A 72,089-nucleotide genomic window follows, 5' to 3' on the forward strand; every position below is an offset into this window, starting at 1 on the left:
GATTTTTGAAGAGTCTGAGAACCCCCGTCTTTTATACTCTCCTTCGTGAACGTGTTGAACCCTTAACGAACATACCCTTTTGTGCAAATTTTGTTCTTCTACTCACTCGAATATGATCATCGATAGGACCATTTTTGAACTTCTTCTTCTTGTGGTGATGGATTAAATCATTAACATTTTGGACTTGCATATGATGACTCTTTGGCCTCAAAGACTTTCTCATATGATCTTTTCTATGTTCCCTCAATGATTTTCTTCTTTTTGTGTCATCAAATTTAATAGAGCCTTGTGATTCACTAGAGTTACTAGAAATATCAACAAGTGCTTCTTCAATATCTTTTTGATGTCTTCTTCTTCTTCTATTATGCCTAGGTGTAAGAAGAAGTTTCTGAATGTTGAAACAAATGCAAGTGCAACAACAATCTAAGGCTGAAAAGCAAGTGGAGAAACATGCCCATGTAGTTCTACAAAGTATGTGACAAATACACTGACAAATTCCCAACTTGTAAAGCAAGTAGAGGAACAAGAAAACTGCAAATAAACAAAGGATAAATCAAGTTAGTTACTACTTCTATTTCGATTTGTTTGACTTGATTTGGAGTAGGAGAATCAAACTAACAACTGTTTGGTGTAAATACGGACATAGAATCTTCAACTTTTTAAAATAAAATGTAAATATTCTTTTGCTATGCAAATAGTAACTAAGACAAATAAAATGAATCAAAAAGTAACTAAGACAAATTGAAATTGAAGTTTAAATATTCCTTGATATTATTTTTACTTTAACATTAAAAACCTTCTACATAAGAAGTCATATTCAATCAGTCTATTTTCCAACAACAAACGCAATGAAAATTTCACGAATAGAGTCCGAAGAGGATAGAGTATACGCAGGAGGCTTTGCTATTACCTCGACAAAGATCCTCGATTCAATTGCAACAATTTTAGGTTTTAAAAAAAATAAAGAAAACATAACAATTAATAAGAGAACCGGTGCAAACCTAACCTAAAAAGAAAATAAACAACAACAGAATAATATAATAGCGCGAAATTAAGAAACTAACCAAAGTATAAGAGGATTGACACCATGGCTGATTTCAAGAGTTGAGGGATGCAAAAATTTTCTATATAACAAAGAAAATCCCATGTTGGGGCACATGCTGTACTGAAATCATGTTAATCAATTAATTAACTATGTTAAAATATGATTTTTTTTTAAAAAGAATGAATATGATTAATTATTGCCCAAAATATTTACAAACCTACAAGTTTTTCCAGACAAAAAATCAAGTGGATGACAAAACAATTTGCCAACGATATCACCAAAACCTGATAATAATGTACCCATCACATTCCCCATTCTCCACTAATTATAACAAACTCATCATTTTCCTGAAATTAAATAAATTATCATTCACTAATTATTAATGAATTCAACAAAGGATATATAATCTTACTATACTAATCCATTAAAACTGAAAAGGGAAAAAGGAAAACTTACAGGAAGTTGATTTTTCTTAAGAATCGAATAAATTAATTAGGCATTTTGCCAACACTGAATAACTGCTATATTTCACGTTTGTTTCATGTGTTTTATAAATGACAGTAAATACGAAAAATTATTACTCAGTAAAGTCGTTAAATTTTATTTTATATTAAAAAGAGATTTTTTATTTTTAAAAAAAACGCTTTACACCTTTACATTTTGAATTTGATTAATTATTATACCTCTTACACATTTTGAGATGTTAAATCAATTGTGAGAAAATGAATTGATTTATTGTATATATTTTTAAAATGTAGAAATTAATGGCCTTCAATTAATGAGTTAAAAGTGTGTAATATAAATAAAATTTTTAAAACATTAAGAAATAATTTCATAAAAATATTAAATTTCATACTTTTTACCCTTTAATTTCTTTTCTTTCACCCTTAAAGAGAAATTTTTGCCCTAAAAATTAACATACTTACAAGCCTTTTCAGACAAAAAATCAAGTGGACGGAGACGGAGATAGGTGGTGATTTATCAGTTCGGATAAACTCATTAATTTTTTCGTAGATCTTATATTTATATTGAAAAATAAACAAATATATATACGTATATATTAACACGTGAACTTCCAAATAAAATTAATTTAAAACCTCCAAACTCCTAACCTTAACTCCACCTTAGAATGAATTAATGACCATATATATTCTCCACTCAATAAATAATGACAAGAATATTTAATTAATTAGCCATTCTTCTGCCAAAAGGAAAAAAAAACAGTAAATATAACTACTTTCTTTTACGTTTCATGTGATAGCAACAGTGGGAGATTACTTTCAATTCTTATCTTATAAACGAGAAATTATACATAAAAGTCAGTAATTTTTTTTCCTTGTAAAATTACTCAATTAAATTTGCTTTTAGAAAAACCCCACTGTAATTTACACCCTCAACATTTTGAATTTGAGAAACTATACCTCTTTCACATTTTAAATTAAATGTAATAATAGACCAATTGATGTTAAATCAATTATTAGAAATATGTTGATTTATTATATACTACTTATGTTCGCGTGAACTAACAATTATTTTAAAAATAATTTCTTTTATAAATTAGCACTTACTAAAAAAGAAGAAATATGAACAATACTTAATAAAACTATAAAATGTTTATAATAATTGTTTCAATTTTGTAAGATATTGTGTTAGGTTATTAGCATTTTAATATTAATATTTAACATATTAAATTGCTTTATTTTGGAGTTATAAGAATGACCATTGGTAGGCATTCATCTTTGACTTGGTAGTCATGTAGTGCCATTACTTTTGGCTTTATTAGTTGAATTCATTGTGAGATAAAAACATTCCAATAAACATTGGAATGGATAACTTCTACATCATCCATTAGCATTGGTTGTCCATCACTTTATTTCATTCTTAATTTCTCCATTACTCTTTGTAACCTATGTAACTCCTATTGTAACATATGTAACCTATAAACTCCTAAGACCATTGTCTTCATTATTTACTACCTCCATTATCTTCCTATTCATTGCTAAGAAGACTTCTTGTAGTATAAATAGTGGTGGTCTTCATTTGGTTTGGTACACACAAAACACAAGAGAAAACAAAGAGTGAAAGAGTTAGTCTAAAAGGGAGTTCTTATTAGTTGAAGGGATGTGTTCTTTTTTGTGGAGCTTTGGACTCAACTCTTGTCCAGAGTTGTTGAGTTATACTTTGTGAAGGCTGTTGTATTCTGGAGGGGACAAGTCAAAGAGGACTACTGCTGGACCGGTGAAAACATTTGCTGCAGTGGACTTGAATCTCCCTAAAGAGAGCGAGATATCCGCGCCTCAACCTGAAGAGATTAATTTCTTTATTTTATTTTCAATTGTAATTTTGCAATTTTATTATCTTGTAAATTTTTTCACTAACATATTGTTTCGTATTATTTTGTTATATATGGAAAGCAAATACGTATATAATCTGTCCTCCTTGTTTTTTAAAGTATGGATGCTTATTTTTATAGAAGGAACTACTGAACTTAGAGCTTTTTAAATATAGTTCTTCAATATGATTTATTTAACAAAAAAAACATACTTGTTAGGTATATAATTTTTTATAAAATTCTTTTTTTTTAAAGAAAATTATGCAAGTTAAAATATGAAAATTACAAAAAGCATGTCAATAGTAATACAAAGGAAAGAACGACTAACTATCTCAATCACATAAAATATAAATATAAAAAATTATAATAATAAAATTGAAAAGCAACCAATATTAATATTTCAACAAACAACTCGATACAAAATTATAGTCATTTTTATTTATTTTAATTATCAAAGAATAATTGTACAAATAATAAATAGTGAATATTTTAACTCTTGAGGAGTTACAAAATTCACTAAATGTATAACTATTTAGAGAAAATCACAATTTAAATAATGACATAAAAAGCACAGAATTGGAGAAAAAGAATAAGTAGGACTTTTAGTATATAAGAGTTTCTGTTATTGTTTGTTTTTATATCATATTGAAATTATTTATAATTTCTTTTTGTATTCACACAAATTAAAAAAGTTTATCTATATTTAGAGCCCGTTTGGATTGACTTAAAAGAACAACTTTTAAAGTGCTGAAACTTATTTTTAAATAAGTAGTTATATGTCTGGATAAAAGTGTTGCATTTGAAAAAAAGTTGTTGATGTGTTTGACAAATAAGTGCTGACAAACACTTTTTTGATCAAAATGTCTGAAATACCCTTAAAGTCGTTGACATGATAAAAATTTATTTAATTTAAGGTTTTTATACTTGAAAAAATTAAACAAAATTAATTTATATTTTACATCAATAAGTAATAGTATTTCCGGTCATTCACATATTTCTTATCGTCACAAATTATTTATAAAAGGAATTTAAATTTATTATTTAAGTTAATTTTATATGCACAACTTATAATAATAATAATAATAATTTAAAAAAATAAAAAAAATAAATAAGAATAATAACAATAAAAACATAAAAAAATAAAAAAATAATAAAACAATAATAATAATAATAATAGTAATAATAAAATAATAATAATAATAATAATAAATAGTAATAATAAAAATAAAAATAATAAAAATAATAATAATAATAAAATAATAATTATGATAATAAATAATAATAATAATAATAATAATAATAATAATAAAAAGTAATAAAATAATTAAGGGCAAAAACGTAATACACTTGGTCAATATAAAATGACTTTTAAGTTGAAAAAAAAACACCCAATTACCTAACTTTTAACTTTTGGTTTAAAATAAGTCATTTTTGACTTAAAATAAGTTATTTTGATAATTGTCCAACACTCTAATGAGTCAAAAACTGACTTTTAAGGTAGTTTGACCAACTTAAAAGTTCATCCAAACAGACGCTTACTCAATATATTTCACTAAAATAATAATTCAGTTCATTTTAGTGTGTATTTTGTATGTTTTGTTGTGGTCATTTTATTTAATTACGAAACAGTTAGAAGAAAAAAATTTCATTATTTTAGTACAAAACTTTTAAAATCTCAAGTTTTAATAAATAATACATACTCCTTCTATTTCAAAATAAGTTAAATTGTTGAAGCCTTTTTGTCATAGTTCAAAATAAGTGAATTGGTCCAAAATTAAGAGAGATGTTGAAAAATTCTTTCATTTTTGCCCTCATTTTCAATGTTAAATAATTATAAAATAAATGAGTTTTTAAATACATAATATGTACAAATAAATAAATGATTTAATTTTGAGTAAATTTGTTATATGATATAAATGAAAGAAAAATGAAAAGAAGTCTTAAAAAGAGAGATAACGAATTAAGTAAAAAGGAATTGAGGAGACATGTTTATTTAGCAAAATAAATAGATAAAAAGAATTGTATGTCGTGAAATGGATCAACCCGCTAATAAAAAGAACAAAGCAATACAGTAGTATTTCCTTATTAATTTTAAAAAAAATTAGAGTATGTCTATGTTACCAAAAGTGTACAACCACAAATAAAGAAAAAACATATGTTACCATAAAAATGTTTTACATACAAATCTTGAATAGTTGATGTGTAAATGATAGACTAAAATCTAAATTCATTATAGTTTGCGAAAACTAAATGTAGAGGTAATGAATAGAATCATAGAAAGGAATTGAGGAGATATGTCATTTTAGTAGAAAAGTGAATAAACAAAGGTTTTTGTAATTTATGAATATCATTAGCGGTAATAAACATTATAATTTTTTTAGTTATGAAACAAATTAATTAATGAAGTGAGTAAACTCATTTTTTCAATTTTATAATCAGCTTAAACAAACATCAATTTTCTCTATAACTTAGAAAATATGTTCATTATAATTGGATATTGGCAGAACAAACTTGGTTCTGAAAAATTTCATTAAATTAGAAGAATTAAATGTTTTATGAATTTTGAGTCCCACAATCATATATATAGACTAATTTTATACAAGTGTTAACAAATACGAAATGAAAACTTAATGGAGGGAATCTCATCTCCTTTTTAGTCAATTCAAAATCCACAAAAGAAAGAAATGTGTTATATCATCTAAATTAGAATGAAAAGAAGCTATCATCAAAACAAAAGATGATGGAATATTCTTGATCGAAAAATTATGGCATATTAACATGTTATATACATAATATATATCGATATAGAATATGTATTGTATATCCAAAAGACAAAAGTTATATCAAAATTTTTCTTTAAGCAACAACATAATCAGTGGAAGATCATGTTGCCCTTAATACAAAAAGTGTGATTTGTAATATAATCTTGTTCTTGAAGGGTACATAATTTCATGGATAAATAATTAATTGAAAAATTATATAAACAACAATAAATGCATATATATATATATATATAAAACTTTTGTATGTATAAAACATGTCTTTTTAGAGACATTCTTTGTGATACCACATGACCAAAGATTGCAATCTTTCCCACGCCTAGTATGATGACTTACACCTCATTCGTTTTAAAGAATCACTACAACAAAATAGGATTTGGTGGCAATTATTTAGCGACAATTCATCATTTGCCGCTAATTAATTATTTAAGCTGAAATATTAGCGACAAATAAACAATAGACGCTAAAAGATATTTTTAATGACAATAAAGTCGATTGTCCAGCAAAATTACTAATTTAACGCTACTTTTGTCCATTAATTTTCCCTCCAATATTTTCCATTACATTAAGAAAAAAATTTAAAATAAAAAAAAACCCTATTTCCTCTATTGCTGCCCATAACCTATAGTATTCTACTCACCAAGATCTTTGTGATGAAGCCCGCCACTGTTGTGAATGAGACGAGTGTTGACTGGGATGCCACTCAGGATGAGCACATGGGACTGCCACGCAAGACGACTAGAAAGGTCATTCCTCCCAAAAGGCTTGGGAATTACGTTTGGAAAAGAGGAAGTTCACGTGAAAGGAGGTAAAATTGGCAGAGCAAATGGCATAAAGCAGCGTGAGTGGAGCAGTGCAGGGGATCGATTTTCTGTTGTTATCACTGGACTCTCTTTCTCTCAATTTCTTTTACGTTTCTCACCTCTTTCTTCTTCTATCATTAGTTTTATTACTTCTGCAATATAATATTGTATTTCTGATTCTAGGAACTTCAATATATATATATATATACTACTTGTAAGTTGAGTAAAGAGTATTAATATAAGGGTGTTAGTGTTCACTGTGTCAATTTGTTACATTGGTGCTTTCATCCAGAGGTCTTCAATGGATGACCAAAGACTCAAGTCACTTGTTGAAGAATCAGTTCAGGGTATGAAGGACTCCATTCTCGCAGACATTCGCTCTTTGTTACTGGAAGTGGTGGGAAGCAAAACCCAACGCCCGGAGAGGGACTCACATGATGACCGTTTTCCGACAGCCCCTAACTTCCGTCACAAACCACCTTCGGTGGAGTTTGGACGCTTCCGTGGAGAGAATTCAAGGTTGAGGTTATTCCCCGTTTTGCAGTTATGGTGGGCAGTGGGCAAAGGCTCCCGTGTGAAGGTGTGGTGAGACAAGTCACCGTATTGATTCAAGGGTGTACTATAGTCGAGGACCTTTATGTCTTTCCTTTCCAAGGTGCGGATGTAGTCCTTGGAGTGGCATGGTTGGCTACATTGGGGCGTGTTATAACTGATTATGCAACAAGAGAATTTGAATTTACTTTACGTGGGTCTAAGTGGTTATGGAAGAGAGATCCACCTACTGATGCTCATCAAATTCAGTTGCATAGTTTAAGGCGTATGACAACGACTGATGCTATTGCTTCGTTCTTTTTTCTCGAAATGATTACTCCTGAAGAGAGTTGTGTAGGTGAAATGACCACAAATTTTAGTGGTCTATTGGAGTCATATCATGATGTGTTTCGGAAACTCACAGGATTGCCACCTTCTCGTGCTCAGGATCATTCGATACACCTCGTCCCAGGGGCACAACCAATGAATGTTAAACCATATAGGTACCCGCACTTCCAAAAGCAGGTCATGGAGCAGATGGTGAAAGATATGCTTAAAGATAGAGTTATACAGCCTAGCACCAGTCCATTTTCATCACCGGTGTTGTTAGTCTGTAAGAAGGATGGTACATGGCGCTTCTGTGTTGATTATCGAGCACTCAATGTCATCACAATCCGAGATCGCTTCCCTATTCCAACCATTGATGAGTTTTTTGACGAATTACATGGTGCTAAATTCTTTTCAAAGTTGGACTTGTTATCAGGTTACCATCAGATAAAAGTCAAGCTTGAGGATGTGGCTAAGACAGCCTTTCGTACTCATGACGGTCATTATGAATTTTGAGTAATGCCATTTTGATTAACTAATGCCCCTTCAACAATTCAAGCTACTATGACTGAAATTTTTCGTCCACATATGCGTCGCTTTGTTGTGGTGTTTTTCGATGATATATTGGTCTATAGTGCATCTTGGAGTGACCATTTGGAGTATTTAGCAGTGGTATTGCAGTTGTTAAGGCAACATCAACTTGTGGCTAAACGCTCAAAATGCTTGTTTTGTCAATCCTCTATCTATTACCTAGGCCACATCATCTTTGCTTAAGGCCTCTCAGTAGATCCAGAAAAAATCAGTACTATTGACCAGTGGTTGCCACCAAGATCAGCGAAAGAAGTTCGTAGTTTCCTTGGGCTAGCTGGGTATTATCGCAGGTTTATTCACCATTATGCATCTATTGCGGGTCAATTAACTGACCTGTTGCGCAAAGATTCCTTCAAATGGACAGCAATTGAACAACATGCTTTCAACACTTTAAAATCTCGATTAATCTCTACCCCTGTTTTGGCCTTGCCTAATTTTAGTCAGGAGTTTCAGGTGGAAACTGATGCATCTGGGCGAGGTATTGGAGCTATTTTGTCACAGCAAAGCCACCCTATTGCTTTCTTTAGCCAAAAGTTAAGCTCTAGGATGCAACAAGCTTCAACATATCACCGAGAGATGTTTGCCATTACTCAAGCTGTGAGTAAATGGCGACAGTATCTATTGGGGCGTCAGTTCACTATCCTTACTGATCAACAATCACTGCGTAACTTAACTACCCAACAGACCCCTGAGCAACAAAAATGGCTCACAAAACTTGTCGGCTATGACTTTCGGATCTTAATAGGCCTGGAAAACAGAACACAGCAGCAGATGCCTTGTCCCATACTTCAGAGGCTGTTCTCATGACTATTTCAGTTAATTCTTTGGCTATAGAGGTTGATTTAAAGCAGCTTAATCAGACTAACCCCGAGTTATTACCAATACAACAAGCCTTGGATCTTGGGAATAAAAAATTTGATGACTATCAGTGCAAAGAAGGGATATTATTTTATAAAAGGAGGATAGTGATTCCATCGGACTCTCCGTTGCGTCATAAATTACTACTTGAGTTGCATGCTACTGCTATAGGAGGACATGCCGGGGTTACACGCACATTCCATCGTTTTTATCTAATTTCTTTTGGAAAAAGATGCGCAAGGATGTACAAACATTTGTGGCTGCGTGTCATATATGTCAACAAATGAAAATTCTCACCTACATCCTGCTGGGCTATTACAACCATTGTTGATTCCAAACTAGGTCTTTGAGGATATCGCAATGGACTTCATTACTTGTCTTCAAAGCTTCAATGGAAAGACCACGATCATGACAATCGTAGACCGTCTCACTAAGTACATTCATTTTATTACATTGCCATCTATTTTCTCGACTCGTACAGTAGCTGAGGCCTTTGTGGTGGATATTATTAGGCTTCATGACCCTCCACGTTCTATTGTCACAGATCGTGATCCACAGTTCTTGCATTCTTTTTGGCAAGAGATTAATCGCTTACAAGGATCCACTTTAGCCATGAGTACAGCCTATCATCCTCAAACAGATGGGCAATCTGAGGCTCTTAACAAATGTGTGGAGTAATATTTGCGTTGCTACGTCGCTGAGGTGCCTTCCAAATGGGTTGCTATGTTGCCATGGGCAGAATTTTTGTAAAATACTTCATATCAAACTTCAGCTGGTATGACCCCTTTCCAGGCATTATATGGCCGTGAACCTGCTACTGTTGCTCGGTACATTTTGGGAAGTAGTGCAAGCGAACTGGTTGATTCCTATCTGTTGCAGTGGGATGAAGTCTTGCACATCCTCAAAAATACTTTGTTGAAGGCTCAGAATCGCATGAAACGGTTGGCTGATAAGTCTAGGACTGATACCTTCCTTGAAGTGGGTGATTGGGTGTATGTCAAGCTTAAGCCCTTCAGGCAGAATACTCTACGCCTGCAGCGAGATCATAAGCTTGGGAGGTGTTATTTCGGGCCCTATCAGGTGTTAAAACGTATTGGTCCTGTTGCTTATCGCCTGGAACTGCCTGAATCTACAAAAATCCATTTTGTTTTTCATATTTCTATGTTGAAGCGTTGTGTTGGCACTCCGGATCAGCAAGTGACTCCTCTACATCTGAGTGTTCCTAATACAGAGGATCTCGCTAAGTCCAACCTCTAGGACAAGGTTGATTTCCAGGAAGGGAGTAATGTTGTGAATGAGACGAGTGTTGACTGGGATGCCACTCAGGATGAGCACATGGGACTGCCACGTAAGACGGCTAGAAAGGTCATTCCTCCCAAAAGTCTTGGGGATTACGTTTAGAAAAAAAGAAGTTCATGTGAAAGGAGGTAAAATTGGCAGAGCAAATGGTATAAAATAGCGTGAGTGGAGCAGTGTAGGTGATAACAACAGAAAATCTATTCCCTGTTTTCAGTATGTCTGACTTCACATTGCCACCTGTGTTGCACGGACTCTTCAAAAATGTCAATGGGTGCGTGTTGGATTCGCCAAAAGTAGTATATTTTTGATGAATTCTAGACGGGTGCGGCATCAAAAGTGAAGAGTCTGCGCAACTTAGCTTGCCGCAACACTCCTTCAAGCAACTCCTAGTTAAAGTTTTCATCTCTTTATCTATTCTTATTTTTTTGGTTTTTGTGTTGCGAGCTTGCTCCTATGTTATTCTTTCAAACTGCAGTCTGCAATTTTATTTTCTTCCCTTCTTCTTTTCTATGTTTTTGTATTGTAAGAAATTTGAAATATGTACCAAAAAAACATGATTTAGAGGACAAGTAAAAGTTGGCCTTGTAATTAAAAAATTCAAAAATACTTCTGTCACACTTATTACACATACAATACGGCAGTGATTTCTCTGCTTTTAACTAGAATTGGTGATCAACATAGGTTGTGGTGCACTGATAAGATTGTTTTACCATTAATCAGAGGTTTCAGGTTCAAGCTCATGAAAAAATTTTTGTTGGAGCGCCACTCCTGAATGGATCCTATAGAGCGCGATCGCAATTTAGTTGAAACTCCTATAAGCTTCGGACATTGAATCTTAACTAAAACTTTCAAGTTTGAACTTTAGAAATGAATGACGAATCTCATGAGTGTGAATGAATGTAAATCCAACTATTTGGGATTTAAATTGACTAAAGAGTCTTAGATTATAATTTATAGGTATATGAATTTGGTCCATAATGGATTTAAAAGGAGCCGATAAAACAAAAAACTATTTTTAAAAAAAATAAAAAAAATACACGTGGTGTCTCCCCATTGGTTAAATATTTTTATTTTATTCTTGCTTATTGAACAAAAAAAACTAATTTATTGCTTTATAAGAGGGGGGAAATGTTGCAAACATATTGTAATTTGTTGTGGGAAATATTCATATAAATGACAATCTTGTATCTTGTCATCTTTTATCTCACTACGTATTGTATAGATGTAGTTCACAAAATGTACGAAGAGTGTAAGGTAATAAGTAGGTGATCAGAGTGGTATCTCCAAAAGCTACGATTTGAAGCAACAACACGCACAATCCTTATTTGTTTCATCTAAGAAATACTAGTACAATAAGTATACATTAGGAAACACCACTCCTTATGAAATGTATGCAACCTGTTAGTGACACTTTATACAAGTCGTTCTATATTTCTTCTTTTGATATTTTATTCATTCAGGTCATATAGTTTGAAGTTCAAAAATGTTACGATGTGACGAACAATTATGGAAATTCTTTGAAGACATTATTAGAAAAAATTGATTATATAATCATATCAGTTATTTTAAGTTGTAATACTATATTTTGGATTTACAATTTCTTCTTTGTTAACATAGATTGAGATATATTACGTTTTATGAATTAATATTATATGTTTTAGAATTTGAAAACACATAGTTGCCTTTAAGAGATTCTCTTATAATGACAATTTTGTTGGATTTACTAGTTATCTACTTAGCACTAGACGTGCAAACTAGATAATTTGGTCAATTGATTTAGTTATTATTAATGGTGGCTAAGCAATTAGTTGTTAAAATATGTAACTATTTATGGTCAAATTTTAGACGAATTTACTAGCCATAAAAAACGATGAAAATTAAGGTGTTTTTTCAAGCGATAATCTAGACTTTGTAATTGTTAGAAAATTATTGTAGCTAGAGGTATCAATTTTTAGCGGCAATATATTAAATTGACCAACTATAAAAATTGACGCTACATGTTCATGATTAACCATTTCGTATTGGATTCAACAGCCATCTCAATTGCCACTAAAACTAATGCATTTATTGGCCATGTAGCTAGATCTATCAGCTATAAAAATAGATATTATATGAGCATAACTAACTAATTTGGATTGGATTTAGCGGCTACCTAATTGTCACAAACAATTGCCACTAAAACAAATGAGTTTTAGCGACAATAGACCCTAGATTTACCGGCGATCATCCGAAATGCCGCAACAACCTTTGCCAACCCCTGATACAGCGGCCAAAGTCTATTGGCTGGTAAAGGGTATAACAATCGTTGTTATTTTTAGTGGATGTTAAATCCTCTTTGTGTCGTAGTGAATGAATCTATATTTTTAGCATTTATCAAAAGTTCTCATTCTTTGTGATGGAACACAAACATGTGAACATATCAAATTATGATAGCTTTAGTACCTCATTCAATATTTATGTGCATTATTCAATCACTTGTTTTCTTTTATATATGCACTACTACCACATTCACTTTAACAATGGAGCAAATTTAGTAAAGTTCATGACTTCTCATAAAAAACACATTAGTTTTTCTTTAGTCATTATTATATCATTAATATGGAAGACTCAAATTCAATGTATTATCCATCTAAAAATGTTTTAGGCCATAAATCGATGGACATAAATCCATTGTCTTATTCTTTTGGTGCGATAAAACATAAGTCTATCGCGTTACCCACATTGAGGCTCAACCTCAAGCCTTCAAATAATTGTAATTTTATCACTTTTGGTAATCATTAATATGATTGTATATTATAATTACACACAAAATTGAGATTGTTGATTTATTATAATCAACAATAGTATGTAACGACCTGTTTAGTCGTTCTGAGCAACAGACTTCAATTCTGGAAAAAATGGCAGAAGCGACGGACCCCACGACGGACCGTCAAGGGCACGACGGACCGTCGCAGGGTCTCGTTTCAAAACACTTAGAAAATCTGAAATTGGGTACTGAAAATCGACTCTCTGAACTTCGTGATGGAATGGCAGGACGGACCGTCACGGGCGTGACGGACCGTCACGGAGACTTCAGTGAAAATCCATTCTCTGAACTTTGCGACGACCTGCAGGACGGACCGTCGCAGGCACGACGGCCCGTCACAGGTTGCGCAAATCCCAGGCAGAATCGGATTTCCTTACACGTTTTAAGGGACGTTTTTGGACTATTCTTTCCTTAATTATAGATTTCGTGGGTTTATATTAATAACTCAAATTCTTGGGGGTTAAAAGAGGTAACCCTAAGTTAATTAGTAGGGTATTATTGCCATCTTTTATTCTTAATTATATACTAATTAGGGTAAAATAAAGAGGGTTTGAATAAGAAAAATAAGAAAGAACAAAAAGAGACAGAAAAAGAAAGAGAACGAGTAGAAAAAGAGAGAAACGAAGAGGATAGCAAGGATTCTGAGAAGATAGCTTGTTGATTTCAATTCTTCGGTGGAGGTAGGTTATGGTTATTTCATGCTATTCGTAGTACACTCTTAATAGCGAATGATATGTGTTAGTAGTATTGTAAACCTTCTATATGCTTAATTGTATGTTTGCATGAATGAGGTGATTATGTAATTGTGAATAAATAAGCATGATGAAGCTATTGAATCTCAAATCTTCAAAAGAAACCCTAATCTACTTGTTAATGATGATGCCTTGGTATAAAAGAAGGCTTGATGAACGAAAGTGGTGAAATTAGGGGATCGGGTGCCACGTTCCGGTACCAGGATAGTATATGAGGATCGGAGTGTCACGTTCCGACACCAGGATAGTATATGGATCGGGTGCCACGTTCCGGTACCAGGATAGAAAATATGGATCGGGTGTCACGTTCCGACACCAGGATAGTATATTGATCGGGTGCCACGTTCCGGTACTAGGATAGAATATATGGATCGGGTGTCACGTTCCGACACCAGGATAGAATATGGATCGGGTGCCACGTTCCGGTACCAGGATAGTATATTGAGGAGCGGAGTGTCACGTACCGACACGAGGGGAATAAAGATAATGAATCTTGAAATATGATAATATATCCAATCTAATGAACTAAATTCCCAAATGAGTATGATGAGGAGGTGTGAGTCCTCATTGATGTGCTTGGTGTTGTAACCAAGGGTTATGGTAACTATAAATGCTGCATGCTAAGGATATTAGTTGATTTTATGATATTGCTTAATACATACTGTTCCCTATTTTGAGTTGACCGATGATATATACTCAGTACCCGTGGTTTGTACTGACCCCTACTTTTATGTTTTTCTTCTTGTTATTTGTGGAGTGCAGCAAACGTGCCGTCATCTTCGACTCAACAGTAACTCAAGCCAGTCTTCGTCACACCGGATCTTCAGGGTGAGCTAACGCTTCTAGCTTGGACTGGATCTTCTCCTTCATGTCTTGATGCCTTGAACCTCCGGCATGGACTAGCTTCTTATGTATTTTTAGCTTTCAGAAACTCTTAGAATTAATAGTTTAAAGTAGATGTTCTTGTGATGATGACTTCCAGGTTTTGGGAATAATAGATGTTGAATATTGATAGTTATTGAATTTGTTTTTATTAATGAGTTTAAGTCTCCCGCATTACTTTATGTTTATATTATATTGAAATGTTAAGGTTAGATTGGTTGGTTCGCTCACATAGGAGGGTAAGTGTGGGTGCCAGTCGCAACCCGGTTTTGCTCGTGACAAACTTGGTATCAGAGCATTAGGTTCGTTGGTCTCATCACACAAGAACAGGTCTAGTAGAGTCTTAAGGAACGGTAGGGGGACGCCTTTACTTTTCCTTGAGAGGCTATAAGACTTTTGGAAAATTTCACTCTTTCATTCTTTCTTTCATGCTACTACTTGAGTCCAATTGGTATCTAGGCGATAGGAATTGGTATTTTACCATCTTCACTTTCTTTCGCAGATGGTTAGAACTAGAGCAACGACTACGCCAACACCAAAACCAGCACTGGCGAGACAGGGTGCGTCTGAGCCAGCCACTGGGGCTGTAGCTCGAGGAAGAGCAGCGGAAAGAGGCCGTAGTAGAGGTCGTGGGAGGACGTCCTCTAGAGGAAGAGGACGAGCACCTAGCCCATCTGATACTAGGGCAGTGACTCCCCCACCGACTGAGGAAGTGATAAGAGAGGGAGAGGATGGGGTGAATGAACAAGTGCAAAATGAGGAAATGCCACCCCAACCTACCCCAGAGATGATCAATCAGGTTCTGGCTTATCTTAGCGGGTTGTCTGATCAGGGCCAGACACCCCCAGTGTTTTCTGCACCAGCACCTCAGGCTCCGGAGGTACAACATGCGGCTACTATGGCTCCCCGCATGGATGTTCCATTGGAAATAGGCACGTTTCCACGTCTGACTACTGGGCCTATAATGACAAATGATCAGCATGAACTTTTCAGTAAGTTCTTGAAATTGAAACCTCCAGTCTTCAAGGGTGCGGAATCTGAGGATGTTTACGATTTTCTGGTTGACTGTCATGAGCTACTACACAAGATGGGTATAGTAGAACGGTTTGGTGTTGAGTTCGTGAGTTATCAGTTTCAAGGGATAGCCAAAATGTGGTGGCGGTCACATATTGAGTGTCAACCAACAGAGACACCACCTATGACTTGGGCCTCATTCTCTAGCTTGTTTATGGAGAAGTATATCCCCCGGACTTTGAGGGATAGGAAAAGGGATGAGTTCTTGAGCCTAGAGCAAGGTAGGATGTCGGTAAATGCTTACGAGGCTAGGTTTCACGCACTATCCAGATATGCCACCCAATTATGTTTCAGTCCCCAAGAGCGAATTCGCCGATTTGTCAAGGGATTCTCGTCTATTGCTTCCCAATTGACGAACTTGACTAAGCAGAATGTTCCATTTGTATAGTCGGATGAGTGTGAGGAAAGCTTTCAGAAGCTCAAGACTTTGTTGACTACCGCACCTGTCCTTACCTTGCCAATAGAGGGTAAGAACTTCATTGTTTATTGTGATGCATCCTATTCTGGTTTGGGTGCAGTACTAATGCAAGAGAAGAGTGTGATTTCTTATGCTTCAAGGCAACTAAAGGTGCATGAACGTAACTATCCGACCCACGACTTGGAAGTGGCTGCGGTGGTGTTTGCATTAAAGCAATGGAGACACTATTTGTATGGGGTTAAGTGTGAGATCTATACGGATCATCGTAGCCTACAGTATGTCTTTACTCAGAAAGATTTGAACTTAAGACAGAGGAGATGGATGGAGTTACTAAAGGACTACGATATCACTATCTTGTATCATCCGGGAAAGGCGAATGTTGTAGCGGATGCTTTAAGTAGAAAGGCGAGAAGCATGGGAAGTCTAGCTCACTTGCAAGCTTCTAGACGCCCTTTGGCTAGAGAGGTTCAGACTCTAGCTAATGACTTGATGAGATTAGAAGTAAATGAGAAGGGAGGATTGTTGGCTTCTGTGGAGTCAAGATCTTCTTTTCTTGACAAAATTAAGGGAAAACAGTTTGATGATGAGAAACTAAGAAGAATCCAAGATAAGGTATTGCAAGGAGAGGCTAAGGAAGCACAAATTGATGAGGAAGGTGTTTTGAGAATCAAGGGAAGGGTATGTGTACCCCGCGTCGATGATTTGATCAACACTATTTTGACAGAGGCTCATAGTTCAAGGTATTCTATACATCCGGGTGCAACCAAGATGTATCGTGACCTAAAACAACACTTTTGGTGGAGTAGAATGAAGCGTGACATTGTGGATTTTATTGCCAAATGATCAAACTGTCAACAAGTAAAGTATGAACACCAAAGGCCCGGAGGAACACTTCAGAGAATGCCCATTCCGGAATGGAAGTGGGAAAGAATTGCAATGGACTTTGTGGTTGGTCTTCCAAGGACAATGGGTAAGTATGACTCCATTTGGGTGATTGTTGATAGGTTAACTAAATCTGCTCATTTCATTCCCGTGAAGGTGACTTATAATGCAGAAAAGTTAGCCAAACTTTACATCTCGGAAGTGGTGCGATTGCATGGGGTTCCACTATCCATCATATCAGATAGAGGTACGCAGTTTACTTCTAAGTTTTGGAAAACATTGCATGCGGAATTGGGTACTAGGTTGGACCTTAGTACTGCGTTCCATCCTCAGACCGATGGTCAGTCTGAGCGAACGATTCAAGTGTTGGAGGATATGCTTCGTGCGTGTGTGATAGAGTTTGGTGGTTATTGGGATAGCTTCCTACCCTTAGCGGAGTTTTCATACAATAATATCTATCACTCAGGCATTGACATGGCTCCATTCGAAGCCTTGTATGGTAGGAGATGTAGGTCTCCCATTGGTTGGTTTGATGTATTTGAGGTTAGGCCTTGGGGTACTGACCTTTTGAGAGATTCGATAGAGAAAGTGAAGTCTATTCAAGAAAAGCTTCTAGCGGCGCAAAGTAGACAAAAAGAATATGTAGATCGAAAGGTTAGGGACTTAGAGTTCATGGAAGGTGAACAAGTCTTGTTGAAGGTTTCGCCCATGAAAGGGGTGATGCGGTTCGGAAAAAGGGGTAAACTAAGTCCAAGGTACATTGGACCATTTGAAGTACTTAAGCGAGTAGGAGAGGTGGCTTATGAGTTAGCCTTGCCTCCAGGGCTGTCCGGAGTACACCTGGTATTCCATGTGTCGATGTTGAAAAGATACCATGGGGATGGGAATTACATTATCCGATGGGATTCAGTTTTGCTTGATGAGAACTTGTCTTATGAGGAGGAGCCTGTTGCTATTTTAGATAGAGAAGTTCGCAAGTTGAGGTCAAGAGAGATTGCATCCATCAAGGTGCAATGGAAGAATCGACCCGTTGAAGAAGCCACTTGGGAGAAGGAGGCGGATATGCGAGAAAAATACCCACATCTGTTTACAGATTCAGGTACCCCTTTTCGCCCTTGTTTTCCTTCTTTTGATCGTTCGGGGACGAACGATGGGTAAATTGGTATCTATTGTAACGACCTGTTTAGTCATTCTGAGCAACAGACTTCAATTCTGGAAAAACTGGCAGAAGCGATGGACCCCACGATGGACCGTCAAGGGCACGACGGACCGTCGCAGGGTCTCGTTTCAAAACACTTAGAAAATCTGAAATTGGGTACTGAAAATCGACTCTCTGAACTTCGTGACGGAATGGAAGGACGGACCGTCACGGGCGTGACGGACCGTCACGGAGACTTCAGTGAAAATCCATTCTCTGAACTTTGCGACGACCTGCAGGACGGACTGTCGCAGGCACAACAGCCCGTCACAGGTTGCGCAAATCCCAGGCAGAATCGGATTTCCTTACACGTTTTAAGGGACGTTTTTGGACTATTCTTTCCTTAATTATAGATTTCGTGGGTTTATATTAATAACTCAAATTCTTGGGGGTTAAAAGAGGTAACCCTAAGTTAATTAGTGGGGTATTATTGCCATCTTTTATTCTTAATTATATACTAATTAGGGTAAAATAAAGAGGGTTTGAATAAGAATAATAAGAAAGAACAAAAAGAGACAGAAAAAGAAAGAGAACGAGTAGAAAGAGAGAGAAACGAAGAGGATAGCAAGGATTATGAGAAGATAGCTTATTGATTTCAATTCTTCGGTGGAGGTAGGTTATGGTTATTTCATGCTATTCGTAGTAAACTCTTAATAGCGAATGATATGTGTTAGTAGTATTGTAAACCTTCTATATGCTTAATTGTATGTTTTCATGAATGAGGTGATTATGTAATTGTGAATAAATAAGCTTGATGAAGCTATTGAATCCCAAATCTTGAAAAGAAACCCTAATCTACTTGTTAATGATGATGCCTTGGTATAAAAGAAGGCTTGATGAACGAAAGTGGTGAGATTAGGGGATCGGGTGCCACGTTCCGGTACCAGGATAGTATATGAGAATCGGAGTGTCACGTTCCGACACCAGGATAGTATATGGATCAGGTGCCACGTTCCGGTACCAGGATAGAAAATATGGATCGGGTGTCACGTTCCGACACCAGGATAGTATATTGATCGGGTGCCACGTTCCGGTACTAGGATAGAATATATGGATCGGGTGTCACGTTCCGACACCAGGATAGAATATGGATCGGGTGCCACGTTCCGGTACCAGGATAGTATATTGAGGAGAGGAGTGTCACGTACCGACACGAGGGGAATAAAGATAATGAATCTTGAAATATGATAATATATCCAATCTAATGAACTAAATTCCCAAATGAGTATGATGAGGAGGTGTGAGTCCTCATTGATGTGTTTGGAGTTGTAACCAAGGGTTATGGTAACTATAAATGCTGCATGCTAAGGATATTAGTTGATTTTATGATATTGCTTAATACATACTGTTCCCTATTTTGAGTTGACCGATGATATCTACTCAGTACCCGTGGTTTGTACTGACCCCTACTTTTATGTTTTTCTTCTTGTTATTTGTGGAGTGCATCAAACGTGCCGTCATCTTCGACTCAATAGTAACTCAAGCCAGTCTTCGTCACACCGGATCTTCAGGGTGAGCTAACGCTTCTAGCTTGGACTGGATCTTCTCCTTCATGTCTTGATGCCTTGAACCTCCGGCATGGACTAGCTTCTTATGTATTTTTAGCTTTCAGAAACTCTTAGAATTAGTAGTTTAAAGTAGATGTTCTTGTGATGATGACTTCTAGGTTTTGGGAATAATAGATGTTGAATATTGATAGTTATTGAATTGGTTTTTATTAATGAGTTTAAGTCTCCCGCATTACTTTATGTTTATATTATATTGAAATGTTAAGGTTAGATTGGTTGGTTCGCTCACATAGGAGGGTAAGTGTGGGTGCCAGTCGCAACCCGGTTTGGGTCGTGACATAGTAGTTAATAAATATAGCTTAATAATCACATACCTTATATAAAGATTGAAAACATACCTTTCACTACATCGTGTTTATTTAATTATTAAAATTACTTATGGAGTTCTCTTCCCAATTGGTTAAAATTAAACGTTTAAAAAGTCGACAAGTCTCTTTAAATACTTACTTGTAATACTCCGAAAGTTCATATGACCTAATCTAGAGTCTTACATGTATAGCCAAGACTTGTAACACTATTTGAAGACCTAAAATAATGTTTATAAACCATTTAGGAGGTTTTATAGTTAAAATGTCAAGGAACGTCCATGACGTCTGGAGATTAGTGAAATAGGTGCTAGTGTGCCTCGACCTATTTCATGGAATTTTAGGAGTCGGAATTTGATGAAATTTAGGGCTACGCCCGAATGATCTATTCCGCTTTAGATTTTTTTATATGAGAAGATCTTATTAGACCATCTTTTAGTATATTGGTTATATTGCTTATGTGAGAATCATATGTAAGCTTCCTATGCGAGGAGTTTATGTAACCTCTGTATGTAGTATGTGAGAGGTCTATGTAAACCTCACTATATAGTTATATGTATGAAAAAATTTAATTTTTCTGCATTTTAACCTATAATATGTTATGACGAATGCTAAGAGACTAGTCTTAGTCCTATTCAAGGACGACGACGCCGGTTACGTCTAGGGGGCGCTTCACGATCATGATATTACTCCAGATGGTAACATTAAATCTATCACATAAATAATTATAACGTAGAGGTAAATCATACCTTGAAGATATATGAATCTTATTGCATAACTTATTCAAGATCTCTTTTGCACTTTTGCCATCTTCTATAACAATTCTTTAAAAATAGAACAATCATGCTGATAACATATTATGAAACTATATAAACAAGAAGAAGAATAAAATAGAGAGAAGAGAAAAGATTTCTTATTTATCTTGAAGTATATTCAGATTTCATTGATCTTCTTTACAATGAAGGAAAACCCTTTATTTATAGGAGAAACCTAACTTTATCCTAAGTAGGATTCTTAACCATATCCTAAAAGGACTCCACATAATTAGACATTCACTATAATACAAGTATGTTTATAACAGTTATGATTTTATCAAAAGAAATGGTTTATGACAGTTATAACTTATAATTGTCAAATAGATTCAAAAAAATAATTTTTTAAATTTTTTATAGTGTTACGATCCAAAGTATCCACTAGGCGTAACTAGCGTCCTTATCCTTGAAGAGGACTTAGACAAGCCCTTAGCATACGTCATAGTACATCATAAGTAAAAAATGTGAAATAATTAAAAATTTTACGTAGTGAAGTATACATAGATTTCTCGCATATCATATGTGGAGTTTATATAGACTCCTCACATAGAAAGCTTAAATAGTTTTCTCGTTTTGGCAATATAACCAACACAATTGATTCAAAATTTTGGTTTTTCAAAGAATACCCATGTGAGGAGAAAATTCCTAGTTTTTAGGGATTTAGAAATCATCTTTTTGGAGGGACCTCCTTGGAAAAAGAATTCCAAGAGTGAAAGAAATTATACCTTAAAGATGAAGTACCACGAAATTGAGTAGAATCTTGGAGGATTTGATCTTCTTCTTCAACCTACAAAACTTCTTCAATGGAGGATGAATGGAGAGGAAAGTAGAGAGAGGTGAGAGCTTTTGGGTTTGATTTGGGTTTTGGTGTTGGTGGAAAATTGTGGTGAAAACTGATTTAAAATCAATATATAACCCTCCTCTAAAATACCCAAAAGACCCTCACTTAAGTTGACCCTTTAATGAAGTCAAACTCAAATTTAAATTTTAGATTTTTCGTCGAGGAACAAGTCTGCGTCATGAAGCTGCTCCCGCAAAATTTCCAAAAAGAATTTTCAAACCAGAGGAGTCCGCGACGTGTACACGTCGCAGACCAAACTTTTGGCCTTGGGTGTGCCAAGTTCGCGACGCGGACTGGTTCCCTCCAAGAGAAAAAGCTTTCTGCCTCTTGGCAGCTTGCTTGATCCAAAGTGGGGTCCCTTCGTGGACACCTTGGGCGATCCTTGGGGGGTCGGACCTGGGCGTTTTGACCCTACATACATTATTTTATCTATTTAAAAGTATTTTTTACAAGTTTTAGACTTCATGCAACACTCCCAAACCTTCACAAGATCTAAGGACGTTCACTTATTCAATTTCGCTAGTTTCCAGACGTCATGATCATTTCTTGGCGTTTTGGTTCTAATACTTCTTAAACAAGTTATTTACACTTATTTAGGTCTAGAATCATCATTAGTCATATTGGTTAGATCTTTGGCTTCTCTGATTACAGTAACTTTTATTTCCTGTGATCTAGACAAAGTCCTTAGTACTTTGTCTACCTGTTCCTCAGTGGTGTATACTTTGCCCAAGGATATTAACTCGTTTATACCAGTGGTAAATCTGGTGATCATATCTTGAAGTGATTCTCCGAATTTCATCTTAAAGGCTTCATATTCAGAACAAAGTTTGGAAATTTTGAATTTACTAACTTGAGTTGTACTTTCGTGAGCGTCTTTTAAAGAGTCCCATATTTGTTTTGTAGAGGTACAACTAGAGAAACAGTTAAACTCATCAGGTCCTAATCCACATACTAGAATAAACTTAGATTTTGCTTTATTTCCTAACATTTTGTAATCGGCTTGTACGTACTTTTCTGTAGGTTTAGGTACATTATTCCATTCACTATCAGTAATAGTAGGAATTAATGGTCCATTAGTAATTCTAACCATACTTGGTTATCTTCAGCTTGAATGAAATCTTCCATTCTTGTCTTCCACTAAGAGTAGTATTCTCCATTAAATAATGGTGGTCTGTTGATGTGTTGCCCTTGACCATGCCCAAGAGGAGGTGCAAAATTCACTATGATCTTATCTCTAGTTGTTAGAGTCTTCAAAGATAACCTGCTTTGATACCAATTGTTGGAATTCTGACCCCAAAATTCGCCTTAGGAACAGGTTTATTTTATATGTTCCTTTGAGAAATTACAATAGTTACGTTTTGTGAAGTAAATAAAATAATGACACAATACTTTATCGCGGAAAACCCCAACTCACATGGGTAAAAACTACGACCTACACCTCTGTAGGATTTAACTCCATTTTATTAGATTTCAAGTCTCAACAAAAGATTACTAAGCTATGTAACCTAAGGAATTATAAACTCTAATTCCTAGAGGAATTATAAACTCTAATTCCTAGCTAAGAAATTATAAACTCTAATTTCTAGCTACCCAAAGACACAAAACCCCCGATTTTATATCTTCCAATGTTCTTCAATTCAACAACGTGTCGAACAACTCCTACTCACAAAACTCAAATTATAAACAAGACTCTTGGATACAATCTTACAATTTTTTCTCACAAATTGCTAGACTCCCAATAAATCTCAAAATTCTTTCAAAATTCTTGATCGTGTTTTGATCTTCTCTCTATGTAAGTGCACAATTTTTTTGATGCAAATAGCTCCATATTTATAGATCAGAACTTCAACAAATCCTTGTATAATTCAACTCGTATTTGCCCTCTACAAATCCTTGTTGACTTCTACTTGGACTTCTTTTCTACAGAATTTCCTTAAATAAATAAGAAAGCACAATTTCCTTAAATAGGAATTAGTTTTCCTTCTTTCACTTGGCTTTGAACTCCTTTATAAAAGGAAACTTTTTGTACTTGTTGCTTGTCGAAAAACTAATAATTCCGCAACTTTATAACTTCTAAATTCACGTGGTTGACGTTCTCCTTATCCAAGTCGGATTCGTTCTGTAAGGAACACGTCTCTACAACCTGTTTCTTTCATCTATTTCTGTATTTGTCAATTATCAAAATCTTTGTCATTCTAACATACATAATAAATTGAAATAGAGAGAGTATATATGAGTTCGTTTGAAAAATATAACAATTCAACTGAGACAATCAAAAGGGTAAATAATGCAAAATATCTTGATTTCATTCTCTGCTATAGTTTGGGCTCATTTATATTTTTGCCATTTCAATCAGTCTATTCTCAACAACAATTACACAAATGGGATCTGGAGAGGATAGAGTATATGCATGCCTTGCTATCACTTCGAGAAAGACCCTCAACTCAATTTTTTAGGTTTTAACAAAAAAAGAAAACGTAATAATTATATATATATATATATATATATATATATATATATATATATATATATATATATAAGAGATTGTAAGGAATTAAGAAACTTGATTGACACCTGGCTGATTTTCTATGTAACAAAGAAAATCCCATGTTTGGGCACATGCTGTACTAAAATCATGTTGATCAATTAATTATATCAAAGAACAAACACTAAGCAACTCGAGTGACGAAGATAATTTTGAAAATGAACATGAAGAAATTGTAGGAGATATGCTTTGAAGTTGACCTTGTACAGTGGCTGAGCGGGGAAATATGATCGTTTGAAGTTTGACCTTATCTTGTATATAAGTTTATATTAAAACTAAATCGATAGATAAGCCAGCAACATGACTTTGTGCCGGAGGTTCTTCATGACCTTAATTCACATCCTAACACACTTCCCACCAATGGTAGAGCTATAGCCACCCAAGGGTGTGGACACCCTTCAACGAAAATTTTCGTTGTATATATATGTCAAATTCTGTACTGAAAAAAGTTGTCTTTGGCTCAGAGATAATGAGTGTCCATGCGAACCTGAAGTTTCGGTTCAAACCCCACTTAAGACTTGACCTTTACCTAGATACTATCAACTTAATTGAGTTCAGGTCATGTTACATACGTAGAATGATTCAAATCTTTGTTGACTTCTGTATTCAGATTAGCAAATCAGAAACAATAATAGATGAAAAGAAAAAACAAATAACCACAACATTTCAAACGGTCACAAGCCTTTAGAAAGGACACAACCTTTCATAAAGGTCACAATCCTTTGACATAGTTACAATCCTTCAGTAGAGTCACAACCCTCCATTTTTTGTTCACACCATTAAAACCCGATAAAAAGTCCGAGTTGTTACATCTTTTATCATTGATCTTGTTGTCATTAATCTGCATCCTTGTTATCATTATTTCCTCCTCATCCCCTGTGAATCCATCTCATTTACCATATATTGTGGAGGCTTTTCACTTTGATAAAGCTATACAAATTAGCTTATCTCACTATATCGATGCCCAACATTGGCTATGTAGTCAATTTATGCACAAACTAAGTGTGTCTCACATGAGTAATATTTCTCTCAAATTCATCAGAAGCGTACTTGTTTAGGCCTGTTCATGTCAACACAATAGGATCATGACCAGATTTTATGTTACTTTTCATAACCACAAGCCAGGATATCGATGACTAGATACATTATTAAGTTTGGTTACGTTATTCGTTGGTGTCATAGAAATTGCATCAAGAGCTGATTAAAAGAACTCTTCATGTTAGAACAAAGGAACAACTCAAAGACTTACTCGTTGAACACCTAGGGAAGGCACAAAATGTGTGTTTAGCCTCCGCGTTGAGCAAGGTAACCGAGAAGTGGTGATCAAAGGTTAAGAAATAAAAAATGATACACACCATTAATTCTAATATGTATTTGGAGGGGGGAAACAGAGGAGAGTTTAGCACAAATTACTGTCAACAAAAAAAAAAGTGGACTATTATCATAAAATACAAACCAAATTCTTTGTTAAAACAATATTAAATGAATTACAATTCTTTACACTATCAGAGTATACAAGTTATACAATATATCAGGCGAAAACTTCAGAATTTACAAGATTTAGAAGACCATAGAATTTAAAACCTATATTGTTCACTCTCCAAAACTATATATATTGTGAGATAAAACACACACCCTGTGAGATTTTTGAAGAGTCTAAGAACCCCCGTCTTTTATTCTCTCCTTCGTGAACGTGTTGAACCCTTAACGAACATACCCTTTTGTGCAAATTTTGTTCTTCTACTCACTCGAATATGATCATCGATAGGACCATTTTTGAACTTCTTCTTCTTGTGGTGATGGATTGAATCATTAACATTTTGGACTTGCATATGATGACTCTTTGGCCTCAAAGACTTTCTCATATGATCTTTTCTATGTTCCCTCAATGATTTTCTTCTTTTTGTGTCATCAAATTTAATAGAGCCTTGTGAGTCATTAGAGTTACTAGAAATATCAACAAGTGCTTCTTCAATATCTTTTTGATGTCTTCTTCTTCTTCTATTATGCCTAGGTGTAAGAAGAAGTTTCTGAATGTTGAAACAAATGCAAGTGCAACAACAATCTAAGGCTGAAAAGCAAGTGGAGAAACATGCCCATGTAGTTCTACAAAGTATGTGACAAATACACTGACAAATTCCAAACTTGTAAAGCAAGTAGAGGAACAAGAAAACTGCAAATAAACAAAGGATAAATAAAGTTAGTTACTACTTCTATTTCGATTTGTTTGACTTGATTTGGAGTAGGAGAATCAAACTAACAACTGTTTGGTGTAAATACGGACATAGAATCTTCAACTTTTTAAAATAAAATGTAAATATTCTTTTGCTATGCAAATAGTAACTAAGACAAATAAAATGAATCAAAAAGTAACTAAGACAAATTGAAATTGAAGTTTAAATATTCCTTGATATTATTTTTACTTTAACATTAAAAACCTTCTACATAAGAAGTCATATTCAATCAGTCTATTTTCCAACAACAAACGCAATGAAAATTTCACGAATAGAGTCCGAAGAGGATAGAGTATACGCAGGAGGCTTTGCTATTACCTTGACAAAGATCCTCGATTCAATTGCAACAATTTTAGGTTTTAAAAAAAATAAAGAAAACATAACAATTAATAAGAGAACCGGTGCAAACCTAACCTAAAAAGAAAATAAACAACAACAGAATAATATAATAGCGCGAAATTAAGAAACTAACCAAAGTATAAGAGGATTGACACAATAGCTGATTTCAAGAGTTGAGGGATGCAAAAATTTTCTATATAACAAAGAAAATCCCATGTTGGGGCACATGCTGTACTGAAATCATGTTAATCAATTAATTAACTATGTTAAAATATGATTTTTTTTAAAAAAGAATGAATATGATTAATTATTGCCCAAAATATTTACATACCTACAAGTTTTTCGAGACAAAAAATCAAGTGGATGACCAAACAATTTGCCAACGATATCACCAAAACCTGATAATAATGTACCCATCACATTCCCCATTCTCCACTAATTATAACAAACTCATTATTTTCCTGCAATTAAATAAATTATCATTCACTAATTATTAATGAATTCAACAAAGGATATATAATCTTACTATACTAATCCATTAAAACTGAAAAGGGAAAAAGGAAAACTTACAGGAAGTTGATTTTTCTTAAGAATCGAATAAATTAATTAGGCATTTTGCCAACACTGAATAACTGCTATATTTCACGTTTGTTTCATGTGTTTTATAAATGACAGTAAATACGAAAAATTATTACTCAGTAAAGTCGTTAAATTTTATTTTATATTAAAAAGAGATTTTTTATTTTAAAAAAAAAACGCTTTACACCTTTACATTTTGAATTTTAGTAATTATTATACCTCTTACACATTTTGAGATGTTAAATCAATTGTTTGAAAATGAATTGATTTATTGTATATATTTTTAAAATGTAGAAATTAATGGCCTTCAATTAATGAGTTAAAAGTGTGTAATATAAATAAAATTTTTAAAACATTAAGAAATAATTTCATAAAAATATTAAATTTCATACTTTTTACCCTTTAATTTCTTTTCTTTCACCCTTAAAGAGAAATTTTTGCCCTAAAAATTAACATACCTACAAGCCTTTTCAGACAAAAAATCAAGTGGACGGAGACGGAGATAGGTGGTGATTTATCAGTTCGGATAAACTCATTAATTTTTTCATAGATCCTATATTTATTTTGAAAAATAAACAAATATATATACATATATATTAACACGTGAACTTCCAAATAAAATTAATTTAAAACCTTCAAACTCCTAACCTTAACTCCACCTTAGAATGAATTAATGACCATATATATTCTCCACTCAATAAATAATGACAAGAATATTTAATTAATTAGCCATTCTTCTGCCAAAAGGGAAAAAAAACAGTAAATATAACTACTTTCTTTCACGTTTCATGTGATAGCAACAGTGGGAGATTACTTTCAATTCTTATCTTATAAACGAGAAATTATACATAAAAGTCAGTAATTTTTTTCCTTGTAAAATTACTCAATTAAATTTGCTTTTAGAAAAACCCCACTGTAATTTACAACCCTCAACATTTTGAATTTGAGAAACTATACCTCTTTCACATTTTAAATTAAATGTAATAATAGACCAATTGATGTTAAATCAATTATTAGAAATATGTTGATTTATTATATACTACTTATGTTCGCGTGAACTAACAATTATTTTAAAAATAATTTCTTTTATAAATTAGCACTTACTAAAAAAGAAGAAATATGAACAATACTTAATAAAACTATAAAATGTTTATAATAATTGTTTCAATTTTGTAAGATATTGTGTTAGGTTATTAGCATTTTAATATTAATATTTAACATATTAAATTGCTTTATTTTGGAGTTATAAGAATGACCATTGGTAGGCATTCATCTTTGACTTGGTAGTCATGTAGTGCCATTACTTTTGGCTTTATTAGTTGAATTCATTGTGAGATAAAAACATTCCAATAAACATTGGAATGGATAACTTCTACATCATCCATTAGCATTGGTTGTCCATCACTTTATTTCATTCTTAATTTCTCCATTACTCTTTGTAACCTATGTAACTCCTATTGTAACATATGTAACCTATAAACTCCTAAGGCCATTATCTTCATTATTTACTACCTCCATTATCTTCCTATTCATTGCTAAGAAGTCTTCTTGTAGTATAAATAGTGGTGGTCTTCATTTGGTTTGGTACACACAAAACACAAGAGAAAACAAAGAGTGAAAGAGTTAGTCTAAAAGGGAGTTCTTATTAGTTGAAGGGATGTGTTCTTTTTTGTGGAGCTTTGGACTTAACTCTTGTCCAGAGTTGTTGAGTTATACTTTGTGAAAGGCTGTTGTATTCTGGAGGGGACAAGTCAAAGAGGACTACTGCTGGACCGGTGAAAACATTTGCTGCAGTGGACTTGAATCTCCCTAAAGAGAGCGAGATATCCGCGCCTCAACCTGAAGAGATTAATTTCTTTATTTTATTTTCAATTGTAATTTTGCAATTTTATTATCTTGTAAATTTTTTCACTAACATATTGTTTCGTATTATTTTGTTATATATGGAAAGCAAATACGTATATAATCTGTCCTCCTTGTTTTTTAAAGTATGGATGCTTATTTTTATAGAAGGAACTACTGACTTAGAGCTTTTTAAATATAGTTCTTCAATATGATTTATTTAACAAAAAAAACATACTTGTTAGGTATATAATTTTTTATAAAATTCTTTATTTTTAAAGAAAATTATGCAAGTTAAAATATGAAAATTACAAAAAGCATGTCAATAGTAATACAAAGGAAAGAACGACTAACTATCTCAATCACATAAAATATAAATATAAAAAATTATAATAATAAAATTGAAAAGCAACCAATATTAATATTTCAACAAACAACTCGATACAAAATTATAGTCATTTTTATTTGTTTTAATTATCAAAGAATAATTGTACAAATAATAAATAGTGAATATTTTAACTCTTGAGGAGTTACAAAATTCACTAAATGTATAACTATTTAGAGAAAATTACAATTTAAATAATGACAAAAAAAGCACAGAATTGGAGAAAAAGAATAAGTAGGACTTTTAGTATATAAGAGTTTCTGTTATTGTTTGTTTTTATATCATATTGAAATTATTTATAATTTCTTTTTGTATTCACACAAATTAAAAAAGTTTATCTATATTTAGAACCCGTTTGGATTGACTTAAAAGAACAACTTTTAAAGTGCTGAAACTTATTTTTAAATAAGTATTTATATGTCTGGATAAAAGTGTTGCATTTGAAAAAAAGTTGTTGATGTGTTTGACAAATAAGTGCTGACAAACACTTTTTTGATCAAAATGTCTAAAATACCCTTAAAGTCGTTGACATGATAAAAATTTATTTAATTTAAGGTTTTTATACTTGAAAAAATTAAACAAAATTAATTTATATTTTACATCAATAAGTAATAGTATTTCCGGTCATTCACATATTTCTTATCGTCACAAATTATTTATAAAAGGAATTTAAATTTATTATTTAAGTTAATTTTATATGCACAACTTATAATAATAATAATAATAATAATTTAAAAAAATAAAAAAAATAAATAAGAATAATAACAATAAAAACATAAAAAATAAAAAAATAATAAAACAATAATAATAATAATAATAATAGTAATAATAAAATAATAATAATAATAATAATAAATAGTAATAATAAAAATAATAATAATAAAAATAATAATAATAAAAATAATAATAATAATAAAATAATAATTATAATAATAATAAATAATAATAATAATAATAATAATAATAATAATAAAAAAAAGTAATAAAAGAATTAAGGGCAAAAACGTAATACACTTGGTCAATATAAAATGACTTTTAAGTTGAAAAAAAAACACCCAATTACCTAACTTTTAACTTTTGGTTTAAAATAAGTCATTTTTGACTTAAAATAAGTTATTTTGATAATTGTCCAACACTCTAATGAGTCAAAAACTGACTTTTAAGGTAGTTTGACCAACTTAAAAGTTCATCCAAACAGACTCTTACTCAATATATTTCACTAAAATAATAATTCAGTTCATTTTAGTGTGTATTTTGTATGTTTTGTTGTGGTCATTTTATTTAATTACGAAACAGTTAGAAGAAAAAAATTTCATTATTTTAGTACAAAACTTTTAAAATCTCAAGTTTTAATAAATAATACATACTCCTTCTATTTCCAAATAAGTTAAATTGTTGAAGCCTTTTTGTCATAGTTCAAAATAAGTGAATTGGTCCAAAATTAAGAGAGATGTTGAAAAATTCTTTCATTTTTGACCTCATTTTCAATGTTAAATAATTATAAAATAAATGAGTTTTTAAATACATAACATGTACAAATAAATAAATGACTTAATTTTGAGTAAATTTGTTATATGATATAAATGAAAGAAAAATGAAAAGAAGTCTTAAAAAGAGAGATAACGAATTAAGTAAAAAGGAATTGAGGAGACATGTTTATTTAGCAAAATAAATAGATAAAAAGAATTGTATGTCGTGAAATGGATCAACCCGCTAATAAAAAGAACAAAGCAATACAGTAGTATTTCCTTATTAATTTTAAAAAAAATTAGAGTATGTCTATGTTACCAAAAGTGTACAACCACAAATAAAGAAAAAACATATGTTACCATAAAAATGTTTTACGTGCAAATCTTGAATAGTTGATGTGTAAATGATAGACTAAAATCTAAATTCATTATAGTTTGTGAAAACTAAATGTAAAGGTAATGAATAGAATCATAGAAAGGAATTGAGGAGATATGTCATTTTAGTAGAAAAGTGAATAAACAAAGGTTTTTGTAATTTATGAATATCATTAGCGGTAATAAACATTATAATTTTTTTAGTTATGAAACAAATTAATTAATGAAGTGAGTAAACTCATTTTTTCAATTTTATAATCAGCTTAAACAAATATCAATTTTCTCTATAACTTAGAAAATATGTTCATTATAATTGGATATTGGCAGAACAAACTTGGTTCTGAAAAATTTCATTAAATTAGAAGAATTAAATGTTTTATGAATTTTGAGTCCCACAATCATATATATAGACTAATTTTATACAAGTGTTAACAAATAGGAAATGAAAACTTAATGGAGGGAATCTCATCTCCTTTTTAGTCAATTCAAAATCCACAAAAGAAAGAAATGTGTTATATCATCTAAATTAGAATGAAAAGAAGCTATCATCAAAACAAAAGATGATGGAATATTCTTGATCGAAAAATTATGACATATTAACATGTTATATACATAATATATATCGATATAGAATATGTATTGTATATCCAAAAGACAAAAGTTATATCAAAATTTTTCTTTAAGCAACAACATAATCAGTGGAAGATCATGTTGCCCTTAATACAAAAAGTGTGATTTGTAATATAATCTTGTTCTTGAAGGGTACATAATTTCATGGATAAATAATTAATTGAAAAATTATATAAACAACAATAAATGCATATATATATATATATAAAACTTTTGTATGTATAAAACATGTCTTTTTAGAGACATTCTTTGTGATACCACATGACCAAAGATTGCAATCTTTCCCACGCCTAGCATGATGACTTACACCTCATTCGTTTTAAAGAATCACTACAACAAAATAGGATTTGGTGGCAATTATTTAGCGACAATTCATCATTTGCCGCTAATTAATTATTTAAGCTGAAATATTAGCGACAAATAAATAATAGACGCTAAAAGATATTTTTAATGACAATAAAGTCGATTGTCCAGCAAAATTACTAATTTAACGCTACTTTTGTCCATTAATTTTCCCTCCAATATTTTCCATTACATTAAGAAAAAAATTTAAAATTAAAAAAAACCCTATTTCCTCTATTGCTGCCCATAACCTATAGTATTCTACTCACCAAGATCTTTTTGATGAAGCCCGCCACTGTTGTGAATGAGACGAGTGTTGACTGGGATGCCACTCAGGATGAGCACATGAGACTGCCGTGCAAGACGACTAGAAAGGTCATTCCTCCCAAAAGGCTTGGGGATTACGTTTGGAAAAGAGGAAGTTCACGTGAAAGGAGGTAAAATTGGCAGAGCAAATGGCATAAAGCAGCGTGAGTGGAGCAGTGCAGGGGATCGATTTTCTGTTGTTATCACTGGACTCTCTTTCTCTCAATTTCTTTTACGTTTCTCACCTCTTTCTTCTTCTATCATTAGTTTTATTACTTCTGCAATTTAATATTGTATTTCTTATTCTAGGAACTTCAATATATATATATATACTACTTGTAAGTTGAGTAAAGAGTATTAATATAAGGGTGTTAGTGTTCACTGTGTCAATTTGTTACATTGGTGCTTTCATCCAGAGGTCTTCAATGGATGACCAAAGACTCAAGTTACTTGTTGAAGAATCAGTTCAGGGTATGAAGGACTCCATTCTCGCAGACATTCGCTCTTTGTTACTGGAAGTGGTGGGAAGCAAAACCCAACGCCCGGAGAGGGACTCACATGATGACCGTTTTTCGACAGCCCCTAACTTCCGTCACAAACCACCTTTGGTGGAGTTTGGACGCTTCCGTGGAGAGAATTCAAGGTTGAGGTTATTCCCCGTTTTGCAGTTATGGTGGGCAGTGGGCAAAGGCTCCCGTGTGAATGTGTGGTGAGACAAGTCACCGTATTGATTCAAGGGTGTACTATAGTCGAGGACCTTTATGTCTTTCCTTTCCAAGGTGCGGATGTAGTCCTTGGACATTGGGGCGTGTTATAACTGATTATGCAACAAGAGAATTTGAATTTACTTTACGTGGGTCTAAGTGGTTATGGAAGAGAGATCCACATACTGATGCTCATCAAATTCAGTTGCATAGTTTAAGGCGTATGACAACGATTGATGCTATTGCTTCGTTCTTTTTTCTGGCAATGATTACTCATGAAGGGAGTTGTGTAGGTGAAATGACCACAAATTTGAGTGGTCTATTGGAGTCATATCATATTGTATTTCGGAAACCCACAGGATTTCCACCTTCTCGTGCTCAGGATCATTCGATACACCTCGTCCCAGGGGCACAACCAGTGAATGTTAAACCATATAGGTACCCGCACTTCCAAAAGAAGGTCATGGAGCAGATGGTGAAAGATATGCTTAAAGATGGAGTTATACAGCCCAGCACCAGTCCATTTTCATCACCGGTGTTGTTAGTCTGTAAGAAGGATGGTATATGGCGCTTCTGTGTTGATTATCGAGTACTCAATGCCATCACAATCCGAGATCGCTTCCCTATTCCAACCATTGATGAGTTGTTTGACGAATTACATGGTGCTAAATTCTTTTCAAAGTTGGACTTGTTATCAGGTTACCATCAGATAAAAGTCAAGCTTGAGGATGTGGCTAATTTTGAGTAATGCCATTTGGATTAACTAATGCCCCTTCAACAATTCAAGCTACTATGACTGAAATTTTTCGTCCACATATGCGTCGCTTTGTTCTGGTGTTTTTCGATGATATATTGGTCTATAGTGCATCTTGGAGTGACCATTTGGAGTATTTAGCAGCGGTATTGCAGTTGTTAAGGCAACATCAACTTGTGGCTAAACGCTCAAAATGCTTGTTTGGTCAATCCTCTATCTATTACCTAGGCCACATCATCTTTGCTTAAGGCCTCTCAGTAGATCCAGAAAAAATCAGTACTATTGACCAGTGGTTGCCACCAAGATCAGTGAAAGAAGTTCGTAGTTTCCTTGGGCTAGCTGGGTATTATCGCAGGTTTATTCACCATTATGCATCTATTGCAGGTCCATTAACTGACCTGTTTCTCAAAGATTCCTTCAAATGGACAGCAATTGAACAACATGCTTTCAACACTTTAAAATCTCGATTAATCTCTACCCCTGTTTTGGCCTTGCCTAATTTTAGTCAGGAGTTTCAGGTGGAAACTGATGCATCTGGGCGAGGTATTGGAGCTATTTTGTCACACCAAAGCCACCCTATTGCTTTCTTTAGCCAAAAGTTAAGCTCTAGGATGCAACAAGCTACAACATATCACCGAGAGATGTTTGCCATTACTCAAGCTGTGAGTAAATGGCGACAGTATCTATTGGGGCGTCAGTTCACTATCCTTACTGATCAACAATCACTGCGTAACTTAACTACCCAACAAACCCCTGAGCAACAAAAATGGCTCACAAAACTTGTCGGCTATGACTTTTGGATCTTATATAGGCCTGGAAAACAGAACACAGCAGCAGATGCCTTGTCCCATACTTCAGAGGCTGTTCTCATGACTATTTCAGTTAATTCTTTAGCTATAGAGGTTGATTTAAAGCAGCTTAATCAGACCAACCCCGAGTTAGTACCAATACAACAAGCCTTGGATCTTAGGAATAAAAAATTTGATGACTATCAGTGCAAAGAAGGGATATTATTTTATAAAAGGAGGATAGTGATTCCATCGGACTCTCCCTTGCGTCATAAATTACTACTTGAGTTGCATGCTACTGCTATAGGAGGACATGCCGGGGTTACACGCACATTCCATCGTTTTTATCTAATTTCTTTTGGAAAAAGATGCGCAAGGATGTACAAACATTTGTGGCTGCGTGTCATATATGTCAACAAATGAAAATTCTCACCTACATCCTGCTGGGCTATTACAACCATTGTTGATTACAAACTAGGTCTTTGAGGATATCGCAATGGACTTCATTACTTGTCTTCAAATCTTCAATGGAAAGACCACGATCATGACAGTCGTAGACCGTCTCACTAAGTACGTTCATTTTATTCCATTGCCATCTATTTTTTTGACTCGTACAGTAGCTGAGGCCTTTGTGGTGGATATTATTAGGCTTCATGACCCTCCACGTTCTATTGTCACAGATCGTGATCCACAGTTCTTGCATTCTTTTTGTCAAGAGATTAATCGCTTACAAGGATCCACTTTAGCCATGAGTACAACCTATCATCCTCAAACAGATGGGCAATCTGAGGCTCTTAACAAATGTGTGGAGCAATATTTGCGTTGCTACGTCGCTGAGGTGCCTTCCAAATGGGTTGCTATGTTGCCATGGGCAGAATTTTGGTATAATACTTTATATCAAACTTCAGCTGGTATGACCCCTTTCCAGGCATTATATGGTCGTGAACCTGATACTGTTGCTCGGTACATTTTGGGAAGTAGTGCAAGCGAACTGGTTGATTCCTATCTGTTGCAGTGGGATGAAGTCTTGCACATCCTCAAAAATACTTTGTTGAAGGCTCAGAATCGCATGAAACGGTGGCTGATAAGTCTAGGACTGATACCTTCCTTGAAGTGGGTGATTGGGTGTATGTCAAACTTAAGCCCTTCAGGCAGAATACTCTACGCCTGCAACGAGATCATAAGCTTGGGAGGTGTTATTTCGGGCCCTATCAGGTGTTAAAACGCATTGGTCCTGTTGCTTATCGCCTGGAACTGCCTGAATCTACAAAAATCCATTTTCTTTTTCATATTTCTATGTTGAAGCGTTGTGTTGGCACTCCGGATCAGCAAGTGACTCCTCTACATCTCAGTGTTCCTAATACAGAGGATCTCTCTAAGTCCAACCTCTAGGACAAGGTTGATTTCTAGGAAGGGAGTAATATTGTGAATGAGACGAGTGTTGACTGGGATGCCACTCAGGATGAGCACATGGGATTGCCACGTAAGATGGCTAGAAAGGTCATTCCTCCCGAAAGGCTTGGGGATTACGTTTAGAAAAAAAGAAGTTCACGTGAAAGGAGGTAAAATTGGCAGAGCAAATGGTATAAAATAGCGTGAGTGGAGCAGTGTAGGTGATAACAACAGAAAATCTATTCCCCGTTTTCAGTATGTCTGACTTCACATTGCCACCTATGTTGCACGGACTCTTCAAAAATGTCAATGGGTGCGTGTTGGATTCGCCAAAAGTAGTATATTTTTGAAGAATTCTAGATGGGTGCGGCATCAAAAGTGAAGAGTCTGCGCAACTTAGCTTGCCGCAACACTCCTTCAAGCAACTTCTAGTTAAAGTTTTCATCTCTTTATCTATTCTTATTTTTTTGGTTTTTGTGTTGCGAGCTTGCTCCTATGTTATTCTTTCAAACTGTAGTCTGCAATTTTATTTTCTTCCCTTCTTCTTTTCTATGTTTTTGTATTGTAAGAAATTTGAAATATGTACCAAAAAAACATGATTTAGAGGACAAGTAAAAGTTGGCCTTGTAATTAAAAAATTCAAAAATACTTCTGTCACACTTATTACACATACAATACGGCAGTGATTTCTCTGCTTTTAACTTGAATTGGTGATCAACATAGGTTGTGGTGCACTGATAAGATTGCTTTACCATTAATCAAAGGTTTCAGGTTTAAGCTCATGAAAAAAATTTAGTTGGAGCGCCACTCCTGAATGGATCCTACAGAGCGCGATCGGAATTTAGTTGAAACTCCTATAAGCTTCGGACATTGAATCTTAACTAAAACTTTCAAGTTTGAACTTTAGAAATGAATGACGAATCTCGTGAGTGTGAATAAATGTAAATCCAACTATTTGGGATTTAAATTGACTAAAGAGTCTTAGATTATAATTTATAGGTATATGAATTTGGTCCATAATGGATTTAAAAGGAGCCGATAAAACAGAAAACTATTTTTAAAAAAAATAAAAAAAATACACGTGGTGTCTCCCCATTGGTTAAATATTTTTATTGTATTCTTGCTTATTGAACAAAAAAAAACTAATTTATTGCTTTATAAGAGGGGGGAAATGTTGCAAACATATTGTAATTTGTTGTGGGAAATATTCATATAAATGACAATCTTGTATCTTGTCATCTTTTATATCACTACGTATTGTATAGATGTAGTTCACAAAATGTACGAAGAGTGTAAGGTAATAAGTAGGTGATCAGAGTGGTATCTCCAAAAGCTACGATTTGAAGCAACAACAAGCACAATCCTTATTTGTTTCATCTAAGAAATACTAATACAATAAGTATACATTAGGAAACACCACTCCTTATGAAATGTATGCAACCTGTTAGTGACACTTTATACAAGTCGTTCTATATTTCTTCTTTTGATATTTTATTCATTTAGGTCATATAGTTTGAAGTTCAAAAATGTTACGATGTGACGAACAATTATGGAAATTCTTTGAAGACATTATTAGACAAAATTGATTATATAATCATATCAGTTATTTTAAGTTGTAATACTATATTTTGGATTTACAATTTCTTCTTTGTTAACATAGATTGAGATATATTATGTTTTATGAATTAATATTATATGTTTTAGAATTTGAAAACACATAGTTGCCTTTAAGAGATTCTCTTATAATGACAATTTTGTTGGATTTACTAGTTATCTACTTAGCACTAGACGTGCAAACTAGATAATTTGGTCAATTGATTTAGTTATTATTAATGGTGGCTAAGCAATTAGTTGTTAAAATATGTAACTATTTATGGTCAAATTTTAGACGAATTTACTAGCCATAAAAAAATGATGAAAATTAAGGTGTTTTTTCAAGCGATAATCTAGCCTTTGTAATTGTTAGAAAATTATTGTAGCTAGAGGTATCAATTTTTAGCGGCAATATATTAAATTGACCAACAATAAAAATGGACGCTACATGTTCATGATTAACCATTTCGTATTGGATTCAACAGCCATCTCAATTGCCACTAAAACTAATGCATTTATTGGCCATGTAGCTAGATCTAGCGGCTATAAAAATAGACATTATATGAGCATAACTAGCTAATTTGGATTGGATTTAGCGGCTACCTAATTGTCACAAACAATTGCCACTAAAACAAATGAGTTTTAGCGGCAATAGACCCTAGATTTACCGGCGATCATCCGAAATGCCGCAACAACCTTTGCCAACCCCTGATACAGCGGCCAAAGTCTATTGGCTGGTAAAGGGTATAACAATCATTGTTATTTTTAGTGGATGTTAAATCCTCTTTGTGTCGTAGTGAATGAATCTATATTTTTAGCATTTATCAAAAGTTCTCATTCTTTGTGATGGAACACAAACATGTGAACATATCAAATTATGATAGCTTTAGTACCTCATTCCATATTTATGTGCATTATTCAATCACTTGTTTTCTTTTATATATGCACTACTACCACATTCACTTTAATAATGGAGCAAATTTAGTAAAGTTCATGACTTCTCATAAAAAACACATTAGTTTTTCTTTAGTCATTATTATATCATTAATATGGAAGACTCAAATTCAATGTCTTATCCATCTAAAAATGTTTTAGGCCATAAATCGATGGACATAAATCCATTGTCTTATTCTTTTGGTGCGATAAAACTTAAGTCTATCGCGTTACCCACATTGAGGCTCAAACTCAAGCCTTCAAATAATTGTAATTTTATCACTTTTGGTAATCATTAATATGATTGTATATTATAATTACACACAAAATTGAGATTGTTGATTTATTATAATCAACAATAGTAGTTAATAGATATAGCTTAATAATCACATACCTTATATAAAGATTGAAAACATACCTTTCACTACATCGTGTTTATTTAATTATTAAAATTACTTATGGAGTTCTCTTCCCAATTGGTTAAAATTAAACGTTTAAAAAGTCGACAAGTCTCTTTAAATACTTACTTGTAATACTCCGAAAGTTCATATGACCTAATCTAGAGTCTTAAATGTATAGCCATGACTTGTAACACTATTTGAAGACCTAAAATAATGTTTATAAACCATTTAGGAGGTTTTATAGTTAAAATGTCAAGGAACGTCCATGACGTCTGGAGATTAGTTAAATAGGTGCTAGTGTGCCTCGACCTATTTAATGGAATTTTAGGAGTCGGAATTTGATGAAATTTAGGGCTATGCCCGAATGATCTATTCCGCTTTAGATGATTTTATATGAGAAGATCTTATTAGACCATCTTTTAGTATATTGGTTATATTGCTTATGTGAGAATCATATGTAAGCTTCCTATGCGAGGAGTTTATGTAACCTCTGTATGTAGTATGTGAGAGGTCTATGTAAACCTCACTATATAGTTATATGTATGAAAAAATTTAATTTTTCTGCATTTTAACCTATAATATGTTATGACGAATGCTAAGAGACTAGTCTTAGTCCTATTCAAGGACGACGACGCCGGTTACGTCTAGGGGGCGCTTCACGATCATGATATTACTCCAGATGGTAACATTAAATCTATCACATAAATAATTGTAACGTAGAGGTAAATCATACCTTGAAGATATATGAATCTTATTGCATAACTTATTCAAGATCTCTTTTGCACTTTTGCCATCTTCTATAACAATTCTTTAAAAATAGAACAATCATGCTGATAACATATTATGAAACTATATAAACAAGAAGAAGAATAAAATAGAGAGAAGAGAAAAGATTTCTTATTCATCTTGAAGTATATTCAAATTTCATTGATCTTCTTTACAATGAAGGAAAACCCTTTATTTATAGGAGAAACCTAACTTTATCCCAAGTAGGATTCTTAACCATATCCTAAAAGGACTCCACATAATTAGACATTCACTATAATACAAGTATGTTTATAACAGTTATGATTTTATCAAAATAAATGGTTTATGACAGTTATAACTTATAATTGTCTAATAGATTCAAAAAAATAATTTTTTAAATTTTTTATAGTGTTACGATCCAAAGTATCCACTAGGCGTAACTGGCGTCCTTATCCTTGAAGAGGACTTAGACAAGCCCTTAGCATACGTCATAGTACATCATAAGTAAAAAATGCGAAATAATTAAAAATTTTACGTAGTGAAGTATACATAGATTTCTCGCATATCATATGTGGAGTTTATATAGACTCCTCACATAGAAAGCTTAAATAGTTTTCTCGTTTTGGCAATATAACCAACATAATTGATTCAAAATTTTGGTTTTTCAAAGAATACCCATGTGAGGAGAAAAATCCTAGTTTTGAGGGATTTAGAAATCATCTTTTTGGAGGGACCTCTTTGGAAAAAGAATTCCAAGAGTGAAAGAAATTATACCTTAAAGATGAAGTACCACGAAATTGAGTAGAATCTTGGAGGATTTGATCTTCTTCTTCAACCTACAAAACTTCTTCAATGGAGGATGAGTGGAGAGGAAAGTAGAGAGAGGTGAGAGCTTTTGGGTTTGATTTGGGTTTTGGTGTTGGTGGAAAATTGTGTTGAAAACTATTTAAAATCAATATATAACCCTCCTCTAAAATACCCAAAAGACCCTCACTTAAGTTGACCCTTTAATGAAGTCAAACTCAAATTCAAATTTTAGATTTTTCGTCGAGGAACAAGTCTACGTCATGAAGCTGCTCCCGCAAAATTTCCAAAAAGAATTTTCAAACCAGAGGAGTCCGCGACGTGTACACGTCGCAGACCAAACTTTTGGCCTTGGGTGTCTCAAGTTCGCGACGCGGACTGGCTCCCTCCAAGAGAAAAAGCTTTCTGCCTCTTGGCAGCTTGCTTGATCCAAAGTGGGGTCCCTTCGTGGACCCCTTGGGCGATCCTTGGGGGGTCGGACCTGGGCGTTTTGACCCTACATACATTATTTTATCTATTTAAAAGTCTTTTTACAAGTTTTAGACTTCATACAACACTCCCAAACCTTCACAAGATCTAAGGACGTTCACTTATTCAATTTCGCTAGTTTCCAGATGTCATGATCATTTCTTGGCGTTTTGGTTCTAATACTTCTTAAACAAGTTATTTACACTTATTTAGGTCTAGAATAATCATTAGTCATATTGGTTAGATCTTTGGCTTCTCTGATTACAGTAACTTTTATTTCCTGTGATCTAGACAAAGTCCTTAGTACTTTGTCTACCTGTTCCTCAGTGGTGTATACTTTGCCCAAGGATATTAACTCGTTTATACCAGTGGTAAATCTGGTGATCATATCTTGAAGTGATTCTCCGAATTTCATCTTAAAGGCTTCATATTCAGAACAATGTTTGGAAATTTTGAATTTACGAACTTGAGTTGTACTTTCGTGAGCGTCTTTTAAAGAGTCCCATATTTGTTTTGTAGAGGTACAACTAGAGATACAGTTAAACTCATCAGGTCCTAATCCACATACCAGAATGCACTTAGCTTTTTCTTTATTTCCTAACATTTTGTAATCGGCTTGTACGTACTTTTCTGTAGGTTTAGGTACATTATTCCATTCACTATCAGTAATAGTAGGAATTAATGGTCCATTAGTAATTCTAACCATAGTTGGTTATCTTCAGCTTGAATGAAATCTTCCATTCTTGTCTTCCACTAAGAGTAGTATTCTCCATTAAATAATGGTGGTCTGTTGATGTGTTGCCCTTGACCATGCCCAAGAGGAGGTGCAAAATTCACTATGATCTTATCTTGAGTTGTTAGAGTCTTCAAAGATAACCTGCTTTGATACCAATTGTTGGAATTCTGACCCCCAAATTCGCCTTAGGAACAGGTTTATTTTATATGTTCCTTTGAGAAATTACAATAGTTACGTTTTGTGAAGTAAATAAAATAATGACACAATATTTTATCGTGGAAAACCCCAACTCACATGGGTAAAAACTACGACCTACACCTCTGTAGGATTTAACTCCATTTTATTAGATTTCAAGTCTCAACAAAAGATTACAAAGCTATGTAACCTAAGGAATTATAAACTCTAATTCCTAGAGGAATTATAAACTCTAATTCCTAGCTAAGAAATTATAAACTCTAATTTCTAGCTACCCAAAGACACAAAACCCCCGATTTTATATCTTCCAATGTTCTTCAATTCTACAACTTGTCGAACAACTCCTACTCACAAAACTCAAATTGTAAACAAGAGTCTTGGATACAATCTTACAATTTTTTCCCACAAATTGCTAGACTCCCAATAAATCTCAAAACTCTTTCAAAATTCTTGATCGTGTTTTGATCTTCTCTCTATGTAAGTGCGCAATTTTTTTGATGCAAATAGCTCCATATTTATAGATCAGAACTTCAACAAATCCTTGTATAATTCAACTCGTATTTGCCCTCTACAAATCCTTGTTGACTTCTACTTGGACTTCTTTTCTACAGAATTTCCTTAAATAAATAAGAAAGCACAATTTCCTTAAATAGGAATTAGTTTTCCTTCTTTCACTTGGCTTTGAACTCCTTTATAAAAGGAAACTTTTTGTACTTGTTGCTTGTCGAAAAACTAATATTTCCGCAGCTTTATAACTTCTAAATTCACGTGGTTGACGTTCTCCTTATCCAAGTCGGATTCGTTCTGTAAGGAACACGTCTCTACAACCTATTTCTTTCATCTATTTCTGTATTTGTCAATTATCAAAATCTTTTTCATTCTAACATACATAATAAATTGAAATAGAGAGAGTATATATGAGTTCGTTTGAAAAATATAACAATTCAACTGAGACAATCAAAAGGGTAAATAATGCAAAATATCTTGATTTCATTCTCTGTTATAGTTTGGGCTCATTTATATTTTTGCCATTTCAATCAGTCTATTCTCAACAACAATTACACAAATGGGATCCGGAGAGGATAGAGTATATGCATGCCTTGCTATCACTTCGAGAAAGACCCTCAACTCAATTTTTTAGGTTTTAACAAAAAAAGAAAACGTAATAATTATATATATATATATATATATATATATATATATATATATATATATATATATATATATATATATATATATATAAAACATTGTAAGGAATTAAGAAACTGACCAAAGTATAATAGGATTGACACCTGGCTGATTTTCTATCTAACAAAGAAAATCCCATGTTTGGGCACATGCTGTACTAAAATCATGTTGATCAATTAATTATATCAAAGAACAAACACTAAGCAACTCGAGTGACGAAGATAATTTTGAAAATGAACATGAAGAAATTGTAGGAGATATGCTGTCACGACCCAAATCGGGTTGCGACTGGCACCCCCACTTACCCTTCTGTGTGAGCGAACCAACCAATCTAACCTTAACATTTCAATATAATATCAACAGAAAGTAATGTGGAAGACTTAAACTCATTAATAAAAACCAATTCAATAACTATCAATATTCAACATCTATTATTCCCAAAACCTGGAAGTCATCATCACAAGAACATTTACTTTAAACTACTAATTCTAAGAGTTTCTAAGAAGCTAAAATTACATAAGAAGCTAGTCCGTGCCGGAGGTTCAAGGCATCAAGACATGAAGGAGGAGATCCAGTCCAAGCTAGAAGCGTTAGCTCACCCTGAAGATCCGGTGTGACGAAGACTGGGTTGAATTACTGTTGAGTCGAAGATGACGGCACGTTTGCTGCACTCCACAATTAAACAAGAAGAAAACAATAAAAGTAGGGGTCAGTACAAAGCACGGGTACTGAGTAGATATCATCGGCCAACTCAAAATAGAAAACAGTATATACCAAGTAATATCATAAAATCAACTATGATACTCAACATGTAGCAACAACAAGCACTATATCATTAATAATTACCGTCAAGTTCACACATGAGAAACTCAAGCCCCAATACCATACTCATTTGGGAATCATGTTCATTAAATTGAGTATATTAACATCTTTCAAGATTCATTATCTTTATTTCTCTTGTGTCGGTACGTGACACTCCGCTCCCTCATATTCATTATTCCTCTTGTGTCGGTACGTGACACTCCGATCCCCTAAATCTACGTGTCGGTTCGTGACACCCGATCCCCTAAATCTACGTGTCGGTTCGTGACACCCGATCCCCTAATTCTACGTGTCGGTTCGTGACACCCGATCCCCTAATTCTACATGTCGGTTCATGACACCCGATCCCTTAATTCTACGTGTCGGTTCGTGACACCCGATAACCTAATTCTACGTGTCGGTTCGTGACACCCGATCCCCTAATTCTACGTGTCGGTTCGTGACACCCGATCCCCTAATTCTACGTGTCGGTTCGTGACACCCGATCCCCTACATGTGTCGGTACGTGACACTCCGATCCACTAAATCTATGTGTCGAAACGTGACACTCCGATCCACTAATATCATTCTGTAAATCATCAAGCCTTCTCTATACCAAGGCATCCTCAATCCCATTACTTTAATTCATCAAGCCTTCTTCTATACCAAGGCATCATCAATCCCATTACTTTAATTCATCAAGTCTTCTTCTATACCAAGGCATCATCATTAATAATGTATATTAAAGTTTCTTTTCAAGATTTGGGATTCAATATTTTCATCATGCTTATCTTATCACAATCACATAATCATATTCATGCAAACATACAATTAAGCATATAGTAGGGTTTACAATACTACCAATACATATCATTCTCTATTAAGAGTTTACTATGAAAGCATGAAAACCATAACCTACCTCCACCGAAGAATTGAATCAAGCAAGAATTTTCCCAAAGCTTTGTTTCTCCCTTCTCGTTCGATTCTCTCTCTCTCCTGTTCTTTCTATTTTCTTTATTCAAACCCTCTTTCTTTTACCCTAATTAGTATATGATTAAGAATAAAAGATGGCAATAATACGCCACTAATTAACTTAGGGTTACCTCTTTTAACCCCCAAGAATTTGAGTTATTAATATAAACCCACAAAATCTATAATTAAGGAAGGAATAGTCCAAAAACGTCCCTTAAAACGTGTAAGGAAATCTGATTCTGCCTGGGATTTGCGCAACCTGTGACGGGCCGTCGTGCCTACGACGGTCCGTCCTACAGGTCGTCGCAAAGTTCAGAGAATGGATTTTCACTGAAGTCTCCGTGACGGTTCGTCACGCCCGTGACGGTCCGTCCTGCCATTCCGTCACGAAGTTCAGAGCGTCGATTTTCAGTACCCAATTTCAGATTTTCTAAGTGTTTTGAAACGAGACCCTGCGACGGTCCATCGTGCCCATGACGTTCCGTCGTGGGGTCCGTCGATTCTGCCAGTTTTTCCAGAATTGCAGTCTTTTGCTCAAAACGACTAAAGGGGTCGTTACATTAGATACCAATTTACCCATCGTTCGTCTCCGAACGATCAAAAGAAGGAAAACAAGGGCGAAAAGGAGTACCTGAATCTGTAAATAGATGTGGGTATTTTTCTCGCATATCCGCCTCCTTCTCTCAAGTGGCTTCTTCAACCGGTCGATTCTTCCATTGCACCTTGATGGATGCAATCTCTCTTTACCTCAACTTGCGAACTTCTCTATCTAAAATAGCAACAGGATCCTCCTCATAAGACAAGTTCTCATCAAGCAAAACTGAATCCCAACGGATGATGTAATTTCCATCCCCATGATATCTTTTCAACATAGACACATGGAATACCGGATGTACTCCGGACAGCCCTGGGGGCAAAGCTAACTCATAAGCCACCTCCCCTACTCGCTTGAGTACTTCAAATGGTCCAATGTACCTTGGACTTAGTTTACCCCTTTTTCCAAACCGCATCACCCCTTTCATGGGCGAAACTTTCAACAAGACTTGTTCACCCTCCATGAACTCTAAGTCTTTGACCTTTCGATCTGCATATTCTTTTTGTCTACTTTGCGCCGCTAGAAGCTTTTCTTGAATAGACTTCACTTTTTCCATCGAATCCCTCAAATGGTTAGTACCCCAAGGCCTAACCTCAAATGCATCAAACCAACCAATGGGAGACCTACATCTCCTACCATACAATGCTTCGAATGGAGCCATATCAATACTTTAGTGATAGCTATTATTTATGAAAACTCCGCTAAGGGTAGGAAGCTATCCCAATGACCACCAAACTCTATCACACACGCACGAAGCATATCCTCCAACACTTGAATCGTCCTTTCAGACTGACCATCGATCTGAGGATGGAACGCAGTACTAAGGTCCAACCTAGTACCCAATTCCGCATGCAATGTTTTCCAAAACTTAGAAGTAAACTGCGTACCTCTATCTGATATGATGGATAGTGGAACCCCATGCAATCGCACCACTTCCAAGATGTAAAGTTTGGCTAACTTTTCTGCATTGTAAGTCACCTTGACCGGAATGAAATGAGAAGATTTAGTTAACCTATCAACAATCACCCAAATGGAGTCATACTTACCCATTGTCTTCGGAAGACCAACCACAAAGTCCATTGCAATTCTTTCCCACTTCCATTCCGGAATGGGCATTCTCTGAAGTGTTCCTCCGGGCCTTTGGTGTTAATACTTTACTTGTTGACAGTTTGGACATTTGGCAATAAAATCCACAATGTCACGCTTCATTCTACTCCACCAAAAGTGTTGTTTTAGGTCACGATACATATTGGTTGCACCCGGATGTATAGAATACCTTGAACTATGAGCCTCTGTCAGAATAGTGTTGATCAAATCATCGATGCGGGGTACACATACCCTTCCCTTGATTCTCAAAACACCTTCCTCATCGATTTGTGCTTCCTTAGCCTCTCCTCGCAATACCTTATCTTGGATTCTTCTTAGTTTCTCATCATCAAAGTGTTTTCCCTTAATTTTGTCAAGAAAAGAAGATCTTGACTCCACAGAAGCCAACAATCCTCCCTTCTCATTTACTTCTAATCTCATCAAGTCATTAGCTAGAGTCTGAACCTCTCTAGCCAAAGGGCGTCTAGAAGCTTGCAAGTGAGCTAGACTTCCCATGCTTCCCGCTTTTCTACTTAAAGCATCCGCCACAACATTCGCCTTCCCCGGATGATACAAAATGGTGATGTCGTAGTCCTTCAGTAGTTCCATCCATCTTCTCTGTCTCAAGTTCAAATCTTTCTGAGTAAAGACATACTGTAGGCTACGATGATCCGTGTAGACCCCACACTTAACCCCATATAAATAGTGTCTCCATTGCTTTAATGCAAACACTACCGCAGCCAATTCCAAATCATAAGTTGGATAGTTACGTTCATGCACTTTTAATTGTCTTGAAGCATAAGCAATCACACTCTTCTCTTGCATTAGTACTGCACCCAAACCAGAATAGGATGCATCACAATAAACAATGAAGTTCTTACCCTCTACTGGCAAGGTAAGGATAGGTGCGGTAGTCAACATAGTCTTGAGCTTCTGAAAGCTTTCCTCACATTCGTCCGACCATACAAATGGAACATTCTGCTTAGTCAAGTTCGTCAATTGGGAAGCAATAGAAGAGAATCCCTTGACAAATCGGCGGTAGTAGCTTGCTAACCCAACAAAGCTCCTTATTTCTGATACATTAGTAGGTCTTACCCAATTCTTCGCTGTCTCAATCTTAGAAGGATCCACCATCACTCCATCCTTAGAAACCACGTCTCAAACAAGAAGGACACTGCATCTAGCAAAAACTCACACTTAGAGAACTTGGCATAAAGCTTTTTCTCCCTCAACATTTCCAATACCATTCTCAAATGCTCTTCATGTTCCTTCTTGCTCTTTGAGTATACCAATATATCATCAATAAATACGATCACGAAGAGGTCCAAATATGGCTTAAAAATCCCGTTCATCAAGCTCATGAACGCAGCAGGGGCATTCGTAAGACCAAAGGACATCACTACAAATTCGTAATGCCCATACCTCGTTCGAAAAGCAGTCTTTGGCACATCCGTTGCCCGTATTTTCAATTGATGATAACCGGATCTCAAGTCAATCTTAGAGAAGACACAAGCACCTTGTAACTGATCGAACAAGTCATCAATGCGGGGAAGAGGATACTTGTTCTTTATGGTTACCTTGTTTAGTTGTCTGTAGTCTATACACATTCGAAAACTCCCATCCTTCTTCTTTACAAACAAAACCGGAGCACCCCAAGGGGATGCACTTGGTCTAATGAAGCCTTTGTTCAATAACTCTTGAAGTTGTGCCTTTAACTCTCTTAACTCCACGGGAGCCATTCTATAAGGGGGTATAGAAATAGGGCGAGTACCGGGTTCAAGATCAATACAGAAGTCAATATCCCTATCCGGTGGCATACCAGGAAGATCTGCAGGGAACACATCCAAAAACTCACGAACTACTGAAACTGACTCAATCGAAGGTACTTGGGTAGTGTCATCCTTGAGATGTGCCAAGAAAGCTAAACACCCTTTACTAATCATTTTCTTAGCACGAAGAAAGGAGACGATGCGGACCGGATTGGAAGTATAGTCACGTTCCCACACTAACGGGTCTGTCCCAGGCTTGGCTAAAGTCACCGTTTTAGCATTACAATCCAAGATTGCAAAATTTGGAGAAAGCCAAGTCATACCCAGAATTACATCGAAGTCAACCATTTCTTGAAAGGATTTTGCCGTTGCCGCTATCTGTAAGGCCGAAATCCGCAATTCTGACCTCAACCCCTTCACAAACCGGCGAATTCGCTCTTGTGCACTGAAACACAGTTGGGTGGCATACCGGGATAATGCACGAAACTTAGCCTCATATGCATTGACCGACATCCTACCTTGCTTTAGGCTCAAGAACTCATCCCTTTTCCTATCCCACAAAGTTCGGGGGATATACTTCTCCATAAACAAGCTAGAGAATGAGGCCTAAGTCATAGGTGGTGCCTCTGTTGGTTGACACTCAATATGTGACCGCCACCACATTTTGGCGTTCCCTTGAAACTGATAAGTCACAAACTCCACACCAAACCGTTCTACTACACCCATCTTGTGCAGTAGCTCGTGACAGTCAACCAGAAAATCATAAGCATCCTCCGATTCAGCACCCTTGAAGACCGGAGGTTTCAATTTCAAGAACTTACTGAAAAGTTCATGCTGATCATTTGTCATTATAGGCCCAGTAGTCAGACGTGGAAATGTGCCTATGTCCAATGAGGCATCTATACGAGGAGCCCTAGTGGCTGCATGTTGTACTTCTGAAACCGGAGGTGTTGGCGCAGAAAACACTAGAGGTGCCTGACCCTGATCAGACAACCCACTAAGATAAGCGAGAACCTGATTGATCATCTCTGGGGTAGGTTGGGGTGACAATTCCTCATTTTGCACTTGTTCATTCTCCCCTTCCTCACCCTCTCTTACTACTTCCTCAGTCGGTGGAGGAGTCACCGCCCTAGCATCAGATGGGCTAGGTGTTTGTCCTCTTCTTCTAGAGGACGTCCTCCCACGACCTCTACCACGGCCCCTTGCCGCTGTTCTTCCTCGAGCCACAGCCCCAGTGGCTGGCTCAGATGCTTCTTGTCTTGCCGATGTTAGTGTTGGCGCAGTCGTTGCTCTAGTTCTAACCATCCGCGAAATAGAGTGAAGATGGTCAGATACCAATTCGTATCGCCTAGATACCAATTGGACTCAAGTAGTAGCACGAAAGAAAGAATGAAAGAGTGAAATTTTTCTAAAGTCTTATAGCCTCTCAAGGAAAAGTAAAGGCGTCCCCCTACCGTTCCTTAAGACTCTACTAGACCTGTTCTTGTGTGATGAGACCAACGAACCTAATGCTCTGATACCAAGTTTGTCACGACCTAAACCGGGTTGCGACTGGCACCCACACTTACCCTCCTATGTGAGCGAACCAACCAATCTAACCTTAACATTTCAATATAATATCAACAGAAAGTAATGCGGAAGACTTAAACTCACTAATAAAAACCAATTCAATAACTATCAATATTCAACATCTATTATTCCCAAAACCTGGAAGTCATCATCACAAGAACATCTACTTTAAACTACTAATTCTAAGGGTTTCTAAGAAGCTAAAATTACATAAGAAGCTAGTCCGTGCCGGAGGTTCAAGGCATCAAGACATGAAGGAGGAGATCCAGTCCAAGCTAGAAGCGTTAGCTCACCCTGAAGATCCGGTGTGACGAAGACTGGCTTGAATTACTGTTGAGTCGAAGATGACGGCATGTTTGCTGCACTCCACAATTAAACAAGAAGAAAACAATAAAAGTAGGGGTCAGTACAAAGCACGGGTACTGAGTAGATATCATCGGCCAACTCAAAATAGAAAACAGTATATACCAAGTAATATCATAAAATCAACTATGATACTCAACATGTAGCAACAACAAGCACTATATCATTAACAATTACCGTCAAGTTCACACATGAGGACTCAAGCCCCAATACCATACTCATTTGGGAATCATGTTCATTAGATTGAGTATATTAACATCTTTCAAGATTCATTATCTTTATTTCTCTTGTGTCGGTACGTGACACTCCGCTCCCTCATATTCATTATTACTCTTGTGTCGGTACGTGACACTCCGATCCCCTAAATCTACGTGTCGGTTCGTGACACCCGATCCCCTAAATCTACGTGTCGGTTCGTGACACCCGATCCCCTAATTCTACGTGTCGATTCGTGACACCCAATCCCCTAATTCTACGTGTCGGTTCGTGACACCCGATCCCCTAATTCTACGTGTCGGTTCGTTACACCCGATCCCCTAATTCTACGTGTCGGTTCGTGACACCCGATCCCCTAATTCTACGTGTCGGTTCGTGACACCCGATCCCCTAATTCTACGTGTCGGTTCGTGACACCGGATCCCCTACATGTGTCGGTACGTGACACTCCGATCCACTAAATCTATGTGTCAGAACGTGACACTCCGATCCACTAATATCATTCTGTAAATCATCAAGCCTTCTCTATACCAAGGCATCCTCAATCCCATTACTTTAATTCATCAAGCCTTCTTCTATACCAAGGCATCATCAATCCCATTACTTTAATTCATCAAGCCTTCTTCTATACCAAGGCATCATCATTAATAATGTATATTAATATTTCTTTTCAATATTTGGGATTCAATATTTTCATCATGCTTATCTTATCACAATCACATAATCATATTCATGCAAACATACAATTAAGCATATAGTAGGGTTTACAATACTACCAATACATATCATTCTCTATTAAGAGTTTACTATGAAAGCATGAAAACCATAACCTACCTCCACCGAAGAATTGAATCAAGCAAGAATTTTCCAAAAGCTTTGTTTCTCCCTTCTCGTTCGATTCTCTCTCTCTCTCCTGTTCTTTCTATTTTCTTTATTCAAATCCTCTTTCTTTTACCCTAATTAGTATATGATTAAGAATAAAAGATGGCAATAATACCCCACTAATTAACTTAGGGTTACCTCTTTTAACCCCCAAGAATTTGAGTTATTAATATAAACCCACAAAATCTATAATTAAGGAAGGAATAGTCCAAAAACGTCCCTTAAAACGTGTAAGGAAATCTGATTCTGCCTGGGATTTGCGCAACCTGTGACGGGCGGTCGTGCCTGCGATGGTCCGTCCTGCAGGTCGTTGCAAAGTTCAGAGAATGAATTTTCACTGAAGTCTCCGTGATGGTCCGTCACGCCCGTGACGGTCCGTCCTGCCATTCCGTCACGAAGTTCAGAGAGTCAATTTTCAGTACCCAATTTCAGATTTTCTAAGTGTTTTGAAACGAGACCCTGCGACGGTCCGTCGTGCCCATGACGTTCCGTCGTGGGGTCCGTCGCTTCTGCCAGTTTTTCCAGAATTGCAGTCTGTTTCTTAAAACGACTAAACGGGTCGTTACATATGCTTTTAAGTTGACCTTGTACAGTGGCTGAGCGGGGAAATATGATCGTTTGAAGCTTGACCTTATCTTGTATATAAGTTTATATTAAAACTAAATCGATAGATAAGCCAGCAACATGACTTTGTGCCAGAGGTTCTTCATGACCTTAATTCACATCCTAACACACTTCCCACCAATGGTAGAGCTATAGCCACCCAAGGGTGTGGACACCCTTCAACGAAAATTTTCATTGTATATATATGTCAAATTCTGTACTGAAAAAAGTTGTCTTTGGCTCAGAGATAATGAGTGTCCATGCGAACCTGAAGTTTCGGTTCAAACCCCACTTAAGACTTGACCTTTACCTAGATACTATTAACTTAATTAAGTTCAGGTCATGTTACATACATAGAATGATTCAAATCTTTGTTGACTTCTGTATTCAGATTAGCAAATCAGAAACAATAATAGATGAAAAGAAAAAACAAATAACCACAACATTTCAAACGGTCACAAGCCTTTAGAAAGGACACAACCTTTCATAAAGGTCACAATCCTTTGACATAGTTACAATCCTTCAGTAGAGTCACAACCCTCCATTTTTTGTTCACACCATTAAAACCCGATAAAAAGTCCGAGTTGTTACATCTTTTATCATTGATCTTGTTGTCATTAATCTGCATCCTTGTTATCATTTTTTCCTCCTCATCCCCTGTGAATCCATCTAATTTACCATATATTGTGGAGGCTTTTCACTTTGATAAGGCTATATAAATTAGCTTATCTCACTATATCGATGCCCAACATTGGCTATGTAGTCAATTTATGCACAAACTAAGTGTGTCTCACATGAGTAATATTCCTCTCAAATTCATCAGAAGCGTACTTGTTTAGGCCTGTTCATGTCAACACAATAGGATCATGACCAGATTTTATGTTACTTTTCATAACCACAAGCCAGGATATCGATGACTAGATACATTATTAAGTTTGGTTACGTTATTCGTTGGTGTCATAGAAATTGCATCAAGAGCTGATTAAAAGAACTCTTCATGTTAGAACAAAGGAACAACTCAAAGACTTACTCGTTGAACGCCTAGGGAAGGCACAACATGTGTGTTTAGCCTCCACGTTGAGCAAGGTAACCGAGAAGTGGTGATCAAAGGTTAAGAAATAAAAAATGATACACACCATTAATTCTAATATGTATTTGGAGGGAGGAAACAGAGGAGAGTTTAGCACAGATTACTGTCAACAAAAAAAAAAGTGGACTATTATCATAAAATACAAACCAAATTCTTTGTTAAAACAATATTAAATGAATTACAATTCTTTACACTATCAGAGTATACAAGTTATACAATATATTAGGCGAAAACTTCAGAATTTACAAGATTTAGAAGACCATAGAATTGAAAACCTATATTGTTCACTCTCAAAAACTATATATATTGTGAGATAAAACACACACCCTGTGAGATTTTTGAAGAGTCTGAGAACCCCCGTCTTTTATACTATCCTTCGTGAACGTGTTGAACCCTTAACGAACATACCCTTTTGTGCAAATTTTGTTCTTCTACTCACTCGAATATGATCATCGATAGGACCATTTTTGAACTTCTTCTTGTGGTGATGGATTGAATCATTAACAATTTGGACTTGCATATGATGACTCTTTGGCCTCAAAGACTTTCTCATATGATCTTTTCTATGTTCCCTCAATGATTTTCTTCTTTTTGTGTCATCAAATTTAATAGAGCCTTGTGATTCACTAGGGTTACTAGAAATATCAACAAGTGCTTCTTCAATATCTTTTTGATGTCTTCTTCTTCTTCTATTATGCCTAGGTGTAAGAAGAAGTTTCTGAATGTTGAAACAAATGCAAGTGCAACAACAATCTAAGGCTGAAAAGCAAGTGGAGAAACATGCCCATGTAGTTCTACAAAGTATGTGACAAATACACTGACAAATTCCCAACTTGTAAAGCAAGTAGAGGAACAAGAAAACTGCAAATAAACAAAGGATAAATCAAGTTAGTTACTACTTCTATTTCGATTTGTTTGACTTGATTCGGAGTAGGAGAATCAAACTAACAACTGTTTGGTGTAAATACGGACATAGAATCTTCAACTTTTTAAAATAAAATGTAAATATTCTTTTGCTATGCAAATAGTAACTAAGACAAATAAAATGAATCAAAAAGTAACTAAGACAAATTGAAATTGAAGTTTAAATATTCCTTGATATCATTTTTACTTTAACATTAAAAACCTTCTACATAAGAAGTCATATTTAATCAGTCTATTTTCCAACAACAAACGCAATGGAAATTTCACGAATAGAGTCCGAAGAGGATAGAGTATACGCAGGAGGCTTTGCTATTACCTCGACAAAGATCCTCGATTCAATTGCAACAATTTTAGGTTTTAAAAAAAATAAAGAAAACATAACAATTAATAAGAGAACCGGTGCAAACCTAACCTAAAAAGAAAATAAACAACAACAGAATAATATAATAGCGCGAAATTAAGAAACTAACCAAAGTATAAGAGGATTGACACCATGGCTGATTTCAAGAGTTGAGGGATGCAAAAATTTTCTATATAACAAAGAAAATCCCATGTTCGGGCACATGCTGTACTGAAATCATGTTAATCAATTAATTAACTATGTTAAAATATGATTTTTTAAAAAAAAGAATTAATATGATTAATTATTGCCCAAAATATTTACATACCTACAAGTTTTTCCAGACAAAAAATCAAGTGGATGACCAAACAATTTGCCAACGATATCACCAAAACCTGATAATAATGTACTCATCACATTCCCCATTCTCCACTAATTATAACAAACTCATCATTTTCCTGCAATTAAATAAATTATCATTCACTAATTATTAATGAATTCATCAAAGGATATATAATCTTACTATACTAATCCATTAAAACTGAAAAGGAAAAAAGGAAAACTTACAGGAAGTTGATTTTTCTTAAGAATCGAATAAATTAATTAGGCATTTTGCCAACACTGAATAACTGCTATATTTCACGTTTGTTTCATGTGTTTTATAAATGACAGTAAATACGAAAAATTATTACTCAGTAAAGTCGTTAAATTTTATTTTATATTAAAAAGAGATTTTTTATTTTTAAAAAAAACGCTTTACACCTTTACATTTTGAATTTGAGTAATTATTATACCTCTTACACATTTTGAGATGTTAAATCAATTGTTAGAAAATGAATTGATTTATTGTATATATTTTTAAAATGTAGAAATTAATGGCCTTCAATTAATGAGTTAAAAGTGTGTAATATAAATAAAATTTTTAAAACATTAAGAAATAATTTTATAAAAATATTAAATTTCATACTTTTTACCCTTTAATTTCTTTTCTTTCACCCTTAAAGAGAAATTTTTGCCCTAAAAATTAACATACCTACAAGCCTTTTCAGACAAAAAATCAAGTGGACGGAGACGGAGATAGGTGGTGATTTATCAGTTCGGATAAACTCATTAATTTTTTCATAGATCCTATATTTATATTGAAAAATAAACAAATATATATACATATATATTAACACGTGAACTTCCAAATAAAATTAATTTAAAACCTCCAAACTCCTAACCTTAACTCCACCTTAGAATGAATTAATGACCATATATATTCTCCACTCAATAAATAATGACAAGAATATTTAATTAATTAGCCATTCTTCTGCCAAAAGGAAAAAAAACAGTAAATATAACTACTTTCTTTCACGTTTCATGTGATAGCAACAGTGGGAGATTACTTTCAATTCTTATCTTATAAACGAGAAATTATACATAAAAGTCAGTAATTTTTTTTCCTTGTAAAATTGCTCAATTAAATTTGCTTTTAGAAAAACCCCACTGTAATTTACACCCTCAACGTTTTGAATTTGAGAAACTATACCTCTTTCACATTTTAAATTAAATGTAATAATAGACCAATTGATGTTAAATCAATTATTAGAAATATGTTGATTTATTATATACTACTTATGTTCGCGTGAACTAACAATTATTTTAAAAATAATTTCTTTTATAAATTAGCACTTACTAAAAAAGAAGAAATATGAACAATACTTAATAAAACTATAAAATGTTTATAATAATTGTTTCAATTTTGTAAGATATTGTGTTAGGTTATTAGCATTTTAATATTAATATTTAACATATTAAATTGCTTTATTTTGGAGTTATAAGAATGACCATTGGTAGGCATTCATCTTTGACTTGGTAGTCATGTAGTGCCATTACTTTTGGCTTTATTAGTTGAATTCATTGTGAGATAAAAACATTCCAATAAACATTGGAATCGATAACTTCTACATCATCCATTAGCATTTGTTGTCCATCACTTTATTTCATTCTTAATTTCTCCATTACTCTTTGTAACCTATGTAACTCCTATTGTAACATATGTAACCTATAAACTCCTAAGGCCATTATCTTCATTATTTACTACCTCCATTATCTTCCTATTCATTGCTAAGAAGACTTCTTGTAGTATAAATAGTGGTGGTCTTCATTTGGTTTGGTACACACAAAACACAAAAGAAAACAAAGAGTGAAAGAGTTAGTCTAAAAGGGAGTTCTTATTAGTTGAAGGGATGTGTTCTTTTTTGTGGAGCTTTGGACTCAACTCTTGTCCAGAGTTGTTGAGTTATACTTTGTGAAGGCTGTTGTATTCTGGAGGGGACAAGTCAAAGAGGACTACTGCTGGACCGGTGAAAACATTTGCTGCAGTGGACTTGAATCTCCCTAAAGAGAGCGAGATATCCGCGCCTCAACCTGAAGATATTAATTTCTTTATTTTATTTTCAATTGTAATTTTGCAATTTTATTATCTTGTAAATTTTTTCACTAACATATTGTTTCGTATTATTTTGTTATATATGGAAAGCAAATACGTATATAATCTGTCCTCCTTGTTTTTTAAAGTATGGATGCTTATTTTTATAGAAGGAACTACTGAACTTAGAGCTTTTTAAATATAGTTCTTCAATATGATTTATTTAACAAAAAAAACATACTTGTTAGGTATATAATTTTTTATAAAATTCTTTATTTTTAAAGAAAATTATGCAAGTTAAAATATGAAAATTACAAAAAGCATGTCAATAGTAATACAAAGGAAAGAACGACTAACTATCTCAATCACATAAAATATAAATATAAAAAATTATAATAATAAAATTGAAAAGCAACCAATATTAATATTTCAAAAAACAACTCGATACAAAATTATAGTCATTTTTATTTGTTTTAATTATCAAAGAATAATTGTACAAATAATAAATAGTGAATATTTTAACTCTTGAGGAGTTACAAAATTCACTAAATGTATAACTATTTAGAGAAAATTACAATTTAAATAATGACAAAAAAAGCACAGAATTGGAGAAAAAGAATAAGTAAGACTTTTAGTATATAAGAGTTTCTGTTATTGTTTGTTTTTATATCATATTGAAATTATTTATAATTTCTTTTTGTATTCACACAAATTAAAAAAGTTTATCTATATTTAGAGCCCGTTTGGATTGACTTAAAAGAACAACTTTTAAAGTGCTGAAACTTATTTTTAAATAAGTAGTTATATGTCTGGATAAAAGTGTTGCATTTGAAAAAAAGTTATTGAAGTGTTTGACAAATAAGTGCTGACAAACACTTTTTTGATCAAAATGTCTGAAATACCCTTAAAGTCGTTGACATGATAAAAATTTATTTAATTTAAGGTTTTTATACTTGAAAAAATTAAACAAAATTAATTTATATTTTACATCAATAAGTAATAGTATTTCCGGTCATTCACATATTTCTTATCGTCACAAATTATTTATAAAAGGAATTTAATTTTATTATTTAAGTTAATTTTATATGCACAACTTATAATAATAATAATAATAATTTAAAAAAATAAAAAAAATAAAAAAGAATAATAACAATAAAAACATAAAAAAATAAAAAAAAATAAAACAATAATAATAATAATAATAATAGTAATAATAAAATAATAATAATAATAATAAATAGTAATAATAAAAATAATAATAATAATAAAAATAATAATAATAAAATAATAATAATAAAAAAATAATAATTATAATAATAATAATAATAAATAATAATAATAATAATAATAATAATAATAATAATAATAAAAAGTAATAAAAGAATTAAGGGCAAAAACGTAATACACTTGGTCAATATAAAATGACTTTTAAGTTGAAAAAAAAACACCCAATTACCTAACTTTTAACTTTTGGTTTAAAATAAGTCATTTTTGACTTAAAATAAGTTATTTTGATAATTGTCCAACACTCTAATGAGTCAAAAACTGACTTTTAAGGTAGTTTGACAAACTTAAAAGTTTATCCAAACAGACTCTTACTCAATATATTTCACTAAAATAATAATTCAGTTCATTTTAGTGTGTATTGTGTATGTTTTGTTGTGGTCATTTTATTTAATTACGAAACAGTTAGAAGAAAAAAATTTCATTATTTTAGTACAAAACTTTTAAAATCTCAAGTTTTAATAAATAATACATACTCCTTCTATTTCAAAATAAGTTAGATTGTTGAAGCCTTTTTGTCATAGTTCAAAATAAGTGAATTGGTCCAAAATCATTTTTGCCCTCATTTTCAATGTTAAATAATTATAAAATAAATGAGTTTTTAAATACATAATATGTACAAATAAATAAATGACTTAATTTTGAGTAAATTTGTTATATGATATAAATGAAAGAAAAATGAAAAGAAGTCTTAAAAAGAGAGATAACGAATTAAGTAAAAAGGAATTGAGGAGACATATTTATTTAGCAAAATAAATAGATAAAAAGAATTGTATGTCGTGAAATGGATCAACCCGCTAATAAAAAGAACAAAGCAATACAGTAGTATTTCCTTATTAATTTAAAAAAAAATTAGAGTATGTCTATGTTACCAAAAGTGTACAACCACAAATAAAGAAAAAACATATGTTACCATAAAAATGTTTTACGTGCAAATCTTGAATAGTTGATGTGTAAATGATAGACTAAAATCTAAATTCATTATAGTTTGCGAAAACTAAATGTAGAGGTAATGAATAGAATCATAGAAAGGAATTGAGGAGATATGTCATTTTAGTTGAAAAGTGAATAAACAAAGGTTTTTTTAATTTATGAATATCATTAGCGGTAATAAACATTATAATTTTTTTAGTTATGAAACAAATTAATTAATGAAGTGAGTAAACTCATTTTTTCAATTTTATAATCAGCTTAAACAAACATCAATTTTCTCTATAACTTAGAAAATATGTTCATTATAATTGGATATTGACAGAACAAACTTGGTTCTGAAAAATTTCATTAAATTAGAAGAATTAAATGTTTTATGAATTTTGAGTCCCACAATCATATATATAGACTAATTTTATACAAGTGTTAACAAATACGAAATGAAAACTTAATGGAGGGAATCTCATCTCCTTTTTAGTCAATTCAAAATCCACAAAAGAAAGAAATGTGTTATATCATCTAAATTTGAATGAAAAGAAGCTATCATCAAAACAAAAGATAATGGAATATTCTTGATCGAAAAATTATGGCATATTAACATGTTATATACATAATATATATCGATATAGAATATGTATTGTATATCCAAACGACAAAAGTTATATCAAAATTTTTCTTTAAGCAACAACATAATCAGTGGAAGATCATGTTGCCCTTAATACAAAAAGTGTGATTTGTAATATAATCTTGTTCTTGAAGGGTACATAATTTCATGGATAAATAATTAATTGAAAAATTATATAAACAACAATAAATGCATATATATATATATATATATAAAACTTTTGTATGTATAAAACATGTCTTTTTAGAGACATTCTTTGTGATACCACATGACCAAAGATTGCAATCTTTCCCACGCCTAGCATGATGACTTACACCTCATTCGTTTTAAAGAATCACTATAACAAAATAGGATTTGGTGGCAATTATTTAGCGACAATTCATCATTTGCCACTAATTAATTATTTAAGCTGAAATATTAGCGACAAATAAACAATAGACGCTAAAAGATATTTTTAATGACAATAAAGTCGATTGTCCAGCAAAATTACTAATTTAACGCTACTTTTGTCCATTAATTTTCCCTCCAATATTTTCCATTACATTAAGAAAAAAATTTAAAATAAAAAAAAAACCCTATTTCCTCTATTGCTGCCCATAACCTATAGTATTCTACTCACCAAGATCTTTGTGATGAAGCCCGCCACTGTTGTGAATGAGACGAGTGTTGACTGGGATGCCACTCAGGATGAGCACATGGGACTGCCACGCAAGACGACTAGAAAGGTCATTCCTCCCAAAAGGCTTGGGGATTACGTTTGGAAAAGAGGAAGTTCACGTGAAAGGAGGTAAAATTGGCAGAGCAAATGGCATAAAGAAGCGTGAGTGGAGCAGTGCAGGGGATCGATTTTCTGTTGTTATCACTGGACTCTCTTTCTCTCAATTTCTTTTACGTTTCTCACCTCTTTCTTCTTCTATCATTAGTTTTATTACTTCTGCAATTTAATATTGTATTTCTGATTCTAGGAACTTCAATATATATATATATACTACTTGTAAGTTGAGTAAAGAGTATTAATATAAGGGTGTTAGTGTTCACTGTGTCAATTTGTTACATTGGTGCTTTCATCCAGAGGTCTTCAATGGATGACCAAAGACTCAAGTCACTTGTTGAAGAATCAGTTCAGGGTATGAAGGACTCCATTCTCGCAGACATTCGCTCTTTGTTACTGGAAGTGGTGGGATGCAAAACCCAACGCCCGGAAAGGGACTCACATGACGACCGTTTTCCGACAGCCCCTAACTTCCGTCACAAACCACCTTCGGTGGAGTTTGGACGCTTCCGTGGAGAGAATTCAAGGTTGAGGTTATTCCCCGTTTTGCAGTTATGGTGGGCAGTGGGCAAAGGCTCCCATGTGAATGTGTGGTGAGACAAGTCACCATATTGATTCAAGGGTGTACTATAGTCGAGGACCTTTATGTCTTTCCTTTCCAAGGTGCGGATGTAGTCCTTGGAGTGGCATGGTTGGCTACATTGAGGCGTGTTATAACTGATTATGCAACAAGAGAATTTGAATTTACTTTACGTGGGTCTAAGTGGTTATGGAAGAGAGATCCACCTACTGATGCTCATCAAATTCAGTTGCATAGTTTAAGGCGTATGACAACGACTGATGCTATTGCTTCGTTCTTTTTTCTGGCAATGATTACTCCTGAAGGGAGTTGTGCAGGTGAAATGACCACAAATTTGAGTGGTCTATTGGAGTCATATCATGATGTGTTTCGTAAACCCACAGGATTGCCACCTTCTCGTGCTCAGGATCATTCGATACACCTCGTCCCAGGGGCACAACCAGTGAATGTTAAACCATATAGGTAACCGCACTTCCAAAAGCAGGTCATGGAGCAGATGGTGAAAGATATGCTTAAAGATGGAGTTATACAGCCCAGCACCAGTCCATTTTCATCACCGGTGTTGTTAGTCTGTAAGAAGGATGGTACATGGCGCTTCTGTGTTGATTATCGAGCACTCAATGCCATCACAATCCGAGATCGCTTCCCTATTCCAACCATTGATGAGTTGTTTGACGAATTACATGGTGCTAAATTCTTTTCAAAGTTGGACTTGTTATCAAGTTACCGTCAGATAAAAGTCAAGCTTGAGGATGTGGCTAAGACAGCCTTTCGTACTCATGACGGTCATTACGAATTTTGAGTAATGCCATTTGGATTAACTAATGCCCCTTCAACAATTCAAGCTACTATGACTGAAATTTTTCGTCCACATATGTGTCGCTTTGTTCTGGTGTTTTTCGATGATATATTGGTCTATAGTGCATCTTGGAGTGACCATTTGGAGTATTTAGCAGCGGTATTGCAGTTGTTAAGGCAACATCAACTTGTGGTAAACGCTCAAAATGCTTGTTTGGTCAATCCTCTATCTATTACCTAGGCCACATCATCTTTGCTTAAGGCCTCTCTGTAGATCCAGAAAAAATCAGTACTAATGAGCAGTGGTCGCCACCAAGATCAGTGAAAGAAGTTCGTAGTTTCCTTGGGCTAGCTGGGTATTATCGCAGGTTTATTCACCATTATGCATCTATTGAGGGCCCATTAACTGACCTGTTGCGCAAAGATTCCTTCAAATGGACAGCAATTGAACAACATGCTTTCAACACTTTAAAATCTCGATTAATCTCTATCCCTGGTTTGGCCTTGCCTAATTTTAGTCAGGAAATTCAGGTGGAAACTGATGCATCTGGGCGAGGTATTGGAGCTATTTTGTCGCGGCAAAGCCACCCTATTGCTTTCTTTAGCCAAAAGTTAAGCTCTAGGATGCAACAAGCTTCAACATATCACCGAGAGATGTTTGCCATTACTCAAGCTGTGAGTAAATGGCGACAGTATCTATTGGGGCGTCAGTTCACAATCCTTACTGATCAACAATCACTGCGTAACTTAACTACCCAACAGACCCCTGAGCAACAAAAATGGCTCACAAAACTTGTCGGCTATGACTTTCGGATCTTAATAGGCCTGGAAAACAGAACACAGCAGCAGATGCCTTGTCCCATACTTCAGAGGCTGTTCTCATGACTATTTCAGTTAATTCTTTGGCTATAGAGGCTTATTTAAAGCAGCTTAATCTGACCAACCCCGAGTTAGTACCAATACAACAAGCCTTGGATCTTGGGAATAAAAAATTTGATGACTATCAGTGCAAAGAAGGGATATTATTTTATAAAAGGAGGATAGTGATTCCATCGAACTCTCCCTTGCGTCATAAATTACTACTTGAGTTGCATGCTACTGCTATAAAAGGACATGCCGGGGTTACACGCACATTCCATCGTTTTTATCTAATTTCTTTTGGAAAAAGATGCGCAAGGATGTACAAACATTTGTGGCTGCGTGTCATATATGTCAACAAATGAAAATTCTCACCTACATCCTGCTGGGCTATTACAACCATTGTTGATTCCAAACTAGGTCTTTGAGGATATCGCAATGGACTTCATTACTTGTCTTCAAAGCTTCAATGGAAAGACCACGATCATGACAGTCGTAGACCGTCTCACTAAGTACGTTCATTTTATTCCATTGCCATCTATTTTCTCGACTCGTACAGTAGCTGAGGCCTTTGTGGTGGATATTATTAGGCTTCATGACCCTCCACGTTCTATTGTCACAGATCGTGATCTACAGTTCTTGCATTCTTTTTGGCAAGAGATTAATCGCTTACAAGGATCCACTTTAGCCATGAGTACAACCTATCATCCTCAAACAGATGGGCAATCTGAGCCTCTTAATAAATGTGTGGAGCAATATTTGCGTTGCTACGTCGCTGAGGTGCCTTCCAAATGGGTTGCTATGTTGCCATGGGCAGAATTTTGGTATAATACTTCATATCAAACTTCAGCTGGTATGACCCCTTTCCAGGCATTATATGGTCGTGAACCTGCTACTGTTGCTCGGTACATTTTGGGAAGTAGTGCAAGCGAACTGGTTGATTCCTATCTGTTGCAGTGGGATGAAGTCTTGCACATCCTCAAAAATACTTTGTTGAAGGCTCAGAATCACATGAAACGGTTGGCTGATAAGTCTAGGACTGATACCTTCCTTGAAGTGGGTGATTGGGTGTATGTCAAACTTAAGCCCTTCAGGAAGAATACTCTACGCCTGCAGCGAGATCATAAGCTGTGGAGGTGTTATTTCGGGCCCTATCAGGTGTTAAAACGCATTGGTCCTGTTGCTTATCGCCTGGAACTGCCTGAATCTACAAAAATCCATTTTGTTTTTCATATTTCTATGTTGAAGCGTTGTGTTGGCACTCTGGATCAGCAAGTGACTCCTCTACATCTGAGTGTTCCTAATACAGAGGATCTCGCTAAGTCCAACCTCTAGGACAAGGTTGATTTCCAGGAAGGGAGTAATGTTGTGAATGAGACGAGTGTTGACTGGGATGCCACTCAGGATGAGCACATGGGACTGCCACGTAAGACGGCTAGAAAGGTCATTCCTCCCAAAAGGCTTGGGGATTATGTTTAGAAAAAAAGAAGTTCATGTGAAAGGAGGTAAAATTGGCAGAGCAAATGGTATGAAATAGCGTGAGTGGAGCAGTGTAGGTGATAACAACAGAAAATCTATTCCCTGTTTTCAGTATGTCTGACTTCACATTGCCACCTATGTTGCACGGACTCTTCAAAAATGTCAATGGGTGCGTGTTGGATTTGCCAAAAGTAGTATATTTTTGAAGAATTCTAGACGGGTGCGGCATCAAAAGTGAAGAGTCTGCACAACTTAGCTTGCCGCAACACTCCTTCAAGCAACTCCTAGTTAAAGTTTTCATCTCTTTATCTATTCTTATTTTTTTGGTTTTTGTGTTGCGAGCTTGCTCCTATGTTATTCTTTCAAACTGCAGTCTGCAATTTTATTTTCTTCCCTTCTTCTTTTCTATGTTTTTGTATTGTAAGAAATTTGAAATATGTACCAAAAAAACATGATTTAGAGGACAAGTAAAAGTTGGCCTTGTAATTAAAAAATTCAAAAATACTTCTGTCACACTTATTACACATACAATACGGCAGTGATTTCTCTGCTTTTAACTAGAATTGGTGATCAACATAGGTTGTGGTGCACTGATAAGATTGCTTTACCATTAATCAGAGGTTTCAGGTTCAAGCTCATGAAAAATTTTTTGTTGGAGCACCACTCCTGAATGGATCCTACAGAGCGCGATCGGAATTTAGTTGAAACTCCTATAAGCTTCGGACATTGAATCTTAACTAAAACTTTCAAGTTTGAACTTTAGAAATGAATGACGAATCTCGTGAGTGTGAATAAATGTAAATCCAACTATTTGGGATTTAAATTGACTAAAGAGTCTTAGATTATAATTTATAGGTATATGAATTTGGTCCATAATGAATTTAAAAGGAGCCGATAAAACAGAAAACTATTTAAAAAAAAAATAAAAAAAAAATACACGTGGTGTCTCCCCATTGGTTAAATATTTTTATTTTATTCTTGCTTATTGAACAAAAAAAACTAATTTATTGCTTTATAAGAGGGGGGAAATGTTGCAAACATATTGTAATTTGTTGTGGGAAATATTCATATAAATGACAATCTTGTACCTTGTCATCTTTTATCTCACTACGTATTGTATAGATGTAGTTCACAAAATGTACGAAGAGTGTAAGGTAATAAGTAGGTGATCAGAGTGGTATCTCCAAAAGCTACGATTTGAAGCAAAAACAAGCACAATCCTTATTTGTTTCATCTAAGAAATACTAATACAATAAGTATACATTAGGAAACACCACTCCTTATGAAATGTATGCAACCTGTTAGTGACACTTTATACAAGTCGTTCTATATTTCTTCTTTTGATATTTTATTCATTCAGGTCATATAGTTTGAAGTTCAAAAATGTTACGATGTGACGAACAATTATGGAAATTCTTTGAAGACATTATTAGACAAAATTGATTATATAATCATATCAGTTATTTTAAGTTGTAATACTATATTTTGGATTTACAATTTCTTCTTTGTTAACATAGATTGAGATATATTACGTTTTATGAATTAATATTATATGTTTTAGAATTTGAAAGCACATAGTTGCCTTTAAGAGATTCTCTTATAATGACAATTTTGTTGGATTTACTAGTTATCTACTTAGCACTAGACGTGCAAACTAGATAATTTGGTCAATTGATTTAGTTATTATTAATGGTGGCTAATCAATTAGTTGTTAAAATATGTAACTATTTATGGTCAAATTTTAGACGAATTTACAAGCCATAAAAAAACGATGAAAATTAAGGTGTTTTTTCAAGCGATAATCTAGCCTTTGTAATTGTTAGAAAATTATTGTAGCTAGAGGTATCAATTTTTAGCGTCAATATATTAAATTGACCAACTATAATAATGGACGCTACATGTTCATGATTAACCATTTCGTATTGGATTCAACAGCCATCTCAATTGCCACTAAAACTAATGCATTTATTGGCCATGTAGCTAAATCTAGCGGCTATAAAAATAGACATTATATGAGCATAACTAGCTAATTTGGATTGGATTTAGCGGCTACCTAATTGTCACAAACAATTGCCACTAAAACAAATGAGTTTTAGCGGCAATAGACCCTAGATTTACCGGCGATCATCCGAAATGCCGCAACAACCTTTGCCAACCCCTGATACAGCGGCCAAAGTCTATTGGCTGGTAAAGGGTATAACAATCGTTGTTATTTTTAGTGGATGTTAAATCCTCTTTTTGTCGTAGTGAATGAATCTATATTTTTAGCATTTATCAAAAGTTCTCATTCTTTGTGATGGAACACAAACATGTGAACATATCAAATTATGATAGCTTTAGTACCTCATTCCATATTTATGTGCATTATTCAATCACTTGTTTTCTTTTATATATGCACTACTACCACATTCACTTTAATAATGGAGCAAATTTAGTAAAGTTCATGACTTCTCATAAAGAACACATTAGTTTTTCTTTAGTCATTATTATATCATTAATATGGAAGACTCAAATTCAATGTCTTATCCATCTAAAAATGTTTTAGGCCATAAATCAATTGTCTTATTCTTTTGGTGCAATAAAACTTAAGTCTATCGCGTTACCCACATTGAGGCTCAACCTCAAGCCTTCAAATAATTGTAATTTTATCACTTTTGGTAATCATTAATATGATTGTATATTATAATTACACACAAAATTGAGATTGTTGATTTATTATAATCAACAATAGTAGTTAATAGATATAGCTTAATAATCACATACCTTATATAATGATTGAAAACATACCTTTCACTACATCGTGTTTATTTAATTATTAAAATTACTTATGGAGTTCTCTTCCCAATTGGTTAAAATTAAACGTTTAAAAAGTCGACAAGTCTCTTTAAATACTTACTTCTAATACTCCGAAAGTTCATATGACCTAATCTAGAGTCTTACATGTATAGCCAAGACTTGTAACACTATTTGAAGACCTAAAATAATGTTTATAAACCATTTAGGAGGTTTTATAGTTAAAATGTCAAGGAACGTCCATGACGTCTGGAGATTAGTGAAATAGGTGCTAGTGTGCCTCGACCTATTTCATGGAATTTTAGGAGTCGGAATTTGATGAAATTTAGGGCTATGCCCGAATGATCTATTCCGCTTTAGATGATTTTATATGAGAAGATCTTATTAGACCATCTTTTAGTATATTGGTTATATTGCTTATGTGAGAATCATATGTAAGCTTCCTATGTGAGGAGTTTATGTAACCTCTGTATGTAGTATGTGAGAGGTCTATGTAAACCTCACTATATAGTTATATGTATGAAAAAATTTAATTTTTCTGCATTTTAACCTATAATATGTTATGACGAATGCTAAGAGACTAGTCTTAGTCCTATTCAAGGACGACGACGCCGGTTACGTCTAGGGGGCGCTTCACGATCAGATATTACTCCAGATGGTAACATTAAATCTATCACATAAATAATTATAACGTAGAGGTAAATCATACCTTGAAGATATATGAATTTTATTGCATAACTTATTCAAGATCTCTTTTGCACTTTTGCCATCTTCTATAACAATTCTTTAAAAATAGAACAATCATGCTGATAACATATTATGAAACAATATAAACAAGAAGAAGAATAAAATAGAGAGAAGAGAAAAGATTTCTTATTCATCTTGAAGTATATTCAGATTTCATTGATCTTCTTTACAATGAAGGAAAACCCTTTATTTATAAGAGAAACCTAACTTTATCCCAAGTAGGATTCTTAACCATATCCTAAAAGGACTCCACATAATTAGACATTCACTATAATACAAGTATGTTTATAACAGTTATGATTTTATCAAAAGAAATGGTTTATGACAGTTATAACTTATAATTGTCTAATAGATTCAAAAAAATAATTTTTTAAATTTATTATAGTGTTACGATCCAAAGTATCCACTAGGCGTAACTGGCGTCCTTATCCTTGAAGAGGACTTAGACAAGCCCTTAGCATACGTCATAGTACATCATAAGTCAAAAATGCAAAATAATTAAAAATTTTACGTAGTGAAGTATACATAGATTTCTCGCATATCATATGTGGAGTTTATATAGACTCCTCACATAGAAAGCTTAAATAGCTTTCTCGTTTTGGCAATATAACCAACACAATTGATTAAAAATTTTGGTTTTTCAAAGAATACCCATGTGAGGAGAAAAATCCTAGTTTTGAGGGATTTAGAAATCATCTTTTTGGAGGGACCTCTTTGGAAAAAGAATTCCAAGAGTGAAAGAAATTATACCTTAAAGATGAAGTACCACGAAATTGAGTAGAATCTTGGAGGATTTGATCTTCTTCTTCAACCTACAAAACTTCTTCAATCGAGGATGAATGGAGAGGAAAGTAGAGAGAGGTGAGAGCTTTTGGGTTTGATTTGGGTTTTGGTGTTGGTGGAAAATTGTGGTGAAAACTGATTTAAAATCAATATATAACCCTCCTCTAAAATACCCAAAAGACCCTCACTTAAGTTGACCCTTTAATGAAGTCAAACTCAAATTTAAATTTTAGATTTTTCGTCGAGGAACAAGTCTGCGTCATGAAGCTGCTCCCGCAAAATTTCCAAAAAGAATTTTCAAACAAGAGGAGTCTGCGACGTGTGCACGTCGCAGACCAAACTTTTGGCCTTGGGTGTGCCAAGTTCGCGACGCGGACTGGCTCCCTCCAAGAGAAAAAGCTTTCTGCCTCTTGGCAGCTTACTTGATCCAAAGTGGGGTCCCTTCGTAAACCCCTTGGGCAATCCTTGGGGGGTCGGACCTGGGCGTTTTGACCCTACATACATTATTTTATCTATTTAAAAGTCTTTTTACAAGTTTTAGACTTCATACAACACTCCCAAACCTTCACAAGATCTAAGGACGTTCACTTATTCAATTTCGCTAGTTTCCAGACGTCATGATCATTTCTTGGCGTTTTGGTTCTAATACTTCTTAAACAAGTTATTTACACTTATTTAGGTCTAGAATCATCATTAGTCATATTGGTTAGATCTTTGGCTTCTCTGATTACAGTAACTTTTATTTCCTGTGATCTAGACAAAGTCCTTAGTACTTTGTCTACCTGTTCCTCAGTGGTGTATACTTTGCCCAAGGATATTAACTCGTTTATACCAGTGGTAAATCTGGTGATCATATCTTGAAGTGATTCTCCGAATTTCATCTTAAAGGCTTCATATTCAGAACAAAGTTTGGAAATTTTGAATTTACGAACTTGAGTTGTACTTTCGTGAGCGTCTTTTAAAGAGTCTCATATTTGTTTTGTAGAGGTACAACTAGAGATACAGTTAAACTCATCAGGTCCTAATCCACATACTAGAATGCACTTAGCTTTTGCTTTATTTCCTAACATTTTGTAATCGGCTTGTACGTACTTTTCTGTAGGTTTAGGTACATTATTCCATTCACTATCAGTAATAGTAGGAATTAATGGTCCATTAGTAATTCTAACCATAGTTGGTTATCTTCAGCTTGAATGAAATCTTCCATTCTTGTCTTCCACTAAGAGTAGTATTCTCCATTAAATAATGGTGGTCTGTTGATGTGTTGCCCTTGACCATACCTAAGAGGAGGTGCAAAATTCACTATGATCTTATCTTGAGTTGTTAGAGTCTTCAAAGATAACCTGCTTTGATACCAATTGTTGGAATTCTGACCCCCAAATTCGCCTTAGGAACAGGTTTATTTTATATGTTCCTTTGAGAAATTACAATAGTTACGTTTTGTGAAGTAAATAAAATAATGACACAATACTTTATCGCGGAAAACCCCAACTCACATGGGTAAAAACTACGACCTACACCTCTATAGGATTTAACTCCATTTTATTAGATTTCAAGTCTCAACAAAAGATTACAAAGCTATGTAACCTAAGGAATTATAAACTCTAATTCCTAGAGGAATTATAAACTCTAATTCCTAGCTAAGAAATTATAAACTCTAATTTCTAGCTACCCAAAGACACAAAACCCCCGATTTTATATCTTCCAATGTTCTTCAATTCTACAACTTCTCGAACAACTCCTACTCACAAAACTCAAATTGTAAACAAGAATCTTGGATACAATCTTACAATTTTTTCTCACAAATTGCTAGACTCCCAATAAATCTCAAAACTCTTTCAAAATTCTTGATCGTGTTTTGATCTTCTCTCTATGTAAGTGCGCAATTTTTTTGATGCAAATAGCTCCATATTTATAGATCAGAACTTCAACAAATCCTTGTATAATTCAACTCGTATTTGCCCTCTACAAATCTTTGTTGACTTCTACTTGGACTTCTTTTCTACAGAATTTCCTTAAATAAATAAGAAAGCACAATTTCCTTAAATAGGAATTAGTTTTCCTTCTTTCACTTGGCTTTGAACTCCTTTATAAAAGGAAACTTTTTGTACTTGTTGCTTGTCGAAAAACTAATAATTCCGCAGCTTTATAACTTCTAAATTCACATGGTTGACGTTCTACTTATCCAAGTCGGATTCGTTCTGTAAGGAACACGTCTCTACAACCTGTTTCTTTCATCTATTTCTGTATTTGTCAATTATCAAAATCTTGGTCATTCTAACATACATAATAAATTGAAATAGAGAGAGTATATATGAGTTCGTTTGAAAAATATAACAATTCAACTGAGACAATCAAAAGGGTAAATAATGCAAAATATCTTGATTTCATTCTCTATTATAGTTTGGGCTCATTTATATTTTTGCCATTTCAATCAGTCTATTCTCAACAACAATTACACAAATGGGATCCGGAGAGGATAGAGTATATGCATGCCTTGCTATCACTTCGAGAAAGACCCTCAACTCAATTTTTTAGGTTTTAACAAAAAAAGAAAACGTAATAATTATATATATATATATATATATATATATATATATATATATATATATATATATATATATATATATATATAAGAGATTGTAAGGAATTAAGAAACTGGATTGACACCTGGCTGATTTTCTATGTAACAAAGAAAATCCCATGTTTGGGCACATGCTGTACTAAAATCATGTTGATCAATTAATTATATGAAAGAACAAACACTAAGCAACTCGAGTGACGAAGATAATTTTGAAAATGAACATGAAGAAATTGTAGGAGATATGCTTTGAAGTTGACCTTGTACAGTGGCTGAGCGGGGAAATATGATCGTTTGAATTTTGACCTTATCTTGTATATAAGTTTATATTAAAACTAAATCGATAGATAAGCCAGCAACATGACTTTGTGCCAGAGGTTCTT

This window comes from Solanum lycopersicum, chromosome 11 (genome assembly GCF_036512215.1).
Source record: "Solanum lycopersicum chromosome 11, SLM_r2.1".
Taxonomy (NCBI): Eukaryota; Viridiplantae; Streptophyta; class Magnoliopsida; order Solanales; family Solanaceae; genus Solanum; species Solanum lycopersicum.